At 35.7% G+C, this 72,089-nt stretch overlaps 2 pseudogenes; both read left to right on the forward strand.

Annotated features, from left to right (window-relative positions):
• The first annotated feature begins 33,062 nt into the window (after positions 1-33,062).
• LOC134384183 (NADH-ubiquinone oxidoreductase chain 1-like) lies at positions 33,063-34,003 on the forward strand (annotated as a pseudogene).
• A 73-nt stretch (positions 34,004-34,076) lies between these two features.
• On the forward strand, positions 34,077-36,333 carry LOC134384184 (cytochrome c oxidase subunit 1-like; annotated as a pseudogene).
• Positions 36,334-72,089: the final 35,756 nt, after the last annotated feature.

Raw genomic sequence — 72,089 nt, forward strand, 5'->3', positions numbered from 1 at the left:
ATATGTTGATATTCTCTAGAGGCAAGTGAATTAATTATTTGGTTGAATAGAAAGAAAATTACATTATCTTCTAACTGTGTTTCATGGTGGATCAGTCATACTCACTTTTATTTTTTTAATCTCAGGCATTTAAATACACAAAGTTTCTCAAAATATATTTTCTACCAACTTGTTTCCATGATACCTTCAATTAGTTGAGGGGTTTTTTTTCCCCTAAAAAGTTAAACACATTTCTTTTTCTCTAACCTGATTGGAAGATGTGAATGTAGAAATGAATCTGGTATGTGATCATTCAACTCTATGATAACATACACCTGATTATTCAACAAGAACAAAGTTGAAGGACTGATATTACCAAACTTCAACACATTATAGAGCTATAGTACTCAAGGTAGTGTGGTATTAGTGAAAGAATACACAAATACATGAATAGATCAATGGGACAAAATAGACAGCCCAGAAATAGATGCACATAAATATACTGAAATGACCTTTGGCAAATAAGGAAAGGCAATAAAATGGATCAAAGATAGTCTTTTCACCAAAAGGTGCTGGAACAACTGTACATCCACATGCCAAAAAAAAAAAAAGAATCTAAACACAGATCTCATACCTTCACAAAATTAACTCAAAATGGATCATAGACCTAGATATAAAATGCAAAACTATAAAACTCCTAGTTAACTATAAATTAGCAACTCTTTTCTTTAGATCTTAAGTAAAAAATAAATTATCTAACGATATAGTCCCCAAAATAAATTGCATCAAATTGGCAGAATGCTATGACACCGACATTCTGAAATAATTATTCATGATTACAGAAAATGGAAAAATATGCATAAACATTCAGATACATATAAGTCCTTAGTAAGCTTAGATTTTACAAGAACATGTACAAATTATAGAAGAAAAGATATATATTGAAAGGCAAGCCAAAGAATAACAAATGATTCTAGGAGATATAGATATATCTCCTAGAATAAGCTAATGCCTGAGAAAATAATTAGGGAAACAAACAAGCAAAAACTTTGTGTTATGTTAGCAGTCAAGACAAAATCAAAAACAACAAAAGGGAAAAGAGCAATATTTCTATGTGAAATAGAATAATATTAACAGATGACAGTGAGAAAACAGAACCATTCAACCTTGACCTCTTCCTTCTCTATCAAGGAAAATGATTTTAAAATTGCAAAGAGTTGACTAAAAATTGTTCGAATGGACTTGAAAAACCCGAGATAACTACTCATGCCTATATCCTATGCATTTTCAGTGTGTCTTGTTTCCTCTTGTAGCTGTGATGAATTACCAACAACCATCCATTTTCTCTTATCCACTTCCCATTTTGACCAATGACACTCATTTTTAGGATAGCCATCTAGAAAACAATTTGGTTTATATATGTGTAACAAATTTATAGAAAGGTCTACATTTGTAGAGGAAACAAGGAGAAAATATCTTTCTTTTTCCTGCAATCCCTACATTCAATGCTAGATTTGATTCCTTCCCTGCCTTATGATGACATCTCAGAAAAATTCCATAGCTTTCTAGTAAATTTCAGGAATTAAAACAGCTTACCATGTCTATATTAAAAGTTCATTATAACATGCAATGGAAACTTCCCTTCTCTCTCCACCCCCACTCCCCCCACCACCGCTCCCATCCCCCACCTGCCACCACCAGCTAGAGTCTGAGTCATGGCTTAGGGATTTTTGTAAATAAGAAGGCATTATCTATCTTCTGCTACTTATGATTCTTTTATGCTAGAATCAAGTCATGAGAAGAAGCATAGTGAGGAAGGGGCAAAACTCTGTGGAAGAAGTATTCAAATTTTATATCTTTCACAGGGTACAGTTGTGGATATTCTTTTAGAAACCTTGAAAGAACTTTTATTGTTCGCAGTTCCCTGTTTACACCATGAACCTTTTATGACACAGTTCCCTCAGCTCCTGCTTCCTGCAGTACATACTCTACAAAATCTTTCTGTCTGAATCCCTCATCCCAATAGTCCATCTTCTTGAATGTGATACCATTCAAGATGGCTGAGAACTATGTGTCTTCTTCAGTACACACCTAGAAGAAGGGAAACTACACCTCCTTGTCATGCCCAGTAATGGAAGTTTAGCTTCCTTCTCTTCTGACCTTCTTTCTTGTAATCTAACATTGTGAGCTATAGCTGCCAGCTTCCCACCTTTTCAGAATTATGTAATTAAGAAGCAGGCAGCAGTCTCTCTATCCACACATCCTCCAAGGGACCATATGACAAGTTCCTTCCAGATTCTCACAGAGTTCATTCAGTTGCCTGCCATGAGCTAACCAGTTTCTACAGTAAAGCAAACGTTCACTATGGAATGGGTGCAATACAAATCCCCTCCTCTAGAAACACCTCAACGTTTACAAATGGCTCTCTTGAAGCCTACTCATTTAGCTTCAGGTGGCAGGAACTCTGCCTCACTCCGCAGAGAGAAGAGATCACAAAGCATTCTTGGAAGCCTGCAACTCCACGATCTCAATTATCCCCCTCTATTTTCCAGTATTGTCCTATATGAGCTTGTAGGGGGCAGTGAGTTTGAGACACAGGATAGGTTTTTGATGCCTTTTTGGACACCGGAGGAGAATAGGGACATTTTGACAGTTAAGTGCCATTTTTTTCAAAATATGAAGACACTCAATACCTGTTATCCTTAAAAACAGGACAAATCCCGTTCAGTATTATATTACTCTTTATATGTATATACTTCTACGTCTATATATGTACATTTCTTTCAATAACAAGGTGGGGATTGAATTTGTGGTACTAATTATATTAATACAGAATTCAGTCCATGTGAACTACTCAACTATAGGTTAAAATAAGAAAAACTATGGAGTGACTAATTTCTTATTCATTAGGTAGCCACACTTGTCCCTAAAAGTGGCTTGATTTTAGTATTAGTTCTCTAATTTACATGAATGTATTCAAAGTTGTTAACATTAGAGTTAAGCTTAAGTGCTGAGCTCTTTTACCTGCCCGTAATCCTGCTGACTATGCCAATTGTGGCTCTACTGCTACTGTCCGGAATCCTGTTGACATCACCAATTGTAGCGCTCTCAATTGTCTAGCTACATGACCACACTAGTTGTCGGGCTCTTTTACCTGCTGGTAATCCTGTACCGACTGGGCCAATTGCTTACCTAGGGCTGGGTCTGGAGCTCACAGACCCCTCAAGTCCATTCACAGACTGGGTCACAAACCCTTCACATGCCAGGCTGGATTACCAGACCCCTTCACACAGGTCTATGAACTAGATAACCAGCCAAAAGGTACTCAGAAGCCATAGGTTGGAAAGCATGGCTGTGCCTGGCCGACGCCTGAGGCAAAGGCCCGCCCACCTGCTTCCCTAAAACTACTCTCTACTCTCCCTCTCTCTCTCTCTCTCTGAAGACTAACACAAGAATAGCAACAAAACTAATAAGATACATTGGCACACATGCGCACAAACTACACACACACACACACACACACACACACACACACACACACACACACACGATTTGCTTACAAAGGATGTGCTGAAACCACACCCAACTGGACCCGAGGTGAGGGTCCTGACCAAACTATTCTATTTTCCTAACACTAACCTTCAGACAGTCATAAAAATTCTTAGATATCAATAACTCATAAGTCTAAGCAAAATCCCTTTGGCTATTTTTAAGCCAGAGGCAGAGGATAAGTGCGCTTTTCCAGTTTTAAGTTCAGTTGAAATTTAGTGTGCTTCAATAATTCAGAAACTAATGAACTTTAAGAACTGAAGTTTCCCATGACTTTGATAATTTCCCAGCTAAGATTTGTTCAGAAATTTAGGCAAGATACTTTCAATTATTTGAAAGCCACATGTTACAAAAATATCTCTTCTTTTTTTTTTTTTTTTTTTTAGTAAAAACCTGGGTGATTATATTTCAGATACAGAATATAATATTAAATAAAAGAGATATTTTGTGGTATTGCATGAGCAGAAGAGTTTAGATATATTCATGTAAGATATGAAGATTTGGAGAAGTAAGGCTCCTTGTATAGACCTAAACCAAAATCTTTAAAAAAATTAGGTTAAATAACATTTTTAATAAAAACATGCTGATAGATTGGTTTATTATATTTTAAACAAATATTTACACTGATTTTATATTATGTTATATGTAAATATTTAGAGTTCTTAAAAACTTTGAATTACAATAAACTATGAATTTAAAAATTTTAAAAATGTAACCCTAGAACAATCCGGCTCAATAGAACTTTCTGTAATGATTGGAATGTCGGATATCTGCACTGTCCAATGGTACAGCCACTAGCCACATATGGCTATTGAGTACTTAAATGTGGCTACTGCAATTGAGTAACAATGTTTATTTTTATTTTTTAATTTTAATTAACTAAAAGGTTAATTTTTATAGCCACATGTGGCTAACGGCTCTCATATTTGACAATTTAGCTCTAGAATAAAAGCATCCTAATAAAAAGCATTCTCATTGTATGTGCCTTTGTATCCTTGAAAATCATATTTATTACAACACTTTGCAATCTTTGGATACACAGTATATTAGGAGACTCAAAGGTTATTATTCAGTTATCTTCAAAATGTAATTGTGTGAAAACAAATTAATATTTGGTATCAATAATCATTATATTATTACTGATAGTATATTATTATTGATATCAATGATCATTATGAAATAAGACTCTATGACCTCATGCGATACCATGTGTTCAAAATTTTATACTTTTCAAATAGAAATTTACAAGTCCAAAGATTATTTTAAGAATCTATTATTCCAAATTGTAAAAGTTAAATTGTTTTTAGACATTTTTATTTCCCACTTCGACATAAATTTCTCTGTGGATGTCATATATTTATAGCTTATTAAATTCAGAAAATGGTGAGGTCACAAAATTCTAAAATTTGGAAAATGTAAACAGCTCGTTTCTTCCACGACACATGTGTTCTCTACAGTGGAACTTTTTAGTGCTAAGTTGCAAAAATTCCATACTCAGTCTGCCTTTGGGACTGTCTGTGCTGCTCTTATTTCCAAAGATGAATGTTTTCTGTTCTCTGCCGAATACCAGAAAGACCGGAGGCACTCAAGGCCAAATTATTTTAGAAAATATTTTGCATACCTTCTTTCAGGGGCAAGATTTTTTTGTTTTGTTTTGTTTCTGTTTGGTTGCATTGTATCCTATAGTAATTTTGAGCATGCATATTATAAAAGCAAATATGAATAGCATTTGAAATATTTTATAATATCAGTTTTTAAAAAGTGTGACATTTATTCAATCTTTTTAATTAGAGTTAATAATAATAATAATAATAACACCTCTTTACAGGATTGTTGTGAGGATTAAAGAAGCTAACATAAATTGAACATGGTAGTACTACATGGTACACACAGTTAATTAGTATTAACATTTCACTTAAGGTAAAATTCTTATATTCTTATATATAAATTCTTATATGTACTGTTAAATTTTATTTTAGGGAAATAAAATTTAATGAAATGAATTAGGATCTTCTCCACTACATTGTACATGTTGTGCCTCTAAGGAGAGGCAAATAGTATATTCCAGAAATGCAGAACTTTGTTATGAATAATCTAAATAACAGAAGTTAGTATTTTGTCTGTCATATCCTCAAATGATATTAGTGAGCCTCCATCATTGCAGTCAGTGCTTTTAGCTATTTCTCTAATAATAGAAATGGATTTTCCCTGGTCCGTCCACATTCCCCTGCCCAGTCAATGTCATGCTTTTGCATGAGTGCTGACCAGCCTTACACAAGCATACCCACCCCCTGTAGTAATTAACTCAGGCGTCATGGTCAGTTGGCCAAAATCATTTCAGACCCTTTCTATCTTTCAGTCCAGGTAAATCAAGAAATCATGACAGGTTTTTAAAATTCTGGCTGTTTCTTTCAGTTGGCAAGCCATGGGTTCTGTTTTTTCTCTTTCTCATAATTTTTTTTTAATTATAGTAAAGAAATGCATTGGCAGAATAATATTTCTACCATATTAGCTAAAAGAATTCTTGTAGTAATAGTTTTACACTATTTATTAATAGAGCAAATTTTAAAAGAATACTAATTAAATGAGCACTTTACAGTTTTAGAATGAATGTGTAAATGCCATTATAGTTTGTCTATTTTACACAAAAGTAGGACATTTGGTTTTGAAAATAACACATAAATTAACAATAAAATAACATTTTTAGAGAGTCGACTGTTCAAGGACATTATGTGGAGATAAAATAAATTTTTAAATTTTTATTTGATTCAATGAGCTTAAAATCACAGTTATACTCAAAACATATTCATGGGAAACAATACTACAGTGTCATATGCAATAATTATCAACTGCTTACTTTGGATAGTAAATTGAAAAAAATGTGGGACTTTACGTTTAAGAGAATTTGGAAATATGCATAGAGAATGGTGTAAACAAAATTTTATAACAGGGATCTTAACCTGAATAGCATATTTGGTGTGAGATGCGTAGACAGGGATCTTTTCAGGAAGAAGCACGCGTAAGGAAAGCAGATTGGTATCTTATTATGGGATCTTGATATGAGTTCTAGGAATTTAAACTAGTAAGAAATGAGGAGACATTAAAATTTAAAATTGGAATGAGTTTGTATTCTGAATATCTTCAGTGTACTAGTCAGGTGGTTAAATGCGGATGTATTTGAATAGAAAGACACAAAGCAGGGAGACAAGTTAGGATTTTGTAGTGGTGGTGATAGTACAATGGCAGTAATAACAGTACCAGTAACAGTAACCATTGTATTTCACTTTGAAGTTTCAGTTTGATACAGTTCCTTAACATAATTTACCTTATGTGGTTGAAGCAGGACTGATAAATGACTGAGAGCTGAGGTAACGGGAACATGAAAGAAGAGTTTTGTTGAAACTTACATTTAAGTAAGTTTAAACAAAAAATAACAGACAAGGCATGGCGGCATTGGTATGTTGAAATAAGCAAGATACGAGAGATAGCTCTGAGATGATAAGAGAAATAGCAAAAAGAAAAAGAGAAACAGGAACTAGTTTGACAAGGAATCCTGTTAGTTCAAACTGTGCATTTCATTATATAGGGCAAAGGTCAAGGCTAGAGATGAAGGTGAGTAATTCTCGAGAACATTAAGAGGAAAATAAACAGAGAGTTACTTGCTTTTAGGAGAGAAAGAATTAAGGTATTTAAGAAACCAGGAAAATTTACTGTCATACATATAATCAAACAAAAGATTTTTAAGCAAAGGGAGCATGACCAACAGTTTGGTTAAAATTTGAAAGATTCTAAATTTCAGTGATTGAGAGGGGGTTTTGGGATAAGGAGAACACTACTAATGATCTTCATGTGTGGACTTTCAGATCTCAGACTGCAGGAGAGATTAAGAACTGAGGGATGGTAAGAATATTGTGTCAGGTAGTATCAGAAAAAAAAGGCAAGAAATAAAAAGGAGTAATAGAACAGCTTTATGGAGATGAGAAGGCTGAAAGGCAAGGAGGCAGAGAAAAGGGTGAAATTTGCCATGCTAGAAACAGAGGAACATACATGTAAACATAACATTGCTACTAGAGCAGAGAACCTAAGTTCAAAAACACAGGGAGAAAATGACTTTTTTCTCACCCACGCTTGATATAATCTCCTAATTAAAGCTCATTGGAAAAATCCGAACCAAGTATTTTTTAGGTTATCACTTCATGTAATAATCATTAAGTAATTCTACTGATAACATTCTAACAACATACAGGAAAAGACTGAGCTCCAAGCCTCCTGGAGAAGACACACTTCAATCATAAAGAGTTGTCCAGCCATCCACAAAGTGCTGATCTCAAAAGTGTGTTCAAAGGGTAAGTATTCAAACCAATAGTATAAGAAATCCAGTTCAAAGGATCCTAATATTACTAAGTCATATTTTAATACTCAGATCCTGTTTTTACAGCTTATAAATTTGCCTTTTTCAGATAGCACACATGAATGGAATATATAGTATTTGTTCTTAATACAAGCCATGCTTTCTGCTTTTACTAGTGGTATCCCACATTTGTTGCAATAGTCAGTTCATTTCCTACTTACCACATAAAGTGAGAAAGTCTTCTTTTGAGAAAGGATGCAAAGGAATACCTAATATTAGTAGTACAATAGAGTCCTAAATATTTCAGAATATAGAAGAACAGTGGTTCAGATAACTTCTTTCACCTGCAGTCGCTTTCTGCAACAGTTGACTGCACAGTATTCACGTTACAACGTGTTCACACCAGTTTTGTTTCTGAGAACAGTGATGGTGATATTAGTAACCTGTTAAGATGGAAACTCTGTTTAGAAACACCTTGGTAAGCTTTTATAAGTCGGTAAAATCAAGTCACTGTTCAAAACAGAGCTTAAATTATAGTCAGGGTTAAATTTACCTTCTAGACTTCCCTAATATCGAGTTCTTGGAGAACCAATCTTCTTAGTTTCTTAGACCAAATTGTGTATAAGCTGCTCTTTCATTTTATTGAGATAAAACTTACATAGAGCTCTGTTATGAAAATACAGTTCTTAGATGGCCTTAATTTCTCTTAATTTCTCAGGGCATTGAATATTTACCCTAAAATGATACTTCATTTTATTCTAACAAGAGGTAAATCATGTAATTTGACTAGAAAATGCTCTATGTCCACTCTTGACCTATCTGTGATACATCTACTTAGTATCCCAAGAAACACAAGAATCATTATGTCAATTTACTATCATCAGAAACACACTTTTCCAATAGTATTGCTACTATTGGTCATTTTTACCTCTGGTCCCTAGCACTGAATAAACAACAATTTTTTTCTCAGATTTAATTCAATCTAAATACTGTGTTTTGAATTAGTGGCAGCATCAACAAAATATAACAGCCCAACTTGTTTTTCAGAGCTAAAAAATAATTCTATTGACTTCACTTATGGTATGACTAATAGAATGTCTTTCAAATTACTTGGAACATAAAGATAAGCGATTATATTTATGGTCCATTTATAAAAAAATATAACTAACTTAAATAATTAAGGAACATTCTCTGATATATGGATTTTCTGCTGAGATAGTTTAAATGGAATTTACTGGAAATACTAAAATATCGACTGAATATAATTGAGATCATATAATATCCCGTCTTTGTATAAAGACATATAGCCCAGGAAATAACAATTAATAAACATTAAAATCAAACCTTTGTAGCTATAGAAGAGTGACAGGGATCCTTGTGCTTATGGAAATGTTCTACATCTTGACTGAATCTTGACAATGTCAATACCCTGTTTATTATAGTGTACTATAGTTTTTCTTAGTGTTACCACTGGAGGAAACTTGGTAAATGTTACATTGGATCTCTCTGTATTACTTTTTACAACTGCATGTGAACCTACTCAACATAAAAAGTTTAATTAAAAAACAACAGTTATTGAATTTTTCATAGGAATTCCATTAAATTTGTAGATAACTTTTGGTAGTGTGAACATTTGAAAAATATTAATTTTTTTCAATTCATAAATATTGTATATCTCTAAAAAAAAAATCTAACCTCTGCTCACAGACCATAGCAATATATACCATAGAGCCTCTATTCTTATTTCTTACTCTTTCACTACTTATTCCCAAATTTTAATTTATCCTTGTTTTCAGCAAAAGCTTTGTGGAAGATTAAACTTCTTATAATTATTCCTCTGCCCTTCCCCCATCCATTTATTTCTATAATTCCTTTTTTCAAAAGAGTTAATTTTGGCCTTGAGATGTAGATTACCCGTTCCTACCTCTCCAGTTCTTCTCTCCTCACTTTTCTTTTCCTCTCTCCTCTCCTCCCCTCTCCTTTTCTCTTCTCTTTCTCTCACTTCCATATTCATTTCTTTCTTTCTCCCTTTCATTCTCTTTCCTCATAAAACAATGCTCCACATCAAACTCCCAGAAATGTATCTGGCAATGGCAGAATTCTTCAGTGAGAGTAAGAGAAGAATCTCTGCAGGTAAAGACAGATTTATTTAACTTCAAAGAGTGAAGAATCCTGATGGTGGCAGTGGAATAATTGTGATACTATCTTGTTAAATGTTTTTGTCCTGGTAATAAAATATGTATGTGTATATATATATATATATATATATTTACACACACACACACACACACACACACGTATATACATATGTCAAAGAACTCATACAGACATGCTTAACTCTGACTTCAGCATCAATTCTATACTTAGGCTAGAAAAAAGTCATTTTGCAATCTAGAGTTTAACATCTTGCTTTACAGCTAACAAGATTCCCCACTTCAAAATGAATAAAGCTCATTAAACATTATAAAGTCTATAACCTCTCTCTCCACGTATATTTTATTTAAAGACTGAAATTGAACCTTTTAAAGTAATGACGGTAGTTACCCATCAGTGGTTCTGGGAACCTAAGGACAATGTTTCCCATGGATAAACTGTATTTTGACTTATTAAAAGAAGGTATACGGAAATAATTTGAATTTTCCTTACATGTTATGCCAGACAAGAGAGACTTGATTAGTAATACTTTAAACTGTACTATATAGTTTCCAAAACCTGCTCACTTACAGTATTGCTTTTGACCCACAGCACCCTGTGAGTTAGATATTATTATTTCAATTTCATAGATGTGGTAACTGGAACTCAGAGAGGTTAAATGAGTTGCCCAAGTTCAGATAGCAAGTGACAACAGGGCCCACAACCTGTGACTTCTAAAATTGGCTCCAAAGATAGCTATTCATTTTCACAGACAAAAACTGAGTCTAAAATTTATTTTGTGCATAATGGGTTATTCATTGCCTTTGTGTTTTCTCACGAGGAAGAGACACCAGGACAGAGACACTCGACATATCTAAAGTCATGGGGGGTAAAGAGATCAAGCAAGTTGGTTGGACTTGTCGGGCCTCTATATTCGTATTTCTCTATATGGTGCCTCATGAATACTGTGTGATATCTGCCCTTGTACCTTGAATCCTTTTAACAAAATATAAAAGTTACAATGATTGGGTCTCTATAACCATAGCAAATTGAATGCAGAAGATAAACCTTTTTTTTCTTTCTATCCTATTTGCCTTGAGTCAACCTATGATCACACATACAATGGGGATCAAGGTTGTATCTCTGATTGAGGTTATGGTCACATGGATGAGTGTCAGTAGGGCCAAAACCCACATGGTCACATTAACAACTATTCTGTATGGCTGTGTTCTGAACTCAGTGGCTACCTAATAAGTGGCTGCCTGACTGAAGCATAAAATAAACCCAAGAAGGTAGCTTCTGAAGCCCTGCCTACTCTGCTCTCAGGGTCTATCGAAGTGACTTCCTTGAGACTCCTCTTCTATCACACCCACACTGAGCTCCTGCAAGTCCCAGCCTAAGGCTCATGCTCAGTAACCAAGACACAGCTCTTCATGACAAAACTTTTGAGTCCCTTTCACAGACCACATGGCAGTGGTCAGTAGTTAAGTGAGTTACATAACTGTCTCTGCTTCCAAACCCTACGACATCACGTGTTCCTGCAGACCCCTAACTCAGTTTCTCCTCCTGCTATTTTCTTTGTTATTGTTACTTTGGCAAACATTTCTGTCTGTCTTTTGTTCCAAGATTTGTTTTTCTTCTCTTATGTGAGTACAGGAATGTCTTATCTCATGATTCCCCAACATAACCATATGAAAGACAGGTTATGAGAGGAAAATTTGTCCTTTCCGTGTTTCTCTCTAGAGAGCACTGACTTTAGTTCTAATGATTCGGTAATGCACTTGGGGAAAAAAGTGACATTAAAGCTTGAACATTCCTTGTTCATCAAGCTCCTTCTATCTCTATAAATCTGTAAAGAAAGATTTTGCTTTGAAAACTATTAAGCTGTGTAAATATGATACCACAAATTAATAAAAGACAATTCTACCATTTACAAAGCAATGCGATCATCCAATGTGCCACCCAGAATCTTTCTATGTAAACAAAAATAATTAAGAACATCATTTAGATGGATGTTTATGGTTTTTTATGATTAGTTGATGTTTTCTAATTCAGGATAAAAGTTGGAAACCATACAAATGAACACATTACATAAGAGGCAAACCTACATGGACTCATTTATGCAGTGAGTTAAAAAATGCATAGATTTTTATAAACATAATTCAGAACGCTTTAATTATTGTGTTAGTATGAGGTAAAATGAAAACATTTTGTACTATGATTTGGGTAGTTTACATTGCGACATATAAAGATCTTTGCCATTTTGCTTAAACAGATGTTTTTGTATTCTGAATTGGTCCCTCATTACTGGAAAGAACATAATATTTCTTTAGTACTTAGCACCATTCTCATAGTACTTTATTATTCCTTAAGTAATAGCTATAAATTTAGAATACAAGCTATTTGGAAGAAAATCCCAGTCTTTTAATATACATTATGCATATAATTTTTGTTTAATTCAAACTCCCATGATTTACAATGCATAATAAATTGAATGCTTTCATAAATATTTTTATCATTCATAGTTGGGAAAATATCTATCCATAAATTCAAATTGCCTTCTAAAGTAGAATTATATATACAATTATATACATATATACATATGTTTCACATGTGAAAAAACTATCTATCCAGAAACATCTTTTTTATTATGATAATTATGTTTCTTAATAATGCTTATACAGCAGCTTATTTTCTATTTATCTGGTTAACTTTTATAACTCATTCATGATTTTTAAAACTACTCTTATATTATCATATTATAAAATACCTAGAAAACAATCAAATAAAAACTTCCAGATTTTCATCTTCATGGTTGAAATAATAATACTAATAATGGAAGATCATTATTTAATTCATATGTTCACATGATCCTGTAAATTATTGCCCTAAATATTTATGCTTCAAACTTAAATGACACATTAAAGGTATTCGGCAATACCTAAATTGACTCTTCTTCCCCTTAGACCAGTTGTTCCCAACACTTCACCACTTTTCTCTACATTTTTTTTTTTTTTTAATTTTATTTTGTCGATATACATTGTAGCTGATTAATGCTCCCCATCACCAAAACCTCCCTCCCTTCTCCCTCCCCCCCTCCCCCCAACCATGTCCTTTCTGTTTGTTTGTTGTATCAACTTCAAATAATTGTGGTTGTTATATCTTCTTACCCCCCCCCCCCCGGTTTGTGTGTGTATGTGTGTATGTGTGTGTGTGAATTTATATATTAATTTTTAGCTCCCACCAATAAGTGAGAACATGTGGTATTTCTCTTTCTGTGCCTGATTTGTTTCACTTAATATAATTCTCTCGAGGTCCATCCATGTTGTTGCAAATGGCAGTATTTCATTCGTTTTTATAGCTGAGTAGTATTCCATTGTGTAGATGTACCACATTTTCCGTATCCACTCATCTGATGATGGGCATTTGGGCTGGTTCCAACTCTTGGCTATTGTAAAGAGTGCTGCGATAAACATTGGGGAACAGGTATACCTTCGACTTGATGATTTCCATTCCTCTGGGTATATTCCCAACAGTGGGATGGCTGGGTCGTATGGTAGATCTATCTGCAATTGTTTAAGGAACCTCCATACCATTTTCCATAGAGGCTGCACCATTTTGCAGTCCCACCAACAATGTATGAGAGTTCCTTTTTCTCCGCAGCCTCGCCAGCATTTATCGTTCATAGTCTTTTGGATTTTAGCCATCCTAACTGGGGTTAGATGGTATCTCAATGTGGTTTTGATTTGCATTTCCCGGATGCTGAGTGATGTTGAGCATTTTTTCATATGTCTGCTGGCCATTTGGATATCTTCCTTAGAGAAATGCCTACTTAGCTCTTTTGCCCATTTTTTAATTGGGTTGCTTGTTTTCTTCTTGTAAAGTTGTTTGAGTTCCTTATATATTCTGGATATTAATCCTTTGTCAGATGTATATTTTGCAAATATTTTCTCCCACTCTGTTGGTTGTCTTTTAACTCTTTTAATTGTTTCTTTTGCTGTGCAGAAGCTTTTTAGTTTGATATAATCCCATTTGTTTATTTTTCCTTTGGTTGCCCGTGCTTTTGGGGTCGTATTCATGAAGTCTGTGCCCAGTCCTATTTCCTGAAGTGTTTCCCCTATGTTTTCTTTAAGAAGTTTTATTGTCTCAGGGTGTATATTTAAATCCTTAATCCATTTTGAGTTGATTTTAGTATACGGTGAGAGGTATGGATCTAGTTTCATTCTCCTGCATATCGATATCCAGTTATCCCAGCACCACTTGCTGAAGAGGCAGTCCCTTCCCCAGTGAATAGGCTTGGTGCCTTTGTCAAAGATCAGATGGCAGTAAGTGTGTGGGTTGATTTCTGGATTCTCTATTCTATTCCATTGGTCAGTGTGTCTGTTTTTATGCCAGTACCATACTGTTTTGGTTATTATAGCTTTGTAGTATAGCTTAAAGTCAGGTAGTGTTATGCCTCCAGCTTTATTTTTTTTGCTGAGCATTGCTTTGGCTATTCGTGGTCTTTTATTGTTCCATATAAATGTCTGAATAGTTTTTTCCATTTCTGAGAAAAATGTCTTTGGAATTTTGATGGGGATTGCATTGAATTTGTATATCACTTTGGGTAGTATGGACATTTTCACTATGTTGATTCTTCCAATCCAAGAGCATGGAATATCTTTCCATCTTCTTGTATCCTCTCTAATTTCTCTCAGCAGTGGTTTGTAGTTCTCATTATAGAGATTTTTCACCTCCTTGGTTAACTCAATTCCTAAGTATTTTATTTTTTTGGTGGCTATTGTAAATGGGCAGGCTTTCTTGATTTCTCCTTCTGCGTGTTCACTATTGGAGAAAAGAAATGCTACTGATTTTTGTGTGTTGATTTTGTATCCTGCTACTGTGCTGAAATCATTTATCAATTCCAAGAGTTTTTTTGTAGAGGTTTTAGGCTGCTCGATATATAGGATCATGTCATCTGCAAACAGGGACAGTTTGACTTCATCTTTTCCAATCTGGATGCCCTTTATTTCCTTCTCTTCTCTGATTGCTCTGGCTAGTACTTCCAACACTATGTTGAATAGGAGTGGTGAGAGTGGGCATCCTTGTCTAGTTCCTGTTCTTAAAGGAAAAGCTTTCAGCTTTTCCCCATTCAGGATGATATTGGCAGTGGGTTTGGCATATATGGCTTTAATTATGTTGAGATACTTTCCCTCTATACCTAACTTATAGAGGGTCTTTGTCATGAATGAGTGCTGAACTTTATCAAATGCTTTTTCAGCATCTATAGAGATGATCATATGGTCCTTGTGTTTGAGTTTATTAATATGGTGTATCACAGCATTCTACTTAACGACATATGGGTCCAAGAAGAAATCAAGCAGGAAATCAAAAAGTTTATTGAAACTAATGAAAACAATGATACATCATACCAAAACCTGTGGGATACTGCAAAAGCAGTATTGAGGGGAAAATTTATTGCATTAAATGCTCACTTCAGAAGAATGGAAAGATGGCAAGTGAACAACCTAACACTTCACCTTAAAGAACTAGAAAAACAAGAACAATCCAATCCTAAAGTTAGCAGACGGAGAGAAATCATTAAGATCAGAGCAGAACTAAATGAAATTGAAAACCAAAAAACAATTCAAAAGATCAACGAATCAAAAAGTTGGTTTTTTGAAAAGATAAATAAAATTGACAAACCATTAGCATGGCTAACAAAAAAAAGAAGAGAGAAGACTCAAATAACAAAAATTAGAAATGAAAAAGGCGATATTACAACTGATTCATCTACATTTTATTTACAACCTCTTTTTCTCCCCTCCTGCATTAGTCAGGGCTCTCCAGAGAGACAGAATTAATAGGATATGTTATAAATATATGAGAGTAGATTTATTAGTGGAATTGGCTCACATGATTGTGAAGAGGAGTCCCACGATAGGCCGTCTGGATACTGGTAGTGTGGCTCAGTTCAAGTCCAAAGGCCTCAAAGCCAGGGAAACTGATGGTGTCCTTGGTGTTAGGTCTGGGAACCCAAAGCTGAAGAGTCTTGAGTTCTGATGTCCATGGACAGGAGAGAAGAGTATATCCCAGTTCCAGCTGATAGAAAGAGCTTCACCTTTTTTCTCTGTCGTTTGTTCTCTCTGGACTCCGAGGGGATTGAATGGCTCTCTACCCACACTGAGGGTGGGTCTTTCCCACCCAGTCCACTCAGGCTCTCATACTAATCTCTGCTGGAAACACCCTCATGAACACACCTAAAACGATTGCTTTACCAGGTTTCTTGGCATTACTTATTCTCATCAAGTTGACACCTAGAATTAACCTTCACACCTCCCCTTTCCCCTTGTCTACCTCTTCCTTTTTTCTCCTTTCTTTACTCTGTCTCTCCCCAGCACCCATCACCTTGTATCATGCTCCCCAGATAAATTGTGCCTTTCGAACATTAATTCCTCTACTTCTAATCTCACCATTTATACATATCTATCTTCATTCATCTTTACATCCTTTATCTTTGTAAAGGAAGCAGAGTGATTCCTCCTCTGTCTTGGGTTCCTATCTAAAGCTTTTTTGCAAGCATTTTCTAGTTGCATACCATACATTGCTTCAGCAAAAATTTTGTAGTCAATGAACTCTTTTTTTCTGTCTTCAATGATACCTCTTTACTAATTCATCTCTACATCAAAGAAAGCTGATCAATCATCACTTACCCTAAAGCAACAAACAAAAGTCCTTCCCCAGTGCCACTGCACTCTAGCTTGTCCATTTTACTACATTCCTTTATGTGCATGATTCTTATGGTCTCCGCTTGCTTTTTCCCTATGTATTCTTTCATCCTGCTATCAGACAGATCTACGTTTCTTACATCAAATCTGGTCTTATTGAAATCACTACCCTAATTGCTAACAGTGGTCACTTCTCATTCCTAATTTTAGCTGAACTCTGCACAATATGTCAACTTATGGCTATATTAATTATTTGAATAATCTCCTCCAACTTTGTTTCTTTGGTTCTTCTATTGGTTCTTGGACTATTAAGCCTCAGTTTTATTCTCTGGCTTCTTTTTCTCATTCTGCTTCTTAAGTATCATTGTGTTTTAGGTTTCCACATTTTATTTTTTATTTTATTCCACAGTCAATCTCCTTCACCTTTAGGTGTACCTTTAAGTCAGGTCTCTCTCCTTAACTCCAGCTCCACATACCTACCCACACAGGCATCTCAAGTTTTTGTTCTATGAAAACTTCTTATTGAACTGTTCAAAAACTGATCATACTGTTCATTTGCTTTTTCTTTATTTGTAATGAGTTATTCATATTTAAAAGTGTACTACAAGTGTTTTAAGTCATCCTTTTGGGATATATTAAATGATATCTTTAAATGAATCTTCATCTTGGTCTTATTCGACATATTTGTTGATAAATTATCTGGGCTATTTTACATAATTTTGGATTATATTCAATTGGTTGGTATTGATGCTAGTACAGAAATCCGTATAATGAGGTAATAGAAATAAAAATGCTTTATAAACTCTAAATTATATATTTATATATATACATGTATATATGGATCTTTTTCTATTTCTTGAGAAAACGCAATTATACTTGGAGATATACTAACTTATTATTGTATCATATGTCTGCAATTTTGCATGTTTTTAAATGCCCATCAGATTGATAGCTACAAAAATCAGGATAGGCTGTTTATCAAGTCCATTCAATATTTAAGTTCAGACTTGGTTCCACTGACAAAACACATGAAGACAATCTAAGCAGTTAACCTAGTAATATTACTTCTCTGGCTAAAACTCCTTTTACTGAGATATCTAGCTTGGATCCTATCACAATGACAAACATCATTAATCTGTATCCCAGAAGAAGCAGACATGAACAACAATCAAAGACAAAACAAAACAAAGATATGAAATTCAAAACACTCAATAATACAACCTTTTGCTTACTTATGCTTACATGTGTAGCGTTACTACTCTTGTTCATATATGTAGAGTTAGCTAGGTGTTGAATAGGTAGCTCTGCTAATCTTGGCTTTGTTTACTCCTGTGTCTAAAAGCTGGCTGGCCATCAGCTCATCTGAAAATGACACCAATTGGAGCAATAGGGACAATTTGGCTCTGCTCTGTGTGTTTCTTTTCCTCCATCAGGTTAGCCCAGGTGTGTTCACGAGGCAATGGTAGAGACACAAGAGAATAAAAACCCAGTTGTGCAAGTGTTTCTCAAGTCTCTCATTACATCACACTTGCCAGCATTAATTGGCCAAAGCAAGTCACATGGCCAGAGTCGGAATGAAAAGGTATTGTAAAGTTACATGGAAAGGTAGGGTGCAGGAGAAAGAATATTTAGAGCCATTTTTGCAATCTACCACATAATTATTTAATTTTCTCTGCAGAGTTCTCTAAACTTTTTATTTTATTTTTTTTAAGTAAAATTAAGTGCTGGTCATTTGGTAAATGTTTTAGGTTTTAGTACATGAGCTCATTTAAATTTTACAGCAACTCTGTGATATGGGTATTGTTATACCTATTAATAACCCCTAATATCTATTATTTCACAAATAAGAAACTAAGGTATAGAGTAGATAATTAGTTTAAGGTCACAAAGATAGCAATTGGAAAACCTGGTATGTGAACCCAGATGGTCTAACTCCAAAGACTCTTCCTAACCACTATTTTATAGTGTCCACAAATGCCCAAGTTAAAAAAGAAAAGAAGTCCTTGTAATGATGCTATCTCCTGTTTATGCACAATTGCCACTTTTATTATATTTTAGAAAACATATAAAATCATTAGTATACAGTTATGTATCGCACCTCTTAATTTTTTATTAGTGAAATAAGGACAATCATTTTTTCACATTTATAATAGTAATATACTGCTTTGGGATTTCTGTGTGGTTTTTTTTGTTTGTTTGTTTAGTTCAGTTTTGTTTTGTTTTAAAATTTCAGTTCGGACAATAAGAAGCTCCACAGCAATCCTTGGGATTCCTAAATGAATTTCCGTCAGAAATCTTATGTTGTAATCTCAGGTCTGGACGTAAATTCACCTGACAAGCAGGAACTGCCACAGGCTTCAATTTCTAGTATAAAACACAAAGAAAAAGAAAAGAAAATTCATTAAATCCTTTCTACAGGCTTTTTATACTTTACAGTTGAGAAGTGGTATAAGCTGAATGCTTCCAGCATTTTATAATTTGGCTTGTAATCAGTTAGGAGAAAGGAAAAGTAATCACTAAAATGGAGCAGTTTACCTTCCTGTAATTGAGAGAGCAGAGAAATGGGATTTCATGATAACATCAAAACAAAGGAAAGCCTAACAAATACATAAAATGTTATTTGCAACCGAAAGCTTGTGCTACTCAAAATCATAATTTTAAAATTTAAACTCATGAACTGATATGCATTGTATAATGATGAGTTTACATGATGAAAATTATATTTTGTTTCACAAAACCAAAACCAAAAAAGAAAACAAAAAGAAAACCCCTTCCAATCATATTATATCTTCTTTTCTCCTAAAAAAAAAAAAAAAAAAAAAAGGTAATAAACACATAATTTACCTATTCCAAGAACTTCCTGGAAACTATGAAATGACAGACACAATTAACTAAGCAGTTTAAAGAACAGGATTAGAATATCCCCATAGTCCGCTGCACTAAATGGTCCACCCTTGAGGTGGTGGGGGAGTGGAAATATATGGTGTTTTATAGCATTTGTATATTTAACAACTCCTTTCAAAGATACCTGTTTGCTAAAGCATTTCATAAATGAGCCTAGAGAATGACAACTCTTTTCCCCGAGGCGACTATATTCCTTCCAATGGAGGAGCAGACACAAGGATGTTTACCCTTTAAGATGTTTAACTTACTCTTCAAAGATCAAAAGGTAATAGGTTGACTGCTGTTAAATCCTATACAATAGAGTTGTTTCTATACCTTGAACTTATTACGGGTTAGCAGTGTGATTTCCTAGATGTAAAATTTAAGAAAATTTCTACCCTGCTTTTGTCCACCTATTTTCTCTTCTCTCAGCTAGTGCTGAGTTTAAAAGAAGAATGAAACTTAGCAGTTTGTTTTCATTTCTTCAAAATAAGAAGTAAAGGCAGTGGTATTTTTTTGATCAGTAGTTATCCTAAAGCAATGAGCTTTCAAGTATAGGTTAGTTTTTCAGTTTTTTCTCATATATTTTACATTAAATATGTATGCACAAAAGACCAGTAATATGGAATGTGTTCCCACTTCCAGTTGGTTCTAACATCATTCTTTAAAATGACTCTTTTTTAAGAGTTAGATTATGTAGCTTTTCATGCAGAAACCCAGTTTCTCTGAACAATAGCTTTTTGGAACAGTAGCTTTTAATGGTAATAGCAATATGGGTATTCTCTTAAGCTTAAATGCTATGGTGGTTATCATTGTGACTTATAATTGTTTATTATTTGTTTATCTATCAATCCTATATCTTACACATGACTTGGATATACATACTATGATTTCCTATTTTTGTATACCCAGAGATTATCAGAGTATTAGGTAGATTTTTAAATTAGTGTTACTATGTATTGGGTTTACCATCTAGATGTTTTGTAAGACAGGAATGGTTGCAGGAAGCAAATTTGAAAATGGGATTTTGAAATTGGATTACTAATTACTTGGCCATCAATTAGAGCCTCATGATTGTTAGTAGGGGGCTAGTAGATGAAGTACATAGCCCATGTCATGTTGTAGTAGAGCGATTGTTAAAATTTTTACTGGTTATAAACAAATAGGATATTAATGTAAGGGAATGTATTGGCTGGTACATTAACTCAGGCATTTGAAAAATGCAGAGAAAGTAATTACAATAAGTACTATGAAATTGGATGGCTGTTAGTGTGTGTTATTGATACATCGGAAAAAAACAATGCAAGGCTAAAGATGCTCAAAAATGCATTTAAGCAACATGTGAAAGCCAGATTGCTTTCTTAGTGGCATACAAAGAGAGACTCTTACCTTCTAAAGCTGGAGGACCTTCTAAAAGTGAAGACAATGCCCAGAACTTAATAAAAATGGTAATAGAACTTCATTGAGTTGAATTCTTAATCTTATCCAGTCTCCTCATGCCAAGAAGAGGGTCCTGATTATGAAGGGGTGGTACCTGGGACTTTGGATGAAGACAACTGAGTAGATGTAGGGGATTAACAACCTTATAAAAGAGCTGGAGGACACAGCATTCATACCTTTTTTGCCATTCCATCCCTCCTGCTATGTGAGGACCAAAAGTCTTCATACCTTCCAGAAGATGCACCTTGTTTGGTGACATCTTGGAAGCAGCGAGCAGCACTCACCAGATGCCAAAACTTCTTCTGTCTTGATCTTGGACTTCCCAGCCTCCAGAACTGTGAGAAACAAATTTTTATTCTTTATAAACTACCCAGTCTCAGGTATTTTCTTACAAGAGCATCAATGAACTAAGGCCAAAATTGGTATCAAGAAGCAGGGTACTGCTATAACAAATACCTGAAAATGTGAAAGCAGCTTTGGAACTGGATAATGGCAAAGCCTGGAAGAATTTGGAAGTTCATGCTGGAAAAAGCCTAGATTGCCATGAATGGGGCATTAAGAATGATTCTGGTGAGGTCTAAGAAGAAGAGAAGTGTTATAGTTAAAGCCTCAGTCTTAGAAGATTACATAAGTGGCTGTGAACAGAATATTGGTAGAAATACAGACAGTAAAGACCATTCTAATGAAGTTTTAGGCAGAAATGAGGATATTTTATTAAGAATTTGAGGAAAGGTCACCCTTTTTACAAAGTGGCAAAGAACTTGGCTGAAATATATATCAGTCCTAGTACTTTGTGGAAAACAGAATTTAAGAGAAATGAATTAGGATATTTGACAGAAGAAATATTTAAGCAGTGTTGAGGGCGCTGCATGGCTTGTCTTAACTCCATGTAGTAAAATCAAGAAGAGAGAAATTAGTTAATAGTGAAGTTTCTAATCAAGAGAAAAGCAGAACCTAAAGGTTTGGAAAAGTTTTAGCCTGGCCAAGTAAAAAATTAAAAAGTGTGTTTAGAAGAGAATACCAAAGATGTGGCCAAGCAAATGGAGATAAGGAGATAAGAAGAAAGCAGATGCTATTTATCAAGACAATGGAAGAATGTGGAGAGTACTAACATTAATAAAACAAATGTATTTCACAGGACCTAACTTTTTAAAATTACACATAGAAATGTTAAGCTTGCAAAAGACAGGAAACTTTCCCCAGGCTAAAGTTTCTGTTGTAGATTAAGAATTGTAACACAGCAAAATTGCTGGCTCAAAGGGCAGATGTCCCTGGTACAGCTTAACCTACTGATTGATATGTTGAGAAAGCTGCTTAATTGTAACATAAACATACTGAGGAAATTGCTGTAGGAAGAGAAAATGTTTGCTGAGAACAAGCTTTCGTTAGTAGATCAACTTAACTTTTTACAAATTAATGAGTATTGCCATGACAATTATCTTACTATTCTTTTTGTAACCACCTATGTTCCTTTTTTGTAACTTTCTGCCCTGGAAAATAAATACTGGGAGAAGACCCCAGTCTGGTTTTATTTTTCCAAGGAGGAATGCCTCTCTCTTGAGGGTTCCTGCAAAATTAACCCATTTGGGGCTTCTCACTGCTCAGAGGAAATGGGCTTTGAGTAATCCTTTGCATCTCTATCACCCTCGGGGATAGGCGACAGAAGAATGACCTCAGAGGCATTTCAGAGATCTTCAAGAATGCCACATCCATCACAGGCCCAGGTGAAATCAAGCAAGTTATGTGCTTTCAAAATACTATAGTAGGTTGGGCATAGGATAGACACTCCCTTCCAAAAGGGAGACATAGGCAAGACAAAAGGGTAACTGGTCCAAAGTAAGTCCAAAGCCCAACAGGGCATGTCCATACAATTTCATAGTCCACCTTCTGGACACACTGGAGTAGAGGTTGGGCTCCCGAGGCCTTGAGGGCTTCCATCCCCAAGGCTTTGCTAGGCATAGTCCACATACCAGCTCTTATAAGTAGAAAGAACCAGATGCCAGGCCCTCGAGGGAAGAACAATTTTAAATGAAGAGCCAAAGGCACCCATGGGACCTCAGGTCTTGCTGCCCAGGGCTGCCTCAAACTTCTGCTTTCCAAATTCCAGTGCAGTGCTTTTTGGCTACCCCAGGTGTGGCTCAAGTGGGCCCATATGTGGCTCTGTCTACCAGTCCAGAAAGTACAAGCAGTAAACCTTAGCAGCATCCATGTAGTGCTAATTCTGCAGACATGCAGAGTGAATGAGCTGTGGGGGCATGGCTACCTCCACCTAGATTTCAAAGGATGCCTCAGAGATCCTTGGGGCCTGGGCAGAAACAAAGGGAAGGCGCCACTCTGAAAACCCCCACTCGGACGATATCTAGTAGAGCCATGGAAACAGGGCTGCCCCTGAGGCCCTATAACTATAGAGCTACCAATATTCAATGCCTGAGTGGGAGAGCTTCCAGCACCTGATTTCTATTTATAAGAGCTGGTACGTGGGGTATGCCCAGCAAAGCCTTGGGGATGGAAGCCCTCAAGGCCTCGGGAGCCCAACCTCTACTCCAGTTTGTCCAGAAGGTGGGATATGAAATTGTATGGACATGCTCTGTTGGGCTTTGGACCAGTTACTCTTTTGTCTTGCCTTTGTTTCCCTTTTGGGAGGGAATGTCTATCCTATGCCCATCCCACCATAGTATTTGAAAGCACATAACTTGCTTGATTTTACCTGTTTGTAGCTGATGAGCAATTTGCCTCAGGACGAATCAGACCTTGAGTCTCACCCATATCTGATTTAGATGAGATTCTGAACTTTACACTTTTTGAGAATTTTAAGACTTTTGAGAGTGGAATGAACGCATTTTGCATGTGAGAAGGACATGAATTTTGTGGTCTGGGGTGAAATGTCGTGGTATGAACATCCTCCAAAATTTATATGTTTAAACTTAATCACCAATGTGATAGTATTAAGAGGTGGGCCTTTAGGAGGTGATTAAGTCATGAGGGTGGAGCCCTCCTGAATAGAATTAGCAATGTAGCAATCTTGTAAAAGGGCTGGAGGACACAACATTTGTCCCCTTTTGCCCTTCCATTCCTTACTGGACATACGGTGGGTTTCCTCTGGATGATGCAGTAATAAGGTGTCAACTTGGAAGCAGAGAGCAGCCCTCGCTAGACAGTGATCATGTTGATGCCTTGATTTTGAACTTCCTATCCTCTATAACTGTGAAAGATAAATTTCTATTGTTTATAAACTACCTGGTCTCAGGTATTTGTTATAGCTGCATAAAATGTTACAGTAGCCTGATTTGGGTGATAATTTGACGAAGGTAGCACACACAATTTGAGAAGGACATGGAAAGCAGGGAATTTCACCCATTAGAGACAAGGGTCTGGGTAATTCTATGAGGTAAACTACAAAGAGTAGCAGAGGTGCTAGCTGCAGATGATAGAAATCTGGCATAGGCAATATAGGAGGCAGATGATGGACATCAGTTTTGGCCTCAAGGTTACCTGCAGCAGCAAGATCCTAGTTGGTCCCACTAACCTTCCTTTTATATGTTTCTCCAAAAAGACAAATCACTGTCTTTGAGAATCTGTTTCTACTTGGGTTAAACTTTAAAAAGCACGTGGCCCATGTGGCCCAGTGCACAGACTGTAATGTATACCATGGTGTGTTATGCAGATCTTCCACCTTCATGATTGAGGCATTCATTCAGCCAACTACTGTGAATGAGTTCCCCCTCTCCAAATTACCCTCTTCCATACTTGTCCAGTTCCAACCTCCTCCCCTGAAGCAGCATTTATTTAATGACTGGTCTATGTAAGGATATGTAGGCTAAAACTCTGGTCTCAATTTGGGAAGCTCTGAAGGCCATCCCAGCTCTAGGATGTCTTGTGGGATGAACTAAGTTCTATATTGCACTGTATCAAATTCTACCTTTGCCTGGCCCTGAATCCTCAATTAAAGATGTCATTATTTAGTGTAAGCTCCAAAGCCTCTGAATGCAAAGAAATCTAAGAAACTCTGCAACTAATTTTTATACTTATCACATGGTGACAATCTATGTCTCCTCATTTCTTTTTACCTACTAATACTCCATATTATGTGTGTTTTACAATTTATTGAATAATTTAGATTGTTTCAAAATTTTTATCTTATAAATCGTGGTGCTATAAGATTTCTAGGCAAGGGCATTATTATTATACCTTAGTTTAAATCCTAGCTCTATACCCACAAGTAAGGCATCTCAATATTTAAGTCTTTCTGGTTTTATTGGTTTCATTTTTGGAAATGTAATGTTTCCTATGTCTCAGCTTTTGAGAAGATTAAGTGGGATAATTTTCAAATAAGTTGTTTTAATACTATTACAAGTTGTTTTATATAGCCTTTCTTAATCTCCTATTTTAGTTTCATTCACCTACCATAAATCACAAGATCAAACTTAAATCAAAAGTTATTATCATTAATAAGAGCTCTTTACTACATCTTTCTCAGCCCTATCCCCTGATAAATTCAACCTCTCATTTATTTTTAATTTTTATACGAGAATTAAAAAGTGTTATTGGAGAAAAATGACAAAACTATTCTAATTGGGTCTACAAAAAAAAGACCTCTTACTTCAACTAAAACATTATTCTGTTCAAAAATATTTTTATTGAAAAATAACATACAGTAAAGTGCACAAATGTACTCTAAGTGTAATATTTATAAAATTTTACATATAAAAGCAATCACCATATATATTGATATAAAAAATTTCCAGGACCAGAATTGTTTCACAAGTCCCTTCCCATTCACTTTCTCCTCCAGAGGGGACCGTTATTCTGACTTCTGTCACCATAAATTAGTTTTGCCTATCCTTGAATTTCATACAAGCAGAATCATAAAGTACATTTCCACCCCCCAGCCCCTGAGGTTTCTTTCCTCATTATATATTTGTGAGATTAATCCATTTTACCAAGTTTAGAAGTGGCTTATTCTTTCATATTGCTGTGTAGTTACTGAGCATAGAGAAAATACATTTGTGTTTCTAAAGAAGGGGAGATTTCTACATACACTTTACTGAAAACTTGGGATCCCAGGCTGACAGCAAGCCTTGGGAAGTGAATTTGCAGGTGTACAGAAAGAGAACTCCAGAGAGATTTGCCTAACTCTGGAGGTACATGTTTACCTTTCAAGAAGAAAAGAAGCCCATGATTTTGGCAACGTCTTTAAACTGTAAAATCTGGTACTATCTGCTTGGCAGAAAATTTTTATTATATTCCAAAGGGTTAGGGAATCCTTCCCATCCCTTGCCCAAGGTGCAAAGTTTTTTCTTCCTTCTTTTGAGAGAAGAGAGAGAGGTACCTCCTTCTTTCTCCTTTAAACAAGTATAAGCAGAGAAAATCCATTTTTCTACATTTTTTTGTCTATAATTTAGATTTCAAAGTTTTTATGTGTAAGAACATTTGATCCGGCTTTCATCACATCACCCCAGGAGTAAGAATTGGTGTGTGGAGGGCCACAGAGTCATCATTTGCTTTTTAAGTGGTTAATAATAATCTGTGTATGGGCCAGATCATCTCATGTGCATTCAGGATAAAGTTAGTAAATATGAGTATTAAAAACCCAACACCAGTATTCTATTACATGAGAGATAACAATATATGTATCCACCCTACTTTTGATGCATACTTAGGTTGTTTTGAATTTGTGACTATCATGAAGAAAGCTGCTATGAACATCTTTGCATATGTATTTTGGTGGTCATGTGTACTAATTTTTGGAGGGATATATAATTAGGAGTGGAATAGCTGGGTCACAGGGAAGTTACATATATAGCTTTTGTACATATTACTAAAGAGACTTCAAAGTAACTTTACCCCTATACACTTGCACCATTCTGTAAGTGCTCTACTTGTTTCACATCCTTAGCAACATTTATTCATTCTATTTCTGATAGATACTTATTTTTCAATGCTGTAAAGTTAATATTGCATTATCTTCTGGTTTTCACAATATCAGTTGAGAAATTAACCATCATCTTACTATTGTTTCTTTAAAGGTGATGTTTCTTACTTTTCTGGCTACTTTTAAGATCATCTGTCTTTGTTCTTAAACAGTTTAACTAACATGGAGTTAGTTGTTCCATTTGGTTTGTTTAATTAATTAATTCCTAAAAATGTATTTTGTTTGTTGTTTCCATTTTTGTTTTTTGTTTTTAATTTGGTGTTTGATTTTTTTTTTTTTAAGCAGTTTTGGAAAATGTTTAGCATTTCACTTTCTAAATATTGTATTTGATCTAATACATTTCTCCTTCCTTTTCAGATTTCAATTTCAGATCATGGTAGATTGCAAAAATGGCCACAATTTTTTTTTTTTTAATTCATCCATGCAGACACAATTTTTGTAATGAGAATTTGTTGCTCCTCCCAACAAGAGTGTAGTCTGTTTCTCCACCTCTTAAGTCTGAACTTGGCTGTTTGAATGGCTTTGGACATTGGCCAATTGTGGTGAAAGCTAAAACTTGAAAAGCACTTAGGAATTGGAGCTTTTCCTTTCTCATTTTCTTAGAATCCTAAAACTATCATGTGAATGCATCTGAGTTTACCTCCTGCTGAAGGAAAGGCCAGGAAGGGGAGAAACAAGATGCCCCAGACAGTAGTTGGCTACCCATCATCCTGTAGCCTGCCAAGTACCAGACATGAGAGGATTTTCTAGATGATATTGCCACTAACTTACTGTATTAGTCCATTTCTGTTGATTAAAACTAAATACCTGTAACTGGGTGATTTGTAATAAAACAAAATTTATTGCTTGTAGTTTTGGAGGCTGGGAAGTCCAAAGTCCAGGGAACACATATGGTGAGGGTCGTGGTGGTGACAGTGACCCAAAGGTCTCACAGGGCAGAAATGGTGGAGCAGAAAGAGAGTAACCTCCTCATTCACTCTCTCTTTAAAGCCACCAGAAACGCTCCCATTACTCCAAGAATGGATCAATCCATTCACAAGGGTACAGTCCTCACAATCTAATCAAGTCTTCAAGGCCTCACCTTTCAATTACCATAATACGATTTCCCACCCTTAACAGTTGCAGTGGGGATTAAGTTTTGGAGAGACTCAATTCTAGGCACTTACCCATCAGATAACTCTGAGATGCATGAAGTCTAGCCCTGGAGAGATCAATCAGTCCTGTCCCAATTCAAAGAACCATTCAGTCAACCCACAGAATTGTGAAGAAATAATAAGTGGCTGTTGTGACAAGCCACTTGGCTTGGCTATGGTAGGTTACCTAGCAAAATCTAAGTTTGTCTCTGCTCCACATGTTTTTTATACTTTCTCCTCCTTTCTCTTCTTCTTCTTCATTCTGTAACTCATATTGAATGTTTTCTATTGATCTGTCTTTGAGTTCATTCCTTTTATTTATTCTTTACATCAGTTGGTAAATATATCCAATGAGTTTTGAAATTTAGATAAAACACTTCAGTTCTACAATGTCCATTTGATTCATTTTTTATAGATTTCAATATATGTCAAAATTTTCCATATACATTCAGTTTCTCCATCTTTTCCTATCTTTAATTTATTAATGCTGCTATTTTAGTTATTGATGCTAATTCTAATCTCTAAACCATGTTAGAACCTGCTTCAATTATTTATTCTTTCTCCTGATTATTAATCACATTTTCTTGCATGTTTGCATATTGCTATGGTCTGAATATTTGTATCACTCCAAAATTCATACATTGAAATCCTAATCCCCAATGTGCTGGTATTAGAAGGCCATTAAGAAGTAATTTGGTCATGAGGACAGAACTCTGACAAATGAGCTTAGTACCCTTATAAAAGACTCCCCATAGAACTAACTCACCCCTTCCATTCACCATGTAAAGACACAGCTGAAAGGGATCTTCTATGAACCAGAAAACATGCCAACACCAAATTAGCTAGTGCCTTAATCTTGAACTTCCCAGCCTCCAGAACTGTGTGAGATTAATTTCTGTTGTTTAAAGTTACCTACTGTATAATATTTAGTTACAGCATCCCAAATGGACTAAGATACATGTATAATTTTTTTGTTGTTTTATCTAAATTTTAAAACAGACTTTATCAGAAAATCCTGTATCTGTCCAAATAATATCTTCCATTCATAAAGATTCACCCCTTTCCTCTCATAGTAAAATAGAATGAGCTAATGATCATCTCTATCAGTAGAGGAAGTGATCTGAGTCAGGACTGAGTCCCACTTTTAGTAAAACTTTTTTAAAAAAATTCTGCTCTTTGACTTTCAGCTCCTTTAGCTTTACAGCTTATGAAGTCCAAAAGCTGGAAAATGTCATGTGCTTGATACAGGCTACTGCTTATTCACCCTATCATCGTGGCTTTGGCTTCTGGACTAGGTCCTAGCTTTTTCTATTACCTAAATTAAAAAATGTCCTATAGGAAAAATCAGCCTTTACTTGGAACTCTTTTCATTTCCAATCCATGTACCAGTTTTGTGAGACCACCAAAAGTGATTATAGGCATAACACATAAAATGTGCACGCAACCCACACGTGCACAACCCACGTGCACACACACACAACCAGCCCTGATTAAATCTGCAAACACCCCCTTCCCCAATTTTAACAGTCCATAGGTGCTTATTTCCTCCTGCCAAACCCCCAAAACAAGAGATACACCCCACACATCAACTGGAGATACCCGCAATAGCATCCCATGACCAAAACTCTATCAAAACTAAAACTTAACAGTCAAAACAAAACCCCACACAACACTCATACAACACTTTAACCCAATAAACCTCAACCATGAGGTTTATGAATTTAATTATAAACTCATCTAGAAGCAGGTTTCAGCCCAACCCTCAAGTAAAGCAACTTAATTTTTGCTCTAAATTTTGCCAAAATTTAGGCTTAAGGGCTGAATGCCAACCCTTTTTCTTACCAGAGTTTCTAACCCCACTCCCAATGCTCACGTAGCACCCAAATTAACAAGTCAGGCACAGAAAGAGAAATACCACATGTTCTCACTTATTGGTGGGAGCTAAAAATTAATATATAAATTCACACACACACACACACACACACACACAGACACACACAAAAACGGGGGGGGGGAAGATGATATAACAACCACAATTACTTGAAGTTGATACGACAAGCAAACAGAAAAGACATTGTTGGGGGGAGGGGGGGAGGGAGAAGGGAGGGAGGTTTTGGTGATGGGGAGCAATAATCAGCCACAATGTATATTGACAAAATAAAATAAAATAAAATAAAATAAATTTAGCACTCAGCTGAAAATTAGTAGAGTTGATGTAGCTTAAATTATCAAAGCAAGGTATGGAAAATACCAAGACGAGTTCTCAAAACTCCATAAACACATAGGTTTGGTCTTAGCCTTTTTATTAGTTGCTAGCAAAATTACACATGCAAGCATCCACACCCCAGTGAAAACACCCTCTAAGTCACTAACAATCAAAAGAAGTAGGCATCAAACACGCCAACCAGGCAGGTCACGACGCCTTGCCTAGCCACACCCCCACAGGATACAGCCGTGATAAAAATTTAGCAATAAATGAAAGTTTGACTAAGTTACGCTAACCTAGGATTGGTAAATTTCATGCCAACCACCACACTCAAATGATTAATCCAAACAAATAAAACTTGGCATAAAGCGTGTTTAAGGGTACAAACAACAAATAAAGTTAAACCACATCCAAACTGTAAAAAGCCATAGCCAAGGACAAAATAAACCATGAAAGTGACTTTATAACAGCCTGACACATGACAGCTGAGACTCAGACTGGGATTAGACATCCCACTATGCTCAGCCATAAACCCAGGTGGCTAGTCAAACAAAGCCGCTCACCAGAGTACTACCAGCAACAGCCCAAAACTCAAACGACTTGGTGGTGCTTCACATCCCTCTAAAGGAGTCTGTTCTATAATTGATAAACCCCAATATACCTCACCATCCCTTGCCCAACTCAGCCTGTATACTGCCATCTTCAGCAAACCCTTCCAAGGCACAAAGAGTAAGCACAAGAATCCACATAAAAACATGAGGTCAAGGTACAGCCCATGAGATGGGAGAAATGGACTAAATTTTCTAACCCAGCACAACCCACCCACGACAGCCCCCATGAAAATTGGAGGCCAAAGGAGGATTTAGCAGTAAACCAAGAATAGAGAACTTGATTGAAAAAGGCTATGAGGCATGCACACACCACCTGTCACCCTCCTCAAATACCACTGCAGATGAAATTTCTACCAGAGCTACTGCCACCAGACCTAGAGGAGACAAGTCATAACAACATAAGTGTACTAGAAAGTGTACTTGGAAACACCAAAGTGTGGCTTAATTCAAAGCATCTGGCCTCTACCCAGAAGATTTCACACCAACTGACCACTTTGAACCAGCTCTAGCCCAGGCAACTCAAACATGAAGAAAGAACTCAACTCTAAACCAAATCATTTAAACACTTTTACAAGTAGAGGAGATAGAAATTATCCACAGGCACTATAGAGACAGTACCATAAGGGAAAGATGAAAGAACAAGCTCCAGTACCAAATAGCAAAGCTTCCCCCTTGTACCTTTTGCATAATGGATTAACTAGAACAACCTTGACAAAGAGACTTTGGCCAAAAACCCCAAAACCAGATGAGCTACTCATGGGCAGTCACAAGGACAAACTCATCTATGTGGCAAAATAGTGAGAAGACCTATGAGTAGAGGTGAAAAGCCAACCGAGCCTGGTGATAGCTGGTTGTCCAGTGCAGAATTACAGTTCAACTTTAAATTTACCTAAAGAACTCACTACTCCAAATGTAAATTTAAATGCTAGTCTAAAGAGGTATAGCCCTTTAGACACGGGACTCAACCCCCCATAGAGAGTAAGCTACTAACCATCCATTGTTGGCCTAAAAGCAGCCACCAATTAAGAAAGCGTTCAAGCTCAACAACCATGAAGACTTAATTCCTACCACCTGCACCAAACTCCTAACACCCAAGTGGACCAATCTATACTTATATAGAAGAAATACTGTTAATATGAGTAACAAGAACCCCGATCTCCCTGCATAAGCCTATATCAGACTGGATGCCCACTGATAATTAACAATACAATAAAAATTGTTCAAACAAAATCCACTTATTCCTTCAATTGTTAACCCAACACAGGCATGCATAAAGGAAAGATTAAAAGAAGCTGAAGGAACTCGGCAACTATAAACCCCACCTGTTTACCAAAGATATCACCTCTAGCATTACAAGTATTAGAGGCACTGCCTGCCCAGTGACACAGTTCACCTGCCGCGGTATCCTGACCATGCAAAGGTAGCATAATCATTTGTTCCTTAATTAGGGACTTGTATGAAAGGCCTCATGAGGGTTTTACTGTCTCCCAATTCTAATCAGTGAAATTGACTTCCCCATGAAGAGGTGGGGATATAAAAATAAGATGAGAAGACCCTATGGAGCTTTAATTAACTAGTTCAAGCAAAACAACATAAAACTAACCCAGGCATCAACAACAAAACCCTCTGAGCCAGAAATTTTGGTTGGGGTGACCTCAGAGTAAAACAAAACCACTGAATGACTATGACCTAGACCAACCAGTCAAAGCAACACAATCATCAATTGACTCAAAACAACTTGATCAATGGAACAAGTTACCCTAGGGATAACAGCACAATTCTATTTTAGAGTCCCTATCGACAATAGAGTTTACAACTTTGATGTTGGATCAGGACATCCCAATGGTGCAGCCGCTATTAAAGGTTTGTTTAACCATTAAATCCTACATGATATGAGTTCAGAGTGGAGCAATCCAAGTCGGTTTTTATCTATTACTGCATTTCTCCCGGTACGAAAGGACAAGAGAAAAAAGGCCTGCTTCAAAAAGTGCCTTAGACCCCAATGAATGATGTAATCTCAGTTCAGCCCATCCCCACATGCCCCGCCCAAGAGCAGGGCTCATTAGGATGGCAGAGCCTGACAACTGCATAAAACTTAAGACTTTACAATCAGAGGTTCAACTCCTCTTCCTAACAACATGTACGTCATTAACATGCTTCTACTCATTATTCCCATTACACTTGCAATGGCATTCCTCACTCTCGCAGAGTGGAAAATGCTCAGCTGCATACAACTTTGCAAAGGACCCAATATTGTTGGCCCCTATGGTCTTCTTCAACCTTTTGCAGACACACTAAAGTTATTCACCAAATAACCATTCTGACCACTAACATCTGCTACCTCCCTATATATCATCGCACCTACACTAGCCCTCACCCTGCATTACCAATACCCCACCCCCTGGCCAACCTAAACATGGGAATATTATTCATCCTGGCCACCTCAAGCCTAGCCATCTACTCAGTCCTCTGATCTGGATGAGCCTCAAACACAAAATACACTCTAATTGGAGCCCTATGAGCGGTAGCCCAAACAATTTCATACCAAGTCACCTTAGCCATCATTCTCGTGTCAGTCTTACTTATAAATGGATCCTACGCCCTATCAAACCTCATCATTACCCAAGAATTCATATGACTAATCCTTCCGTCATGACCACTAGCCATAATATGATTCATTTCAACACTAGCAGAAACCAACCAAGCCCCATTGACCTAGCAGGAGGTGAATCAGAACTTGTATCAGGATTCAATGTTGAATATGCCGCAGGCTCCTTCGCCCTATTCTTCATAGCTGAATATATCAGCATCATCATAATAAATGCCCTCACCACCATCATCTTCCTAGGAGTACTTTATGACATTTCCACACCAAAAATTTTCACACTTAACTAACTTTACCTCCAAAATCCTCCTCCTAACAGCCCTATTCCTATGAATCCAAGCCTCCTATCCACGATTCCAATATGACCAACTAATGCACCTCCTATGAAAAAACTTCCTCCCACTAACATTAGCCTTATGTATATGACACGTCTCAATACCTATTCTACTATCAAGCATCCCCCCACAAACCTAAGAAATATGTCTGACAAAAGAGTTACTTTGATAGAGTAAATAATAGAGGTTCCAACCCTCTTGTATCTAGAACCATGGGAATTGAACCCACTCCTAAGAACTCAAAACTCACCGTGCTACCTATTACACCATATCCTACAGTAAGCTCAGCTAAACAAGCTATCGGGCCTATACCCCCAAAATGTTGGTTTATACCCTTCCCATACTAATTAACCCCGTAATTCTTCTTATCCTCATGACCCTACTCACAGGCACCTACTCACAATACTAGGCTCCCACTGGCTAATAATGTGAACCAGCCTAGAAATACATATGCTTGCCTTTATTCCAACCCTAATTAAAAAAAAAAAGCCATGGTCAACAGAAGCAGACACCAAATACTTTCTCACACAAGCAACAGCATCCACACTCCTAATAATAGCCATCATAATCAACACAACAAACTCAGGGCAATGAACAATCACAAACATAAATAACCCTCTAGCAACCGCACTACTAACGTTAGCACTAATCATCAAACTAGGCTTATCCCCCTTTCACTTCTGAGTTCCAAAAGTAACACAAGGAATCCCTCTAACCTCAAGCATAATCTTACCAACACGACAGAAACTAGCCCCTATCTCAATTACATTCCAAATGTCACTGCTACTCAACCCCTACATCACCCTAACCACTGCCATCCTATCCATCCTAGTAGGAGGGTGAGGAGGACTCAACCAAACACAGCTGTGAAAAATTATCGCCTACTCATCAATCGCACACATAGGTTGGGCAATAGTGATCCTCATTTACAACCCCTGGATCATAATCCTCAACCTACTGATCTACATCATACTTACACTCTCAACCCCAACACAAATCACACGATCCCCTCTCTAGCACTCCTGTGAAACAAAACACCACTAATCACCCCTACGATCCTCCCAGTCCTACCATCACTAGGAGGACTCCCTCCACTCATGAGGTTCCTACCTAAATAAATTATCATCCAAGAAATGGTAAAAAAATAGCAACATTGCCCTGCCCACACTTATAACCATTGCAGCACTACTCAACTTATACTTCTACGTGCAATTGATCTATTCCACAGCACTCACCATATTCCCAGTGACTAACACAAAAACAAAATGACAATTCGAAAACACAAAACAAACATTCCTCCTACCAGCATTCGTAATACTATCAACACTCCCCCTACCTCTCGCACCAGTCTTCTCTACCCTGCACTAGAAATTTAGCCTTCAAAGCCCTAAGCAAGTGTCCCTCACTTAATTTCTGACCTAAGGACTGCAAGACTTCATCCTACATCAACTGAACACAAATCAATCACGTTAATTAAGCTAAGCCCTTACTAGACTGACGGGCTCCAACCCCACGAAAAATTTGTGAACAGCTAATCACCCTAAACGACTGGCTTCAATCTACTTTTCCCACCTCCAGGAAAAAAAAAGGGGGGTGGGGGTGGGAGAAGCCCCAGCAGAATTGAAGCTGCTCTTCTGAATTGGCAATTCAGCGTGAGGAATCACCTCAGGACTTGATAAAGAGGGTCTCAGCCCCTGTGCTTAGATTTACACTCTAACGCCTACTCAGCCACTTCATCCCACACCCATGTTCATCAGCCATTGATTATTCTCAACAAACCATCAGCCATTGATTATTCTCAACAAACCACCGAATATTCTCCTATTCGGCGCCTGGGCCGGGACGGTGGGAACAGCCCTGAGCCTCCTTATTCGAGCTGAGCTCGGCCAGCCCGGAGCTCTCCTGGGCGACAACCAGATCTACAACGTCATCGTCACCAGCCACGCGTTCGTAAGGATCTTCTTCATGGTCACACGCATTATAATCGGAGGCGTGGCTTCGGCAACTGACTAGTCCCCCTCACGATGGGAGCCCCCGACATGGCGTTCCGCGCATGTGTAACATGAGCTTCTGGCTTCTCGCCCGTCATTCCCGCTCCTGCTAGCCTCTTCCGTAGCAGAGGCCGGCTCCGGGATGGCTGAACCGTCGCCCACCGTTAGTCGGAAATCTGGCCCACGCTGGGGCCTCTGTAGATCTTACAATTTTCTCCCTACACCTAGCGGGTGTCTCCTCTATTCTAGGGGCAACCAACTTCATGACCACCATTACCAACATAAAGCCACCAGCAGTATCCCAATACCAGCCCCGCTGTTGGTGTGATCAGCACTAACCACAGCCGTCCCCCTGCTCCTCTCCCTCCCCGTGCTGGCAGCCGGCATCACCGTGCTACGGACAGACCGTGATCTAAACACCACATCCTTCGACCCTGCAGGAGGAGGAGACCCCATCCTAGACCAACACCTATTCTGATTTTTCGGGCACCCTGAAGTCTATATTCTTATTCTCCCCGGCTTCGGAAAAATCTCCCATGTCGTAACCTATTACTGAGGCAAAAAAGAACCATTTGGGTACATAGGAATAGCCTGAGCTATGATATCCATGGGCTTCTTAGGCTTCATCCTCTGAGCCCACCACGTATTCACAGTAGGAATGGACGTGGACACCCGAGAACGCTTTCCATCAGCCACTCTGATTATCGCAATCCCCACTGGCATGAAAGTATTCAGCAGACCAGCCGCACCGCACAGAGGTAACATCAAATGATCCCCTGCTATACCATGGGCCCTAGGTTTCATTTTCCTGTTTACAGTGGGGGCCTGACAGGAATCATGTTGGCCAGCTCATTGCTGGACACTGGCCTCCACGACACCTATTACATAGTGGCACACTTCCACTACGTACTATCCATAGGCACAGTATTCGCCAGCAGAGGAGGCTTTGTCCACTGATTGTCCCTATTCTCTCAGGCTATGCCCTCCACACCACCTGAGCCAAAATACACTTTAGAATGATATTCGGGGGTGTAAACCTAACATTCTCCCCACAACACTTTTTTGGCCCATCGGGAATAGCACGAGATACTCCGACTACCCCTACCATACACTGCACGGAATACAGCGTCCTCCATAGGATCACTGATCTCCCTACCGGCAGTCATACTAATAACTTTCATGATCTGAGAAGCTTTCGCCTCAAAACGAGAAATTTCAGCAGTAGAGCTCCCCAGCACAAACCTAGAATGACTGCACGGCTGCCCCCTGCCCACCACACGTCTGAAGGGCCCACCTATGCAAAAGCCCAATGAGAAAGGAAGGAATCGAACCCCGCAAGAATGGTTTCAAGCCCACCCTATAACCTCTATAACCTTCTCAACAAGTGAGATATTAGTAAAAATATTACATAACTTCGTCAAGGTTAATTTATAGGTTCAAACCCTTTATCTCTTTATGGCATACCCACTGCAGCTAGGCCGTCAAGACATCTCCTCCCCTATCATGGAAGAACTACTACACTTCCACGACCACACCCTAATAATCGTATTCCTAACCAGCTCCTTAGTCCTCTGTATCATCTCCCTAATATTAACTACAAAACTCACTCACACAAACACCACAGACGCTCGAGACGTAGAAACCGTGTGAACAATTCTACCGCTATTATTCTCATCTTAATTGCCCTCCCCTCATTACGAATCCTATGTATAACAGATGAAATCAACAACCCTCTCCTAACCATCAAAACCACGGGCCACCATGGTACTGAAGCTACCAGTACACAGACTACGAAGACCTAAACTTCGACTCATATATTGTCCCCACCCCTGACCTAAAACCAGGAGAACTCCGACTCCTAGAAGTCAACAACCAAGTGGTAACTCCCAAAGAAATCTCAATCCGCATGCTCATCTCATCTGAGGACGTACTACACTCATGAGCCATGCCCTCGCTAGGCCTAAAAACGGATGCAATCCCAGGGTGCCTAAATCAAGCAACCCTAACAGCCACATGACCAGGCCTGTTCTACGGACAACACTCAGAAATCTGTGGTTCAAATCACAGCTTCATGCCTACCCTACTTGAACTAGTTCCACTCAAACACCTCGAGGACTGATCAACCTCAATGCTATAACCACGTTGTGAAGCTAAAAAGCACTAACCTTTAAGTTAAAGAATGGAAACATCGACCTTCCCACAGTGAAATGCCACAACTAGGCACCTCAACATGACTCACTATTATTACCTCCACGATCCTAACGCTCTTCATTGTACTTCAACTAAAATTCTCAAAGTTTACCTACACATAATGGAGATAATATAATGTTTTTAGGAAAAAGGTATTCTTCCCCATCATGAGGGTTAAACAATTTGCTTAAACAGAAATTACTTTGTCTTCTCTATTAGCATATCAAGCACTTTTCTATTGGTGTGTACATATGTATGCATATACACACACATATGTATGTATGTGTATTTGTGTGTATATTGGTGTATATATGCTTCAGGCTGCCTACTCCAGAATTTCTAAAAAGAATAATCTTACAAGCAGCAATCTGTTCTAAGTTCATGGAAAACAGCAGTAAGCAAATGTTTACCTTAAAGCTCAATGTTTATGTCAAGTACCTCATTCATTCACTCAAAAATATTTATTAGCACTTATTATGCTACAAACATCATTCTAAGCAATAGAAATTCATCAGTTCACAAAACATACATAAATCCTTTTCTCGTGAAGTTTACATTGAATCAGGGGAGATAATAAACAATAAACAGAATAAATAATGAATAAACATGCCACATAAACATATTATATAATGTTAGAACATGATAAGTGCTATAAAAAATACATAATAAGTAGGCTAAGGAGGATTGGAAGTACTGGAGTGCTCAGAATGAACCTCATTAAGAAGTTGAAATTTGAGCAAAGACTTGAAGCAGGCGAATGAAGAGTATGTCAGTCAGGCTTCCACTACAAAAACAGAACTAAAAGGATATAAATATCCTGAGAGAGTGAGTGAGAGAGAAAGAGGAGACTAGAGAGAGATGATAATAAGACAGAGACAGACAGAGACATACACTGTGCTATGGATTGAATGCCCCTCCCCAAACTTATTAAAGCTTGATCCCCACTGTGACAGTGTTAACAGGGTGGGAAATCTTATTATGGCAATTGAAAGATGAGTCCTTGAAGAGGTGATTAGACTGGGAGGACCAAGCCTAGTGAACAGATTAATCTATGGACAATTTAATGGTGGTCATGGGCATAGCTCTGCTGGCTTTAAAAGGAGAACACATGAGAAGCTCTCTGTCTTTGTTCGATCATCTGTCATGTGACACCCTGCATTGCTGTCACCACCCACCAGCAAGGCCCTCACCAGATGTGTTGCCTGGACTTTCGGCTTCCCAGCTCCTAAACTGTAAGCAATACATATTGTTTCTTTATAAATTACCCAGTTTCAGATATTTCTGTTATAAGCAGCAGAATTGGACTAATACATACATTTATATGTATGTGATAATATATGTGTATGTATGCGTATATTAGGTCCTCCTTATTTGTGGATTCCATATTTGCAAATTTACCTATTCAGTAAAATTTATTTGTAATCCCCAAATTAATCCTAATCGATAATCATGACACTTTTGTGTATTTGTGGAAATGCACAGAGTGGAAAAAAAATTAAGTCATGCAACTGGCATGTTCCCAGATAAGGTCAAATAAGGCAATACTATGCCTTCTTGTTTTAGCTCTTATATGGTAAAAAAATCCCTTTTTTAGGGTCTATTTAATGCCATCTTTTTCACATTTTTGTGCTTTTTTCTGGTAATTTCACTATTTAAAATGGCCCCAAGGTATAGCGTTACGGTGCTGTCTAATGTTCTTAAGTGCGAAAAGTCGGTGATGTGCTTCATGGAGAAAATACCTGTGTTAGATAAGCTTTGTTCAAGCATCAGTTATAGTGTTGTTGGCTATAAATTCAACATTAATGAATCAAAAGTTTATATTAAAAAGTTGTCTTTAAACAGGAACACACATAAAATAAGGCTATAAATTGATCAGTAGATAGAAATGTTTTGATCAGTACTGAACTCTGTATTTCCAATAGGAACAATGGTTCGGTATTTGCTAATTCAGTGTTCATGGTGGCTTTATAGAGCATCACCACTATGAATAACAAGAATTGAATATGCATACACACACACACAGATTTATTGCAAGGAATTGGTTTACCATACTTTGGGGGTTGACTAGGCAAGTCCAAAATATATAGAAATGTTGGGAAGGGCAGTCTGGAAAATCTCAGGCAGAAGATGATTCTACAGTTAACAAGTACATATTTTCCTATTTAGGGAAATTTCAATTCTGTTTTCAAGAACTTTCTACTGATTAGATTAGGCCCACCTAGATTATTGATGATAATTTCCTTTACTTAAAATCAACTGTCAACTGATTGTATATGTCAATCACATCTGTAAAATACCATCACAGTAATACATAGATTTGTGTCTGAATGAATAACTGGGGACTATAGCCTAGCTGATTGACATACAAAACTGGCCATCACAAGAAGTGAACTTGGAGATGTTTGAGAAAAGTATTTCAGATGAAGAAATAGCCAGTGAGCCTTTATGAGGATTTTAGTATGAGAGAAATAGGGATTTATTGCAAAGTTTTTGAGCAAACCAAGGTTACGATCTGATTCATATCTTAACATGATCTATTTGACTGTGATATAGACAATAAACAGAAGGAATGCAAGGGCAGAAACAAGAAAACATATAAGACATTATAGACTTTGACCAGGGTGGTGGCAATGATGGTGGTGAGAAATTATCAGATTCCAGATATATTTTATAGTTACCATGAAGAAGATCTCTGAGAAAGGAGAGATTAGTGACAGAGAGTATTCAAAAATGTCTCCATGAGTTGGCATGAGTAAATAGAAGAATGGAGTTGCCTTTTATCTAAAATGGGGAAGACTATAAAGATGATTGGATTGGGAAAGAAATCAGAGGTGTGGCCCTGAAATGTGTTATAGATAACTAAAATGGAAATGCTGAGAGGGCAGTTGAATGTATGAGTCTAGAATTAAGAATTCAGAAATTGATGAAAATTTTGGAGTCCTCAATTTATATCTGCTGTTTTAGTCCATTAAACTGGATATTACAAAGAGGGAACAGGCAGAAAGGAAACCACCAAAGGACTAAGCCCTGAGATACTTCAATTTTAAGAGACTTGAAAGAATGCCTCATATATAACGTGTGCATTGATGTTGAAGCAAAACCAAGGGTGTGGGGTTACCTCTTACCTGGAAGCCAAATGAAGAAAGAGTTTCTAGGAGGAGAATAATCAAGTGTTCAAATGCTGCTGATAGGCAGCAAATTGTGGGAAAATAATTACTTATTGAATTCAGCAGTGTTGATGGTACTGGTAACCTGGTTAAAAGATAGAGAAAAAACCTTGATTGGAATGGTTGTAAGAGATAATGGGAAGAGAGGAAATGCACACAGGGAGTGAAAACAACTCTACTAGTTTTGCTTTAACATGTAGATAACACATTTATTTGGAAACATAAGAAGATGTGATAATTTGTTGAAGGGGATAACATCCTCCATAGCTGTACTCAAGATACCATCACTGGATGATGGTCTTTGAATACATTCCATACTTCAGCAACAAGGCTTTTGCTCATATTGTTTTGAGTAACTGGATTTATCTGCACCTTTCAAAATATCTTTCTCCTACCCAATCCATCTTGTTAAAGCCATCTTATTAACTAATCCTCCCACAATTGCATTTATTTAATATTATTTCCCTTTTTCTTTAATCTGAATCCCATATTATTTTAGATTTATACCTCTTTTAACATTCAGTCATATTCTGATCTATACGTTAACTTTTTTTACTGTTGTTATCCCACAGCTAGGTACTTGAGGGCCAGAATTTTTTCCTTCTCATTATTATATTCTGCTCAGCACCTAGAATTATGTCTTGCATAAAGTAGTTTGCAAGATGTACAAGCAAACATGAAAGTAAAAAAAAAAATTGACAAAAAATTGGTATATGTTTTAACTAACCTTTGTAAGGGTAATATTAAAACACAGATTTCCACTGCTGGGTATATACCCAGAGGAATGGAAATCATCATGTCAAAGGGATATCTGTACTCCCATGTTTACTGTAGCACTATTTATAATAGCCAAGAGGTGGGACCAGCCTAGATGCCCATGATCAGATGAGTGGATAGGCAAATGTGTTATGTCTACACAATGGAATACTACTTTGCTGCATAAAAAAAAAAAGTGAAATACTACCATTTGCAGCAACATGGATGGACTTAAAGAAAATTATATTAAGTAAAATAAGCCAGGTCAGAAAGAGAAATACCACGTGTTCTCACTTATTTGTGTGAGCTAATTAAAATAAATAAATAAATATACAAACAAATAAATGGGTGGGGGAAAGAAGACACAGCAATCATAATTCCTTGAACTTGTTACAACAAGTGAAGAGGTGTGATGTTGATGAGGGGTAGGGAGGGAGGGAAAGGAGGAATTGGTAAAGGGACATGAAAATCAACTACATTGTATATTGATAAATTTTTTTAAAAAGAAAGAAAGGAAAAAGATAACCCGCAAGATTGGAGAAAATATTTGTAAATAATCTGTCTGATAAGGGATTTGTATCTAGAATATATAAAGCACTCTTACAATTTAACAATAAAAAGACAGATAACCCAATTAAAGAATGAGCAAAGGATCCAAATAGACATTTATTCAAAGAAAATGTACAAATGGTCAATAAACACATGAAAAGATGTTCGACATTATTAGTCATTAGAGAAATACAAATCGAAACCATTATTAGATACTACTTCATAGAAACTAGCATGGGTGTAATTAAAACGTCAGATTACAGCAAGTGTTGACCAGGATAGGAAGAAATTGGAAGGAATGTAAAACAGCAGCCAGTTTGGCATAGTCTGGCAATTCCTCAAATCATTAAATACAGAGTCATCATTTAACCCACTATTCTACTCCTTAGTTATACACCCAAGAGAAATGAAAATGTATGTCCATACAATAGCAGCACTATTCATCATAGCCAAATAATGGAAGCAACCTAAATGTCCACTATGAATGGATAAATAGAATGTGGTATATCATAAAATGAAATATTATCTGGCCATAAAAAGAAATAAAGTACTGACACGTGCTACAACATGAATGAACCTTGAAAACATTATGCTAGGTGAAAGGAACCAGTCAAAAGGACCATATATTATATTTATTCTGTTTACATGCAATGTCTAGAATAGGCATTTGAGACAGAAAGTAGACCAACAGTTGCTTAGGGCTGGTTAGCGGATGGGAGGTAATTGCTAAAGGGCATGGGGTTTCTTTTGAGGTGATGAAAGGTTCTAAAATTGATTGTGGTGACTATTGCATGACTCTGAATATACTAAAAAAAATTATATTGTATATCTTAAATGGGTGGATTATATAGTATGTGAGTTATATCTCAATAAAGCTGTTATTAAAAAATAAATAAATAAGTAGACAAATAGCATCCAGCAATTGGTTTTGAGATTTGCATTGCTCAATTCATTTGCTATATTTCACTTTCTAAGAATATCTACAATTTGGTCCTTTTTGAGTTTCTGCATTTATTGAATCATATTTAACTCAGACCCCATTCAATTTATCATTACAAGACATAGCTTTATGCCATAATGAACAACCTCATTTCCTGCCATTTTTAAAATAAGTTGAAACTATTAAACTGAACTTCACTGGTATGATTAATTAATTACCATGTCTCTTTCAATATTTTCTTACAACATCTTTACAGATGGTATAATACAAATGTCCATTAATTATAATATTTTAACATTACATAAACACATACAATTAGTATATGAAAGAAAGCATTAAAGATCTGAAAACTCTAGACATAGTAATACAGATAATTTTGTTTGCTTAAAAACAAAATTAGTACAGTGATATACTGTCAAATCATGCTTTATCATAAACAATTACGTGAATCAAGTTTGGGGTAGTTTCAGACAATGGTTAACTAACAGAAACAGACAATGGTTAACTAAAGCTGAAAGGGGCATTTATTAGAAGAAAACAGAGAAGTTGAAACTCACAATGGTGAAGAAGCGTGACCTTCCTGACATGGTAGTAGGCTCTCTCTCTAGAATACTGTCAAATATAATTCACCTCCAGCAATGGCACAATATTAAATTCAGAGGAGGAAACATATGATTAGCTTAGCTTAGATCAATTAGCTATAGCCAGAGAGCAAATTTTTGCCGTTTATAGTCCACCTTTGTGTGTCAGAAGTATTTTCTAGAAAAGCAAGAAACCATTTATGAACAGGGAATCCATTTTCAGGGAAGTAAGTTAAAAATGTCTTTTAGAGATATGTTCTACTTTAAAGTTGATTTACTATATATATATATATGGACTAATTTTATTTTTCCATTAATGTTTTCAATGAAAATCCTTCTCATTCATCCATTTTTTCTTCCATTCACTTATACACCAAACAACTTATACATGTAGCCTTTGTATCATGTACTTGAATTAGTACTAGAGATAGAGATCAATAACAAAAGTTTTTACTTAAAGGAGCTTTTAGTTGAGCAAGAAAAAAATAAGTACACAGATAATTACAGCATAATATTATACTAAAATTTGTGCAAATTTATGGGTGAACACAGAAGACATGGTAAATTTCTTTAAGGGGCACTTTTAACTGTCAAAAATTATAAAGTTGTTAACTTGCCCAATGCTGGACATGCAGTAGTCTTAAGATACTAATCGTTTTCAATCATTTTTAGATATTTCATATGACTTGGGACTGCAATCTGAAATGAAAGTTTAAAAATCCTGTTACCATTTCTTAGGCTTCTCAGACTCCGAAAAGAAAAATTATTTTGATGGCACTTCTTCAGTTCTACAAAATGATAAATAGCAGAATATTACTGGAGTTTAAATATTTCTGAGAGAGCAATTCTTCACTCCCTGCTGTTTACAAGTAAAACACTGTCTACAAATAATACATTGCATTTGCTGTCCTCTTTATCATAAAGCCATGTTGAATACTTGTAGCATTTATAAAAAGACACCAACTGATTGCAAGATGAGCATTACCCTTGAGCAAATTATGAACACATTTATTTCAGTCTTATGCGTTTGAAACTAATTTTCTGGTAATATCAAAAGTGTTCATAGAATTAATTTCCTGTCAGTTCAGCAGTATTCAAGTGAATATTTTATGATTTTGCATTAGCTGTATTTGTCTAGAGTTGTGACATGATCGAGTCATTCTCTGAGGGAAACACATTAATAATTAAACTCTGTCCAATGTGGAGTGCTAAAGATGACAGAATAATTGTACATTTCCAGAGACCGTATCGCCAGGCAGAGACGGAGAGAATTGCCCTGCTACCATTTAGATGTCAATTTAGAATTTCTTTCTAAACTAAAACAGTGCTTCAGAAAAAAAACAGGGGGGGGAGCTCCAAGGTTGATGTCACATTTGGAAACTGTTCTCTTTACTTTCTCTTTATTTTAAAATGTGAGATAAATGCAAATTTCCCCCTTCACTCTTTCTTTCTCATGCTGAATAAACTGTAAGTTAGTATTTCTTTCTTTTGGCAATATAGCATCATCAATGGTCGTTGAACCAGAACTGTTTAAATGATAAATACTACTTGCAGGGATTAGCTCTGTAGGAAATAGTGCAGCTGACATGAGAAACTTTGATTGGTTTCAGCTCTTATATTTGAGTCTTTTTTTAACTTTGATAACTTTAGCAATAACTTAGGATCTTAATCTACTTTCCAGTCAAATAGTTGTGGGTGGATCATTATATTTGCCCTTATTTATGTTTGCTATTCTGATTCTTAAAATAAAGTTATTGGATTTTTGGAAGTGAGATTTTAAAAATTTCTGAAGCATATATATTAAATATACTAAAACTTGCATTGGTGTTTCCTACCTAGATAAACTGTGGTTAAGAATTGTGACTGGAGAAAACTTAATAAAATTTTATTCAACAGAAACGGAGACTAGAGGCATGGAAATGTTCCTAAAATAATTTGAGTTGAAGTTTACTGTTGAAGAGAGACTCTAGTAGCTAACTTCTCAATGAAATTTAGTTTATTTCAGACATATACATTCTTTAGCAGTAATAGATAATTATTAGCTAATATAGGCTACATAATTACACAGTCTTTGAAAATCCCCACTTCCTGGAATTTATTCTAAATAAATAATACAAAATGATCTAACTACAATGCAGTTCACAGCAGCATTGTTTATAAAAGGAAAAAAAATGAAGTCAATTTAGTTTAATGGCTAAAAATAGGAGATTTGTTAAAAAAAAAACATGATGTATTTATATCACTAAATATTCTAATGCTGAAAATAAAAACTTTCAGTGACTAGGAAACTGTATATTCATCTTTTTTTTTCACTTATTCATTCATTCATTCCACAAATATTAATTAAATGCTTATTAAGTGCCAGGCAGTGTTCTTGATATTGGAGATAGGAAAGTGAATAGGATAATAACCTTATATATTAGTCTATTACTATTGCTTATAATAGAATACCTGAAACTGGGTAATTTATAAAGAAATATTTAATTCTTACAGTTTTGGAGGATGGGAAGTCCAAGGTCTAGGGAACAAATCTGGTGAAGGCCTTCTACAGGTCTGTAGGGTATAACATTGTGAGAATAGGTTGAGTAAGAGTGAGCTAAAACTCTCACTCACTCTCCTTATAAAGCTATCAGACTGTGCTCATTACTCCATGAATGAATCAATCTGTACGAGGGTACAGACCTCACAATCTAATCACCTCTTAAGGCCCTACCTTTCAAATACCGTAATTGGATTTCCCACTTTCTGAGCACTGTTATAATGGGGGTCAAGCTTCCAAGATGTATTAAAAGCCATGAAGAAGAATCTACTAAGTTAAAGAATAGATTGGGCATATGGTTATCTAGATAAGTGCCCAAAGAAGACTTCTGAGAGTTGAAAATGACAAGGTATGCCGTAAAGGGGACAGGGCATCCAGGGTGAGAGATTGGGAAAAACAGAGCCAGAGGTGGAAGCTGGCCAGTTTGGTGTGAATGACAGGCAGCCAGAAGGCCAGGGTGACCACGGTGGATGAGGAAGGAAGCAGCATTCAAAGAAAAAAAAAAAAAAAACATAGAGCAGCCACCAGCATTTGGTGTCTATGTGCTGAGGGGAAGGGTTTGGGACTTTATTCTGAGTCAGATGGGAAGTAACTGGAGAATTCTGAGCAGAGGACTGAAATGATCTGACTTTTGAAAATAATATTTTATTGATATATTAAGTGGAATATAAGCAGTTAAAACAGCAGTATGTACAACTTGTTATAATGTGTAATGAGGTATGTGTCAGCTTTTAGTTTTGTAATGTCTATTTCCCCCTCTGAATTCTAAGCTCCACAAAGGCAGAAATATATGTCATATTTTCTTAATCACTATGAAACCAGCACTTAGCTTACTGTCTGGCTTATATCAGGCACAGAGTTAACTTTGTTAGATTAATGAATGAATGAGTAAGTGAATAAATATTTTAAAATACTTTAAAAGGTTACATACAAATAAAATCACTTGTTTTTTTTTTTATCATCTGGTTATAACTTTGTTGGCATGTTACTGGTTCCTCTTGCCACATTGAACCAGTCAGTGCTGAGTTCCACAACGCCTTGGTCATGGGTACATCTGGGACATGTATTTATTGTTAATTTATTTAAAGTGTTTCTGAAAAAAAAATGAAATGCATTAGTCTATGATATCCTTAGCAAAATGCATGGTATTTTTTTTTTAAATGTGTATATATTCATATATTTAGAACTTTATAGAAAAGCTACATTGTTCTTATATTTACAAAATAAGAATAAATAGTTAAATAAATATTTTAAAAATAACCAAAGCCATTTCCTAGGCTTAAAAGTTTAAATGCACTTTAGCAAAAAAATACTAAAATTTTTTTCTTAAATTCACTTATTTAGAATTTAGAGACTGGACTGACATTTCTTTTTTGCAGTAGACAGAATAAAAAGAGACTTGCAAAAGAGGTGAACTGTGCAAACAAAAGCCCAAGGGACACATCTATGTATTTCTTTTTAAACAAACCAGCTCCAGGATACTGTAAAACCACAATTAACGAAAATTCAACCTCTCAGGATACTCAATTGTTAGGAATTGTGATTGCTATTTTTATTTTGCTTTTTCAGCATCAACTTCTAGAAGAAAGAGGCAAATGACAAAAATATCCCTGGGCAATTTTTAGAATTTATTCAGAAATATATCTTCCAGACTACATTATGCTGTCAAAACACATTCTTACCTTTCTCCAATTTCTACATCTACGTCTACACAATATGCAGTTATCACCAATATTTCATATAACCTAGAGTTCCTAGATCTCATTTTGATCATTGTATTTAACTAATTTAGAAAGATTGTGAAATTCTGAATTTTAGATTTATCTTCTTGATATTTGGGAATTAGACTACATTTTACCAAAATATTCAATCCATTAACATACACTCAATTTTGAAAGAAGGTTATTAAAATCTTTCTATAGTCTATGAGCATCCCTTTTAATATAATAAATATACAGTAGTCACAAAGGTAACCGCATATTTGGAGGACTAATTACCTTATTATTTATGATAAAGTTTTTTGTCTGAAAAGTAACATATATGGCAAGCATGAGTTAACAATCCTCAGAGTAATCATGCAGAATAAAATCTATAACGGTGGGACAATATTAAATATTTGGTAATTCACAGACCCTTCAGGAATTAGAATACTCATTTTGAAAATTTATCATGATAGAACTTTATTTAAGGAGGCCCTAATAAACCAAAGCAGAGAATAGGCTCATGCATTTACTTGAATCTCTTACTGGCAACATTTTATTAGCCTACTATTATTTAATGTGTGTGTTCGACATCACTGTAAAATCAGAATTACTTTGAATAGAATAATATATTGTATAAATTACCCAAGTTCAAATTAATGAAGTTTTGCTTTTTGTAAACTATATATTAGGTTTAGAGTAGTCTGCATAAGATCATAGCTTTGAAAAACAGATTCTTGTATCCCAGTTATAGAAAAATAATTAATAGATTTCATTGACTTTTGAATTCCTCGGGAGCGAGTTTTTTTAATATTAAAATAATTTTTCTGTTTTAATACTAGTGGTACATTACTAAAACACTGTCACCTGTGTTCTAGGAACAGTAGAAGGATGGGATTGTTCTAGGGCTGCAGTAGTATCATAGCCATGGAGAAGGGTCAAATGCTGGTCAGTTTAGAAAACTGGATCAGCATCTTACCCTCCTTCTTTCCTATGTTTTACCTGAATATCCTGCATTTCAAGGCCATTCCACATATAGTAGTTTTGCTGCTGCTTTGTACCTCCACCATAGGCCTTTCATCTGGTCAGCTCATTTAAATATATAAGCATGTATTAGTTTAAAAAATACAATAAAATAGTTTTAAAAACCACAGGTATGAGGGCCGGCCCGTGGCTCACTTGGGAGAGTGTGGTGCTGATAACACCAAGGCCACAGGTTTGGGTCCCTGTGGATACAGCGATGGCCAGTTAGCTCACTTAGGAGAGCATGGTGCTGACAAAAACCGCAGATACATGCATAAAAATTAACTCTCTCTCGCCACTCCCTGTGCCATTGAAACCCCAGGTGAACTCCCCAGAGCTAAACAATGTTAGTCTCTTGTATACCCTTACAGAAATTTCCATATGTATACATATCTGTGTAAACTATAAATTTCCTTTTCCTAGATTAATAAGGGTATTGTGTGTACTGTTCTGGACCTTTGTTTTTACACTCACTAATAAAGCTTGGTCATCTTTTCACATCAATACATATCAATTAACCTTATTTTTTAAAAAAACAACCTCATACTGTCCCATTGTATGGATATTCTGAATTTATTTAAGTCATCCACTTACAGATGGAATTTTAGGATAATCCCAGTCATTGCTATTGATAAGATTGACAACATAAATATCGTATAAAAGGTTTTGAGTACATGTGCAATATTGTCTTCCCATGCAAGAAAAACATATCTTTCCATTTATTCAGTCCACTCTTTCCAGGCCCCCAGCCTCCTAGGTTTGTTAGTAAAGTTGACATGGTCTTCATATGGGTCATATATGGACTACACTCTGAGCACTATATCTAAAGGATGATTTCTGTTCCATATATGTGTTCTGGAGTCAGATCACTTTGTGCCCAGCTTTACCAGTTACTAGATCTTGACCTTGGGAAAGTTACTTAAGAGCTCTGTGCCATGGCTTCATTACCAGTAAAACAGAGATAATAACAGTACCTACCTCATGAGCTTGTATGTCATACAAGAAATAGTGGTTAAAAGAGTGCCAGGTACAGTAGTTAGCTCTTAAAAAATGTTAGTGACCAGCATTATAATCATGCCTATTGTTATCATTTTATGTGCTCCTACATAATGTTAAGGAATTCCTATTCATTTGTATTTTACTTAGAGGTCTTGGTGAAGTATATAGTTTAAAAATTTCTAAATTTCTTTTCAGCACCTATTGAAATGAACATACGATTGTTCTTTTTATCTTCTTAGGAATCTGTAAATATTCATATTTGCCTGCAGTTATTTTTTTCTTCATTTTTAAAATTACTTTTCTCAGGTTTTTGTATTAATGTCCCTCTTTCTTTATAAAAAATGGTGGTGGCTTTTCTTTTCTCTTTTGTGGAAAACATTGAAAAGCATTAGAAATATCTAGAAATCTCTCTCTATGGGCACTCATTAACAATTCCTATGAATCCTTTTAGCTTGATACTTTGGACGTGGTGTCTCTGATAGTTTTCCCAATTTTTTTGGTGCCACGTAGGTAAGTTTAGGTGTTCTACTGCTTTGGTGAACAGTTATGGAAATCAATATTTTCTTAGATAAAAATGCATTTTTTACAATTTACAAATTAAAATTAATTTACAAAAGATTAAATTAAATTTTTATTCTTTTCATTTTCTCTGACTTTTCTTCCATGTCCATGACTTGCCAAGGACACTGCTATTCCAGAAAGATATTTAGTGGCCCACTTTATGTCTCTAAATCCAGGAGAATATGATACTTGTTTTTAATTTGTAGAGGTCTCTGTCTGCACCCTGTGCCTTTTTTTGTTTGGCCTAACTTTTACAATATTTGACAGCTATTTATTTTAGGTACAGATTTAGTGTTGTGACAAGCTCCTGCCTTCATTGGTGATGCTGATTTTTTTCTTTTTTCTTGTTAATTTTGTTCTTTTCTTCTTGATATCTTTATTTGGCTTTAAAGAAGGAAGTAGAATATAATGCCTTTATTATATCATATTCAACTATATCTTGCTTTTTATTTATTTATGTTTATTAACTAAACTTAATTTTATCAATTCATTTCTTTAAGAATCCTTTCTAAACCTTACTAGATTAGGAAAGGTATTCTTTAAATTTTTATCAGATTTTCCATACCTCTCTTTTTGCTTCACATTCCATAAAATTTCTTGTTTGTATTTCCTCAAAAGTTGCTAAACTGAGAGATGAGGGGTAATGCCAATCTTCACCATTTTATCTCTAAAACAGTGCTTAGCTTTGAGATATCACCTCACCCCAATCAGACTGGCTATTATAAAAAAGACAGAGAATAACAAATGCTGGCGAGGACATGGAGAAAGAGGAACCCTTCTTCACTGTTGGTGGGACTGTAAATTAGCACAGCTGTTATGGAGAATAGTATGGAGGTTCCTTAAGTAACTACAGATAGAACTACCATATGATCTAGCAATCTCACTCCTGGGCATATATCCAGAGGATTGGAAAACATCATGTCAAAGGGATACCTGCACTACTATGTTTATTGCAGCTCTATTTACAATAGCCAGGTAATGGAACCAACCCAAATGTCCACTGATGTATGACTAGATAAGGAAATTGTCATATATATACACAATGGAATACTATTCAGCCATTAAAAAGAATGAAATTCTACCATTTGCAACCATGTGGATGAGCCTGGAGAAAATTATTCTAAGTGAAACAGCACAGGTAGAGAAAGAGAAATACCACATGTTCTCACTCATATGGGAACTGAATCCATAAATAAACAAATGAACAATAAAGAGAGACAGAGAGAAAGAAAGAAAGAAAAAATGAAAGAAAGAAAGAAAGAAAGAAAGAAAGAAAGAAAGAAAGAAAGAGAAAGAACAATCACAGTAATACTTGAACTTTCAGAAAACTAGAGATAGAAAAGGGGTGGGGGGGCTAATGAGGAATTGTTCAACAGACACGAAGAATGATTGCATGTTGTAATGATGAATTAGCTAACTGTCCTGATCTAACCACCATACATTGCACACAATTATTGAAAATCTGCATTGTACCCCACAAGTATGTATAAATCACCTAAAAATAAAAAATAAAAACTTTTAAACAAATAAATACTAAAAGAAAATAAGTAAATAAATAAATAAAACAGTGCTTAGCATATAGCAGATTCTAAATAAATATTTGTTGAATAAATATCCACCCCCACCCATAGTGCTTGTTGTGTTTTTTTGTTTGTTTAGCAAATAATTTTTAGCATAATGGACAACACTTGCTTTCACTCTTTGATAATGAAACATTTTCACTTGTTGGTTAATGAAGGCTTTAGGTATTGAAGCAGTCTATTTCAAGTATGGGAAAGTGGTGCAGGAGTTTGGATGACCAGAGCAGCCACCTCACCCCTTCGCTTATACCACCCACCTCACCCCTTCGCTTATACCACCCACACTTGCCAACATCTCCAAACACCATCATGAATCGTGTTACTACTACACATATTTTTCCTCTGGATCACTAATAATTTTATCCTCAGTAATCTCACACACACTCACACACACACACACACACACACACACACACACACACACACACACACACACACACACACACGGAATCTCTTGAATGAATACTTCTTTTGCAGTTACCACCTACCAGAGGAGGCAGCATTCTGAATTCAGGCTGTGGAAGTTGGCTGACCAATCTTTCAACACAGCTAACTAACTCATGACCTTAGGCAATTTGCTTAACCTCTCTAAATCTTAGTTTCTTCATATGATACAATCATAGTAGTATATCTCCTTCATAGAATTGTGTGAATTGCATGTGAAATGCTAACAGTGATTTGATCAGAAAAGTAAAAGAACTCATACACCTCATCTTCCTTTTTGCCAACAGCTGACCCTGTTAGAACAGGTAAATAGCACAAACGTAGTGTATTCCAGAAATTTTGATTTCCCACTCTCTTCTCACACTTCTAAAGTTCTTATATTTTTAAATAATCAAAGCCTTAACCTTCCTTAATATTGCATTAAAACCATTTAGTATGCCATGATTTTTTAATGCTAACTTCAAAATGTGAGAAAGGGAAATGTACTGCTGTAGAAGGTTAAATTGTGAGAAAAGATGTCCCAGGGCATCAAATGATGTTTGGAGGAGCCAGACAAATTCCTTTGCCAGAGACTTCTCAGAGCTGTCCCTTAGGCTAGTTTCATCTTTACTCCTATAAGTTCCATGTGTTTTCATTCAAACAGCTATCACTGAATCACTCAGTTGCTGATTATCCAAGTTTTGGATCTTTCTTTTTCAGCCTGTAATCTGTCTGAAATCATATAGGTTGCAGAATTAGGTGGTCTTTCTACTAGAAAATGGAAGAACAAAACAGATAAAATTGAAATTGGCCCACATCATTATATCTTTGTAGATTTTTAAAACATGGTAGAAGCAATGATTAACTCTACTGGCTAAACTGAAGATGTGAAATGTATTTACCCATTCATTTCCCTACTGCCTAGATAATTAAATGTCAGTGCCTTGGTAGTTTTATCATGGCACTGAAGCAACAGCCTCCATACCCTGTAGAACTTACACAAGTTAAAGAAAAATGTTTTTCTTTCTTAGATCCGAATGAAGAAGAAAATTTCCAATGTCAAAGCCTTAGCAAGAGACTGACTGCAATTTCTCTCATTTAGTAAGCATCTAATAGGGCACACACTGAAAGCAGAAAGATTTATCAATGTGATAGCAGGACTACTAAGGATAAATAGAGAGCAAGAGTACAGGATTGAACTGAGGAGCAAATTGGGAAGGAAGAAAGGAAAGGTAGAGGCACAGAAAGGAATACCTAGCAAATGACAAGAGGCTGAAGCTGGAGGATGGTACTGTCCAGTAGGAATTTCTGTTGGTGAAGTGGCTGAAGGGCATTTAGAATATGAGGGTCCAATATTCACTTCTAAATTGGTTGCACTGGTTCCATCTAAAAATCCTTCCATACTTCAAAACCTTCAGGAAAGCCTGTCATGTCACATGCCTAGTGAATTTCCTTGGGTGGGGGTAGAAGAACAAGAGTAAGGATCTGTATTCCTCCTCTGATTAAATGATGAATGAAAAGAGATAGTAAAAACAGAAGCCGAAATATCAGTGAGATCTGGAGCTCACTGAAGCAAAAACTTGAAATAAAAAATAGGAATTAGAAATGCAGGTTGAGATAGGGATCACTGGATATCCCATAGGACGTTGGCCAGCGGAATTCTTTAAAACTTGAAAAATAGGGTACCTCATCAGACATCTAGTATGTACTAGTTTAGTATTTTCCTGTTGTAAAATAAAAAAAAAATTAACTATATGGTGAGATGTTTTTTAAAAAATGCTATTAATGACAAGAGAACTTTCTTTCCTCTCTTTTGCTGCCATTTCATTCCCACTTATCTACAATATACCAAGAACAACATTTAGTGCAATTCCAATTGCAAACAATTTTATAAGTGCATGAAAGTACAACATAAATCTCTTAAGAGTATAGTTAATGTCTAGAAAGGAACAGAGTAAAGTAGTTTAGAAAGTGAAGATATAGAGAAAGTAGTCAGCTATTGTTTTTTGATGTGTAGTTATTCATCAAAGTTCTACCCTCCTCCCAACAGAATGATCAGTCTAACAATTCATTGCCTCCTATAATTCTGCTTTCCCAGTGAATAAACATGAAAAAGTACACATTTGAAACAAAAACATGACACGTACTAAGACACTATAAATTTGGAGAGAAATACAAATGCATAATGGTAGTAGCTATTACAAATAATTACTGTGCCACAATTTATTTATCCTTTTCCTTTGGGTAGATAATTTATTTGTTTCCCGATTGGGTTATCAAGAATGGTTCTTTAAGAATTCTTGTACATGTATTTTGGTGAATGTATATTGTAATATTTTGGGGGAATATACTTAAGAATGTGATTGTTGGGTCATAAGACAGGCATATATTTAACTTTAGCATATAATACCAAGCACTTTTCCAAACCAATTTCATATCCCATCAGTAGTGTATAGGAGTTTTAGTTACTCCACTTTCTCTACAATAGTTGATATTGACAGTCTTTTTTAATTTTGTTCATTCTGATGAGTATGTAGCAGTACATCTTTATGGCTTTACATCACATTTCCTTGTCGAGAAATGATGTCAAGCCCTTTTTATGTGACTATTGTCTATTTGCATATCCTCTGTTGAGAATTACCTGCTCAAGTATTCTGCCAATTTTTTAATTGGATCATTTATATTTTTCTTATTGGTTCTAGGAGTTCTCTGTGTGTTGTAAGTTGTTTTTCAGTTATACGTACTGTGAAAACCTTTCACACTGTGACTTGTCTATTCATTTTTTCTTTTACAATGCATTTTTGGTAAACAGAAAATTTTACTTTTAATTTTTATTCAGTCTAAGTTATCATTCATTAATGATCAGTATTTTCCTCTGTCCTTTTAAACATTTGTTTGCCCAATATAATACCATGAAAATATTTTCCTTTTTTTTTGAAGCTTTATTACTTTTTTCTCACATTTAGTTCTATAATCAACATGAAAGTGAGTAACCACACTGTGATATATCTATAAGATAGAATAATATACAGTAATAAAAACTACTTATGTACAATACCATGGATGAATCTTGTAGACATGTTGGGCAAAGAAACCCAGAAATGAAGACTATGTACTACATGCATGTACAATATGATTTCATTTGTATGAAATTGAAGAATGAGCAAACCATCTGTGATTACAAAGGTCAAAACAGTGTCTACTGAGTAGGAAGAGATATAAAGAAATCTTAAAAGTGTAATGATGGAAATGTTCTATATTTTTTATCTGGCACTAGGTGTATGCATAAGTCAATATCAAGCTGTGCACTTAAAGTTTGTACACTGTATATGTGAGTTATACCTCCAGAAAAAAAAGAGTGCTTCGGTTAAAAACTACAAGAGCTTCATAGATCATCTGATTAAATGCCTGGAACCATCTTTCTAGCTGAGTATTTTTATACCCATTTTTTATCCCTAGGCTGTAGGGCATTAAGCAGTTGTCTAACACCACAGACTAATGAACATCACAGCCACTTTTCTAAATAACTCTCTTTGACTGTGATTTTTCAAAGCATTTTGAAAAAAAAGGCCATAAAGAAGAATCTGAAGCCTTTATATTTGCAAGTATATCTTTCAGTATAGCTTTTAATAATCCATAATTAAATTTCTCTAGGATGAATTTTTTACATCTTTAATATCAATAGTTTAATTTGTTTTGTCATTAGAGCCAGTATTTTAATTAGTGACTATGATTCAAAGCTGAATATTCACATGTTTCAGTGTTGTGACATACTGGCAAGACCTCCCCACATTGGTAAAGAAACTTGGCAAAAGACTACATCACTGGCGAATATCTTCACAGTTTTATGTTCTTCAATTTAAAAAGAACAAAACAAAAACACAAAACTCGAGACCTGGTATACTAGTTTGCTAGGGCTGTGGTAAAAAGAACCACAAACTTGGTGTTTGTACACAACAGAAATTTATTGTCTCACTGTTCTTGAGGCTAGAAGCCTGAAATCAAAACATTGAAAGGGCTGGTTCCTTTTGAGGCCTGTGAGGAAAAGATTTGGTCCTGGCCTCTCTCCTGGGCTTGTAGATGGCCATCTGCACGTTTACATGGTGTTCTCCCTGTGTACATACTAGTGCCCAAATTTCCTCCTTTGAAAACAGCATCAGTCATAATGGATTAGGGACCTACTCTACTCCAGCATGACCTCATCTTAACTAAGTGTGTCTGCAATGATCATATTTCCAAAGAAGGTCACATTCTGAGGTACTGGAGGCTAAGACTTCAATGTAAGAATTTGGGGTAGGACACTATCCAAACCATAAGACATGCTACAGTGTCATAAAATCTAATTCAGAGAAATCATGGTGCATTTTGAGAGAGATTTTATGTTAATGTAAAAGTAACCTTAATTTTTCATGAACAAGAAATTGTTCAGAATATCTTCTAAAACTTTTCCAAAGATGCATCTTAAAATCTGCAGAAAAATAATTTATCAGACTTCTAATTATGAATCACTGTCTACATAGTTCAAATGTTCTTGTTTTGCATTTTACAAAATAGCTACACAAAATTGAGTTTATTCTGACCTTTGATTAAAATGATATATGGAAAAAATTAAAAATGCAAATAACTCACAAATGAAATTAAGCAGAAATATTTGATTTATCCAGCCAACTAAAGAATCTTTATATCTCTAATGATTTAATCCCATGATAAATATCTAATAATATTCTAAAATTTGATTTTGGCATAAAAGTATATAAAATTCATATCAAACTAAAAAGCTTCTGCAAAGCAAAGGAAACAATCAACAGAATGAAAAGACAGCCTACAGAATATGAGAAAATATTTGCAAACTATGCATACAAAAAGGGATTAATATCCAGAATATACAAGGAACTCAAACAACTACACAGCAAAAAACCAAATAACCTGATTAAAAACTGGACAAAGGAGTTGAATAGACATTATTTGAAGGAAGACATACAAATGGCCAACAGGTGCTTAAAAAAATGCTTAACATCACTGGTCATCAGGGAAATGCAAACTAAAACCACATTGAGATATCACCTCACCCCAGTTAAGCTGGCTATGATAAAAAAAGACTGAGAATAACAAATGCTGATGATGATGCAGAGAAAGGGGAAATCTACACTGTTGGTGGGACTGTAAATTAGTACAGCCACAATGGAAAACAGTATGGAGGTTTCTCAAACAACTACAAATAGATCTACCATACAATCCAGCAATCCACTTCTGGGTATATACCCAAAGGAATAGAAATCTTCATGTAGAAGGGATACCTGCACTCCCATATTAATCATACCTTTATTTACAATAGCCAAGATGTAGAACTAACCTAAATGTCCATTGATGGATGACCGGATAAGGAAAATGTGGTACGTATACACAATGGAATACTATTCAGCTGTAAAAAAGAATGAAATTCTGCCATTCGTTGCAACATGGATGAGCTTGGAGAAAATTATGTTAAGTAAATAAATGAACAATAAAAAGAAACAAGAAAGAAAAGAAAGAAAGAAAGAAAGAAAGAAAGAAAGAAAGAAAGAAAGAAAGAAAGAAAGAAAGAAAGAAAGAAAGAAAGAAAGAAAGAAAGAAAGAACCACCAATCACAGTAATACCTTGAACTTTTAGAAAACCAGAGGTGGAAAAGGTGGGGGAAGGGCTAATGAGAAATTGGTCAACGGACACAAAGAATGATTGCATATTGTAAGGATGAATAAGCTAACTATCCTGATTTAACCATTACACATGGTACACAATTATCGTAAATCAATGTTGTACTCCACATGCATGCATGATAAATTATCTAAAAAAATTTAAAAATTAAATTTTAAAAAAAGAAAATTATGTTAAGTGAAATAAGCCAAGCCCAGAAGGAAAAATACTACAAGTCCTCATTCACAAGTGGGAGCTAAGAGAGAAAGAAGGAAGGAAAGACAGACCACAGTGGTTCATTGGACTTACAGAGGGAGAGAATAGACCTAGGTAGGGCTTTGGGGGTGAAGGTTTGGGAGGGTAGCTGGAGAGAGGTTGGATGGGGGACACCGGGAATAACTGCAATTTGTGGTAATGGGCATGCTGATGTCTAATCAGGACATCTTGGACACAGGTGCTGACAATCAGCTCTGTGTTCCATGAATATGTATAATCAATTAAAAAAAAACTCGTACTCCCTTTATGCCCATTTCTTCCCATACTTTTTATAATACAAGCTTTTGTTCAATGCTTTTGTTTATTTTGAATTCAGTTTTAAAGACTTGAAACATCCATAATCAAGACATACCACAGTGTTGTACGTAGTGAGAATCACTTCCTTCAGCAGAGTAAGTTTCTCACCCTGCTGCCTCATACTTTACATATGAAAGAACACAACTCCCCTACATGTAGCACTGTAGCAGTTATGTTATTATTTCCTTTATATAAAATTATAAATTCATGACTAAAAGTAATATAATTAACCTATGAATACAAACAGAAAAGCTGTATTTGAACAAATCAATACTGGTAAAGTTAAAACGAATGTTTTAGAGGCTTTTTTGGTTTTTCTTTTTGTATTTAAATCTATGATTCTGCAAGGCATAATCAATTGCATTATTTTCTTATGTTCTTCTCATTCATTCATGTGTGTCAAGCACCTAAGATGCATCCATGGCTCGCTCTTATTTTAAACATGTACTAAAAATACATATTTTCATATTGTAAAAACTTTCATTCGTCTGCCAGAATTTGTTTTAGACCATTTTCCCATCTTCTGTACACGTTGGTAACTTATTCTTTTTCTGTGAGTGACATAGCAAGTATTACACTTACATCAGTAATCTTGGAGAGAAAAAAAGACAAACAGTAAAACGATGTGATGGATAAATATAAATATGGGTTAGTAATAAATGGCTGAATTACTATAAAGAAGTAAAAGTCCTATAAAAAGTGCCTGTTCTGATCAAATCAACTACCTTCCCCTGTGACATACCACATACACACACACACACATGCACACACACAGAGTTACTCACATTCTATCTTTAGTTGCTTAGGTGTTTGCCCACAATGTCACTGGCCTTAGGATTTTATAGAAAGCAATTTGTTGTGTGCTAAATTGAGTCCCCCTCAAATTCGTATGTTGAAGTCCTAAACCCCAGTGCCTCAGAAAGTGATTGTATTTGGAGATAGGATCTTTAAGAGTTAATTAAGGTAAAATGAAGTCATGTGGGTGAGTCCTAATCCAATATCACTAGTGTTCTTACAGGAAGAGGAGAATAGGACCCAAACACACAAAGACTGAGGGGGGATCATGTGAGAATACAGTGAGAATGCAGCCATCTCCAAGCCAAGGAGAGAAAAAACCAAACCCACTGGCACCTTGATCTTGAACTTCCCATCCTCCATAACTGTGGGAAAATAAATTTTTGCTATTTAAGCAACCCAGTTTGTAGTATTTTGTTATGACAACTCTAGTGAACTAATACACCGTTTCATTTTTCCTTTTCCTTTTCTCTCTCTCTCTTTTTTTTTTTTAAGCAGGAGCTACTCTTGGATTCTTGCTAATTTGCATAACTGGAAAAGACATTAGTAAAACCATCCTCTGTTTCTCTGAAAGCACATGCTCACTGTTAAATTATAATTGAACTTTAACATCACTGTCCCTTACCATTCTCCACACGATAATTGGATTTTTGTAGCACTTTTCTTCCTGCAGGCTTAAAGCTCCTTCAAGGGAACTCATAGCATTTTACTGATAGAGAAACAGAATGGATAGATGATTTCCCCTGTCACAGAGTATGTGACAGACATGTATATGATTAAGGCAAAAAATGTTAATCCTATTCAGAATTGTTCGTTAGTAACACTAGCTTTTATTTGTTCTGTGGAAATTGATGTTTCCAGAGATTACGCAATTTACCAGCTAGTAAGTGGTGCAATGAGGATTCTAAACTAGGTTTACAGATTTCAAAGCCTGTTTTCTTTGTACCACTCTTTAATTCACACTGATTAAAGCTCATATATGATCATTTATGTTTCAGGTCATCACTACCTCCACAGCAGAAGCCAGTATACTTCTCACTTCATAACTCCTCAGAAGAAATCTACAGTACATACTTGTTGACAATTTGGGGGCTCTATGTACCGTTTTATTTACTCACTTCTTAGTCCTAAGGGTCTAAGATACCAACACAAGGTAAAACTCTATTGAAGCAAATGTCTGAAAATGGTCCACACCAAGCCTTTCTCATAGGGTATCAGGAATAGTAATATATCTAGAAGACAATCAAAGTGTTGAAAGAGTGTTGAGATTCCAGTTTATATCAAACAAACAAAAGAATGTCACATGAAAAAATAAATAAGAGCAAAATGTGCTGCTATTTTACTTAAAGGACACTGCTGATGTCAAAAAATATCATTAAAATCAGATGGATATTATTCATTTGAGGCCACTAAAGGTCAATGCCAGAGGATTTTAAATAGCATACATCATTCAGAACTGAGAGTAACAAAAGTACTCGGGTTAAGTGAGGTCTTTCTAATTAATTATTACAAAGTACCTTAGAACATATTGTGCTATACAAACATAAATTATAACATCTGGCTTGTAGGAGTTTACCCTCCAGTAATGTAGGACTACTTTATAGATCTGATTGCTTCCTCCCTTAATAATATGTCTGGATTGGAATTTGGTTTATTTATTGGTTCTCTACTATTTAATGGTATTTTGGTTAAGCTAGTATTTTCTAAAAATGGTACAATATTTATCTAAGCATTCAATCTATGTTTAAATCTATGAAATAAAAAGACTTCTTGTAAATTCTCAATTTGATTTATGGGACACTTCACCAAGTAAAACTCTTGTTATAAATATGGGGTGATGGTGGGGATAACTTGGGTGGGTGGCAACAATGGAATGAGAACGTCATTCCTGAACTTTGTTTTTCTAGTCATCTAATTTAGTGTAGGCTTTCACAGCTGAACTCCCCAGTCTATAAAATAAAGTGGAGGAGAGTAAAGTTGTCTAGCTGTAAACTACAGAGAGAAGAAGAATGGTTTCCCATGACCCAATATGAGCAGAGCCTTTAGAGTAGCAATGTAATAAGTTACTTTGTATAATTGTGTAGGACTTTATCATTAAAAAAACTACTTAAAAATATTATTAATTCCACTTCATCAGATATATTGCAATATAAGAGTACATATAATTATCCTCATACTGCAAATGTGAAGATGTGATTTATTGAAATTATGTTACTTATGCAAAGTCACCTTGTTAGTAGTAGAGCCTGAGATGCTGGTCATACCCCAATGTGCATGGATAGAACAGGGGCCTGTTCACAATGAGATAACAAATCTACTTTTTCTTGCTGCCACATTGGTTACTGACACCTGGGTAACAACTGAGAGGACCCCCTTTCTCTATTACGAAGTTTGATGAAATAGAAATGAGAGAGAAAACCAGAAGATTATTCATTTCCTTATCAACAGAAAGCTGTATTTTTTCATTTCTATTTCTTATAATTTGTTTTTTCTGTACTTAAACTGTCTAATGGTTAGGTTAGAGTACAAAATAAAGAAAAACAGAGGCTAATATTTTCTAAAAATCTAATTCTTATATATAAAAACTTTTCTTAGGTGTAAATTAGCATATAAAAGTATTTTGCAATATTTTACATAATTTAAAAGGTGGGACTGAATTATCCTACTGGCAAAAGTTGAGTGGAATTTCACTATGAAACAAATGCACATTTTGGGGGATGATAGGGTTTTTTTTCTTTTTTCTTTGGCAGCTTCTTTGGTTTTGCTGAATTAGTTAATTCATTACCTAAATCCTTCTTCCCGTATACCTTGTCTTTATGTAGTATGCAGAAGGCCCATAGGCATGTGTCACATGTAATACAAATTAACTTTAACAGCCTCATAACTGGAACTATCATGATTCTTAATATGACTATGGTGGACTTTCACTGACTTTGCTACAGACATTTATACAGATTCAAACTGTGGTGATACAACTGCACTCTGAGAATCAAACAACATATTTCTATTTGAAATACTTAACTTTCACCAGTCATTTATGCACTAAAAAAATGGAATGCTATTCCTATGTGAACATGACTTCTTTGGAAATTCTGAACATTTGTATGCCATATGCTTTCAAAGAATAAAATATTCAATATTTAATAAAATAACTTCAAACTGAAACTCATCCATTGCAGCTGGAGGTGTTTTTTTATTTAGAATGATTTACTAAATTTTAGTTAAGGGAGAGATAATTCAGGAAGGAGCCAAGCTTCTCTCAGTAAGACCTTTTTTCTCATCATGCTGAAGGTAATTTTATAACACTCTATTAATGGAAAGATCTAAGCAAGATTAAGAGGCCTCTCCAGCTCCCTCCCCCAGCCCAGCATGCACTAAAGTACTTTAAAGGAACTGTTTGCATTGGAATTCTCCCATGCATTAACACTTAAATCTTTTAAATATCTTTGAAGCCCATCTGCTGCAGAGCTTCATTTTTAATGAAAATGAAAAGGGGCAGTCATAACTGTCTTTGATACAGTAGGTCTTTTTCTACAATTCTAATTTTTTTGAACCTCAGAGGAGATCTTTGAAACAGAATTATTCTTATTCATAAGATAATGCATTTATGGTAAACTACTTGTAATAATGAAAATCATAGAAAATAGAAATATGTCATCAACAAGCAGGTCATTTTTCTATTACCATAGACCTGTTTTCTAAAATATGGAAGATAATAGTTTCTTGCTCATTCACAAATTGCTATACAGTTTTCACATATAGTGTCAAACAATATTCCCACACTCAAATGTACTGTTTTTAAAATATTTATTTTTGAAATGAAATAAATATTTTTGAAATTAATGATGTAAAACAAAGAAAGGGATAAACATTAGTGAATCATTTCCCAACACACATTTCTAGATATGGTGTGTTTTAGATTTAATCACTGCAAGACTCCATCAAAAATTTGTTTTGTCAGTTCTCCTTTCTAAGTTGGGATATTTCAGTTTTTTGAGTGAGAGAAAAAGAATGACTTCTCCCTTTTGAGACAGTGTACATACAGCATAGTGTTTGGGCCTTGAATCTGAACCATTCATCACCTACTCTCTTAAGAGGTCTTGGTTAATTACTATTTTCTTTGAGTCTTCATTTCAACTTCAGTAAAATGGGAATGAAAAGGCATCTAGGCCACAGAGTTGCTGAGAGCTTTAAACCTGTTAATACACACAAAGACTTTGGCATATAAATAATTCTTAATCCATGTTAGGTATTATGAATTATGGTAATTTATTTTCCACAGAATTTTTTTCATGGCTGGTTGGCCATGACTACTCAGTACATTTACTGGTAGAGAGAGTACAGAGAGTGGCATTGTCCCAAGGGGCAAGTGCAAACTTCCTAGGAGTCACAAACCTCTCTGACTTGAGCCTCTGAAGAGGTTCTACCTTTGCCTCGCTTTCATCAGCATTGGGAAATATGGTAAAGTAATAAAAGCAAAAGGTTTTCTTTTTTAAGTCAAGAAGGTGGTCTTAGAATATACTTCTTAGAGTATTTAGATTGGAGAATAATGTAAATTTATTTATTAAAAATGGAAAAGATTATACATATTCTGAAAATTTATTGCAAGGAATAAATAAAATATTATACAACCCATAAGTATTCGACAAATATTTCTTTATATAAATATTTTTTAAGAAAACTGGTTCAAGAAAATCTACTTCCAGAAAGGATAAAGGAGGTTGTGGTAGACAAACATTTCAACTGAGGAAACCAAAGGAAAGCCAGTAAGAATGCAGAAAGTATTGCTGCTGAAAACAGTCATGATTACAGGAGTCAAGATCCTAAGAAATGAACTGAAAGGGTCGAGCTGAGTTTCTGTCACTGCATTTTCCTCTGGGACATTGCCAATTCTGAGCGCAGAGTGAAAATCTGAGAATATGGCTTTGCATGGGCAAACAGCCACTCTGGGAGACAGAAGAAAACAATAGCTTAGGTGATCTTTGGTGGATGATGATGCAAAATTGACACACATTGTCTTCCAAGGCATTTGTCAATATCTAAAACTGGAGAGACAAGAAGAAGCTAATCAGAAAAACACATTCCCATCTAAGGAAATTTAAATTTGAGTTTAGGCTCATCTAAGTGACCACTCCAGCGAACAGAGAAGGTTTTCAGTTGAATGCTCTGAAGGACTATGGCCTAGGAGTGGACATTACCGAGAATTAGATGGAACCTTATTAAAATACGAACCTCAAACCTGCTTTACCTTTGCTCAGTCTGTGATTGGATTCAGGTTATTGGTCTCAATTTGCCCAGTAGTAGAAAGGGTAGAAACTCTCTAGAAAACATCATCTGGATCTTCTGTAGTTTTATATATAATATCCAAAATTTAATTTTAAAGTTACTAGAAGACTCAATAGAAAGGACTAGAGGAATATGGTGTGTCACTGTGTGTTTGTGTTTCTCTTTGTATGAAAATAGGGAAAAACATGAAAAGTTAATGAAAGAATAACATCTAGAAAATGTTAAGTGGGATTTCTAGAGCTAAAGATACAATGAATTAAATTAAGAACTGAAGAAAAGGATTTAACCTCAGATTAGGCACAGCAGAATACAAGATCAGTTAACTGGAATACAGGTCAATAGGGAATACACAGCCTAAGTCAAGAGGAGAAAAATAAATTTTAAAAGAGAAGAATTTTAAAATAGTGAGAATGTAAATGACAATTAATACATTCTGAAAAAGTTTAGCATATGGACAATTGGAATCCATTTCTGAATGTGATTGAAAAATATTTGAAAAAATATTTGAAAAAATAATGCCCATGACTTTTAAAAACCAATGAATGACATTTAAATACAGATTATAGGAGCTCTATAAACCTCAACAATTTAAATACAAAGAAAATAACACCTAGACATATAATAACAAGATTGCTTAAAATTTAAAATAGGAGAAAATTAAAAGCAGCTAAAGGAAGGAAAAATCACACATTACCTTCAAAGGAACATCAAAATGATTAAAAGATTTCTCAACAAAAACAAATCAAGCCAGAAAATAATGGAATGCGTTCTGTAAGTACTGAAAGAAAATAACTGCCAACTAAGATTTCTATATCTAACAAAAATACCCTTCAATATAAAGGCAAATGAAAGTCCTTGAGATCAATAAAAACTAAGAAAAAGTGCCACCAACTCACTTGCACTAAAAGAAAAATTAAAAGTCATTCTTCAGGCAGAAGAAAAGTAATTCCAAATGAGAACATTGAAATAAAGGAAGAAATAAAAAGTAAAGGAATGGTTAAATACGTGGAAAAACATAAGTGAATTGTTGTGGTGAAATATACATATATAGATACTATTTTCCAGAATTCACTATGTATGCAGAATTTCACCTTGATTTCTATTTTGCCTAATATTAGTAATTGTTTGTTTTATTTATTATTTTTCTGATAAATACTTTTTGATTTCTTTAGTAACAATATTTTTTGTATTTTTAGGTATGTCTCTTATAAGCAGCACATAACTGGATTTGACCTTTGGTTGTGTTTGCTATTGATTATACCCCCTTACAGCCACATCCACTCCAGAAGTCTCTGTCATCTCAAATAGTATTTTCACCCTTCACATATTTTGGCATTAATAGAATAATGAATTAGGACTTATTTCCTCTATTTCCTCTCTTTTTTATACTCCAGGTGTTTAAAATATGTGCATATGTGTGTGTGGATCAGATGTACATAATTTCTACTGATGCTAATCTTTAAATATATAACACATCTATTTAAACATATTTTTATCACCATTTGGAGTTTATCATATCACTAGCTACGTAAATCTCAGAAATAGCTCCCAAGTTTTTTCTTTCTCTTGTCACAACACCTCCATGTTGATATTATCAGATATTTCAGTTTCATATTGTTTTAATTGTTTAATATTCGGTGCCAACAAGTGTTTGGATTTAACTACGGTTATAAGTTTTACTAGGCTCTTTGTGCACCAGTATTTTCTTTATCTTCTTCATTCTTTTTTCTCAGATTCACTTTCCTGGGATAGATTGTGTAGCATTTGTTTCAGTGGTTCATATTTGCATGTTCTCTTTCTGTGTTGGAAAACCTATTTAAGCATGTCTGGGGACACTAGCTCTGCTTATAGGATGATGTCTTCAGTGATTTAAGGGAAAGACATACAGTGCTACTGGTTGGGTGCCGTAATCTTGATTTTGTAGGAATTTTAGATTGCCATTATCTACTGGGTGCACACCTTTTTATTTGTATCTTAAATGTCTACATTTGCAAGTGCAGCCTCTTAGTAAACTATTTTTGTTGCCTGCTATTGCATGTAAGCTGTGAAGTAAAGAGGGTAGATTGTTACCACTACTCTGGATGTAGTTTACCCAAAAGCACCATCTTCCTGCTCCTCCTGTCTGAAGTGGCTCCTTCTATTTCACCAACATGTGCTTATCTACGTGTCCATTCCAATTTTCTTTTAGTCTTCACTGATTCCTAAAATCAATGGTGGGCTAAACTTACTTATTATTGTTGTACTGGTTGTCATGAAGCTACTCTTTTAAATTCATATTTTATATGACATTTCTAGGATTTGAATAGCCAGCCATTTAATATAATCTGTTAATTATTGTGTTCTAATCATCGATAAAGAGCAATAATATATAATAATTTCAGAGATGATAATCTAGCAATGACTGTGCTAGCTGAATCCTAATTGATGTATTACAATTTTATTTTCAGACGTGGGTGTTATAAATGAATTGTGTCCCCCAAAATTCATATGTTGAAATTTTAACCCCCAGTGTGACTGTATTTGGAGATAGGGACGTTAGGAGGTGATTGAAATCATAGGATGGGGACTGAATCTGATAGGACAGCTGTTCTTTTAAGAGGAGAAAGTGACACAGAGATGTTTCTTCTTGTACGCACAGAAGAAAGGCCGTGTGAGGACACAGCAAGATGGTAGCCATCTGCAAACCAGGAAGAGAGGCCTCACAAGACACCGACATTAATGGCACCTTGATCTTGAAGTTCCAGCCTTCAGAACTATGAGAAAATAAATTTCTGTTGTTTAAGCCACCCAGTCTGTGGTATTCCATTACAGCAGCCCAAGCAGACCCATATACTGGGTAAGTGTTCAAGTTTTTTTTAGTAATAATTACTTCTTTACCTTGCTCTAGAACTAAGATAATATATAGGTATCTCTAAAGCATAAAAGAAAAAACGCAATGATATCATATAATATGTCATAAAAAGTGATATCTAGCAGGCCACAAAATGACATTCACAATTTTCTACCTGGCAGAAAACACATAATTTCAGAGGAAATATAATAGTGCTATAGGTCCTATTTTGGTCACATTAATTTCTCTATTCTATGATCTCTCTTACTACTGACTATCCCCATTTGGAAGTTGGAATTTATAAATATTATAAATATATACACACGAGTGTAGTTCAAAAAGTTCACGGAAAAACAGGATTAAAACATAAGAATTTTTCCATGAACTTTTTAAAGTACCCCTGTACGTGTATGTGTGCATAAATAGATATATATGTATGTCTATTTTAACTTTTGACATTTTCAGTTAGCTAGTCTGTAGCAGAACCTATGATATGTTTTGATAATCTTCCATTGCCTAGTATATATTAGTTAAATTGAATTTAATATCAAGTTAATAAAGTTATATCTAAAGCAATTTTATACAAATATGTCAATTTTTCTTCTAAGTTGGTCAGCATGCTTGATTTCTTAGAACTTATTTTTAGTTGTCAGTCCTAAAAATGCACTATTTTTCCATTGCTGTCAGGTTGTCTTTGCTTATTCCAACTGTAACGCTCCTTAAGTCTCTGACTGAGATCTCTGTGACTTTCCCACATCCTCCTCTCACTTGACAAACCTCTTATGAAAGACATCTAGCTGTGGGGCTCAAGAGGAGCCTCCACCCATAAACTAACACACTTCAATATCAGTAAGAGCCTTATCTCAAATCTTTGCAACTATCTAGAAACTATGTCACCCAGACTGAGTAGCAAAAAGACAAATAGTAATTCAGCCAGCCACTCTTGAGCTGACATAAAAAGACTAAACCTTTCCAGATATGTGTGAACACATTAAAAATTTAATTAATTAATACTGATCCATATTTCTTGAGATGTATAGGTGTTGTTCTAGGGAAAAATAAATGCTGATGAAGTTAAGATGAAGATCTTTCATTTGGCAGGATGAGCCTGAATTGTCTAAATATTTTCTCTCCATAAAAACCCCACCTATTAAAATAGCCTAACTAAGGGCTGGTAGAGTAAGGCAGACAGATGGAAAATTTGAGTGGTAACAGACAGTAAGAAGAAGTTCAAAGGAGGCAACAAAGGAGAAGCAGGTGATAAGGCCCAGGGAGATAATATGGTAAAGGAAATGACCAATTTATGCGTAGCAGTTGTTTACTATGTTATAGCAGTTTGCCAGTGAAGTAATGACGAAAGGTCTCTAGCTCTAAAGTCAGAAAGACCTGGGTTAAAATTCCCTGCTCTAGAATTTAATACTCATATTCCTGAAAGTTTTCATTTTCTCCGTGTAAAATGAGGGTAGTAGCAAAAACTGGTTGAAAGAGTTATTCTGAAGATTCAGTGTGTTAATTAATTAAGTTAAATAATGTTAGTTCTTATTAGATATCATCATTATAATCCATGTAATTCAGGACAGGATAAGAATAAAACGTGAACAAGTGAACTTAGGGAGTAACATGATAGTGACTCAAATTGGGAATATAAACAGCAAATCAGAAAGCAAGCTCATGGTATAGAAGCTCAAATCACATTTCAGACCTCTAGAGAGCATTTTTAACATCACAGTCTCTGGGAAGGGCACTTCCTGGATTAACGCAATGAACAATCTGCATAGCTGTACCCAATGGTGGTCCTGGTACAAGATACTAATATTAGCATAAGTTATCCATCTAGTTTATAAAAACAAAGGTACTTATACAAGCATTTATTTCGTCATTCATACGCATGCTTAGTATGAACTGAGGCAAAAATTCCTTCCAATTCACAAATACATTGAAGACACCTTATTTCATAACCAGAGAGCTGGTCTCTGGATATTCACCATGCATTGAGAACAATGTTACATGACTCACCAGAAGAAAGAAGCTCGGTCTGAGCCCCTGGCGCACTAGGGAGAGTGCGGCGCTGGGAGTGTGGCGACGCTCCCGCCACGGGTTCGGATCCTATATAGGAATGGCCGGTGTACTCACTGGCTGAGCACCGGTCACGAAAAAGACAAAAAAAAAAAAAAAAGAAGAAGAAAGAAGCTCTTACATATGAGGCAGAGGACCTTCTCTGAGTGGTGTCTGTTAGTGCCTGTGGTGGTCCATGTAGAACTCATCATAGTGAAACAGAAGGTGCTCAGTTTCCCTGGGTTCAGGTTTCAGGACACACCTCTGGGTTTCCAGTCACTCACTAAGGTCTCAGGCCGCCTCCTCTGAGCTCTCCCCCAGAGGAAAGCTACTGTTGCCAGTTAGACCTATTTTCAGCATCAACACAAGGAAAATGAGACCTTCAGGGACTCACTGAATACCCTTGAATATGCCTGGTGTATGTGATAGGGTCTGACCAGTGAACATGCTTCAAGAAGAGACAGACTGGGCACGTGCAAGACTAAATATTACCTAACTGGGAGCCACCCCTTTCACTGGCTATTCATTAGATAGAGAAACTATGAAAGTCAAATCCCCACCAAAGGTGGGGTTATTGCTTACTTTCCTGGAGGCAACCTGCACTTGCTGGCTGAGGGGTGTGTACTTTTTTTTGTATCAAACTCGCTTTCTGCAAGTGGCTGCTCATTCTCTTGAGCCAGCCTGCACTTTGTACTGAACTTCAAGTATGTTTTTCTTGCTTTAATGTTAGACTTGATGTCTGTATTGAACTTACTTTTGTGTTAAACTTGGTGTGGGCCCTGCTCAGTTTCTGGAGCTATGCTGCACTCTCTCTGTGGAACCTGTATTTCTTACCTGTTATATTAAACTTGTTCTCACTTTCTACTGTGACTCTGTCCTTGAATTCTTTCCTGTGGCAGAGTCAAGAATCTGGTAAGAGGACGGAGTGGGTTGTGGCTGACTATCGGGCCCCCAGACCCTACCTCCAACATCAATAGGATGATCACAACTGGGATACTTGGCCCTTAGAATTAATACTAGTATGGAACACTCGTTTTGCTTCTTATCCCCATGCTTTAACTTTCTGTAGCTTTAAATTTTCTTGTTTAAAACAATGCCAGCTAATCACACATCTTCAGTTCCTAAACCTCAGCCCTCTTAAGAATCCCTCTGACTGGACTTATGTGATGAACAAATGACAGGCACATGATTGACTGGAAGTTTAGTTGTTTAGTTCCACCTCCAAATGGGAGGGGTAGCTTGCTATATAAGGTGGCTCCAGTATATCTGCCGCCATTAGTATAAGTGAAGGGAAACAGAGTCTCTTAGGCAGCCATGGTGAATGTTGGTCATAAATTAGCTTAAAGCTCAATTTATAATTTATTCATAGCTGGAATTTTCTCCCAAATAGTTTGTGCTATATACTACACAAACATACATACAAGGAGAAAAAAAAAGAAAAAAGTCAAGAGTTATAATTACATTCCCTTGTTGGATAATTGGGCCCTTCGGGGCCTTCTCCCTAATTATAAGAGGGAATACAAAGAAGAAATATCACTAACAGCAAGTATGTATAGAATGAATATGAGTTTAAATGGGTTGTGCTGGCTATATTAAAGCTGTAAAACTTGATAGGAAAGGAACACTATTACTTGCCAAACATCTCCTACACATTAAAAAAATAAATAAATAAATTAGGCCCACATCACTGTCATTGACAAAATATAAGATGAAAGAAAAAAAAATTGTTAGCTTTAAAGAAGACACATTGCAAAAAGGAAGCCTCCTAATATATATTCCAGTTGCATGTTTTATTTTATATCTGTTTTAGAAATGCAAGGAAATTATGAACTCATGACACCATTTGAAATTTTTTTTAAAAATTGTGGCAAATCCAATATATATAAAACTTTCGTAAGACTTCTGAAAAGAAAATTACATAGATTCATAAATATAAGCTTGAAAATCTTCAAAGAATTTATTCATTTTTAATGTGTAAAGGTTGATTACATTATTTTCTAATAAAAGCAAAAGT

This window comes from Cynocephalus volans, chromosome 8, assembly GCF_027409185.1.
Source record: "Cynocephalus volans isolate mCynVol1 chromosome 8, mCynVol1.pri, whole genome shotgun sequence".
Taxonomy (NCBI): Eukaryota; Metazoa; Chordata; class Mammalia; order Dermoptera; family Cynocephalidae; genus Cynocephalus; species Cynocephalus volans.